A 72,089-nucleotide genomic window follows, 5' to 3' on the forward strand; every position below is an offset into this window, starting at 1 on the left:
AGCTGAGTTATGTCAGAGGAAGACCTGTCAGGAGTTGTCACAACTCCCGCGAGGCGTTATTAAGAATCCCAGCATCTCTCTCTCCATCCCTATTCAACACCCTGAAAAATAGGTTAATTAACAACCTCTGCTCTCTTACTCCTCTGTCTCTCACACACACACACACACACACACACACACACACACACACACACACACACACACACACACACACACACACACACACACACGCGCTTGTCCCTTGTATGCAGCCTTAGGGGAGTGTGGGCGGCCGATGTTGCCATGGAGTTTATATTGTACTGGTCGGTTTCTGTGGGGATGGTGACAAGTCTATGTCTTGGTGACACACACACACACACACACACACACACACACACACACACACACACACACACACACACACACACACACACACACACACACACACACACACACACACACACACAGTGATGTGTGATGGAAAATGTGCTGCCCATAGGGTGTGAATGGGTGATTGGCAAAACTGTACTGTAAATCATTTGAGTGGTCAGCAAGACCAGCAAAGCACTAAAGAAATACAGATAATAATAATACTATTAATAAAAATAGTAAATGACTTCTGGAAAGTCGGGGTGTGCCATGGATCTTAATGCCCAGGAAGCTGACTCCACACTAAAGCTAGAATGGATCAGGTGGACATTTAAGAACCTGTAATCTGATCTGTTATACCAACACACACATTAAATGCATTGCTTCCATGACTGTGTATGTGTTATAGAGCCCACTAATCCAATAAAGTCTCTAATGGACTTAACATAAGAAACATTAATACGAACTGAGAAGCCTGAAAGCGTATTGCTATAAAGTCTTTAGCCAAAGAGTGAGTGTGTGTGTGTGTGTGTGTGTGCAGCCCCCTCTATGTGAGGATGCACATGAAATGAAAATGTCTACAGAGGAAGGAGGAGTTGGCAGAAAGTAAGTGAAGGATGATGATGTGCTTTCACATCTCTTTGACTAAATGTAAAATGCAATTTAAGTGCTGAGGTAAAGAAAAAGTGCTGCAGTGAAGATTGGGAGACTCTGGGCAGACCGACACTGCCCAATTTAGTTTTTTAATTTAGTTGGGGCATCACCAGCTTTAGATGCTGAATTCCACTTTTTTCTGTCTGACATCCTATCTGACATTAAAGGTTAAGTGTGAAGAATCTAGTGACAACTAGTGGTGAAGTTGCATGTTCAGCTGAACACCCCTCACCTCACCCTCCCCCTTCCAAACGTGACAGAGATCCTGTGGTAGACTTTGTCCAGCTTGGACTACTGTAAAAAAACGTAACGAAATCAAAGATGGATTGTGTCATTTCAGGGTATTTGTTATCACACTGATGTTTGTTTTATTCCCTGATGAGTTTGGTTTTTAGTTATTTGATTGATGGCTACATAGACTCCAAATGACGTCAGAAATGGTGGCACCGGCATGTGGGACATTCTAGCTTCATTTTTGTACAACAGGAGGAAATGGACACATGTCGTTCCAGCTTTATATACAGAGAATAAAGACATAACTATGAGGAAGTGTAAAGATGGGAAATGCCAAGATGCCATTGTTCAAGTGCAGAACAACATTGAATGCAGACACCCTGAGGCCAGATGGAAAATGACACAATCAATAAAGAAATGCAGTGACCAACCATTATTTCATGTATTTACACAGTATATCTGTGGTGTGAGTGTGTGTGTGTGTGTGTGTGTGTGTGTGTGTGTGTGTTTGTGTGTGTGTGTGTGTGTGTGTTCAGTCTGCTCCTGTGGTGATGTGTTAAGTGTATTCACTGTGTGAATCTCAGTTATTTCTCCTTTAATCATCACCACGGCAACTCCACCATCACTATCTGACCCGCATACTCTGCTGCTTCCCCACGTCTACATACACACACCAATTCCAAAACACAAACAAGTGCACAAAACATGCAGCAGCTGTGAATAAAGGGCTGCCTCTAATCTGTCACATACAAATGCATATGCATGTATGCACACTTGCACACAGATACATGTAAAGACCTGTTTGTGTTGGTGCACCTGTCACTCTGGTTGCCATGGGAACACCGGGACACAGGATTAAGAATTAGGAATTCTGCGATTTTCCCAGTGAACTGTGATTCGGGGGGGGTCTGAAGGCTTTTACTGTCATGCAAAGGGAATAAGACTAACCAACAGAGTGTGTTTGTGTACATGTATCACATGAGGAAGCTTCCAGCTCACAACACAGCTCCAGTCAGAGGTTAGTGGGGACGTGGTCGCGATGGGAACAGTCTCCCGCCGACAGAACCAGGTGACATTTCTGACGGTTGTCATGATGATGTGATTACAGCTGGCAGGTCAGAGCACATGATGGTGGAGCAGCAGCAGCAGGTGATTACGACGGCAGGCTGACCCCCCCAGCCTATCGCTGTTCCTCTCACAAAGATAGATGCACACAAACCTGCACAAGCCAGTGCAGAGTTAGGTTTCTGCTTTCAGGCGTAATGACTCCATCGTGCACACAGAGCAGCAGGCCACATGGAGATCAGCAGAATCCGAGAAAAAGAGCAAAACCACTGTTATGTTCTATGTTTCGCCTATTTAGAGACTTAATAATTCGACTCTGGAGTATTTTAGGTGTAAGGGATTTAATTTTAGATATAATGTAGAGGATTAAAATTCAGATTATAGAGTCACCTTAATAATGTTAAGATGAAGGGATGAACCTTTAGTCCGGAAGACTATTTTCATTAGCAGTTCCTTTGGGAGAATCTGAATATCTCATGAGAATCCACAAAGAGGAGCCACCATGCCCTGCGGGTGTAGGCCTCCACCAACCAGTGCAGGTTCAATCTACATACACTTTCTTTCCAGACTCATGAGGTCACACTGACCTTAACCATTGAAATGTTATCAAGTTGACAACAGGTCAAGTTTTAAGAAATTTCCTAAAGACAGACTCACATATGATGACCAAAAGGACACAAACATCCATAGGTCGAAGTGAACTATTGTGCCAAATCTGAAAGAATTCTTTGGAGGCGTTGAAGAGGATTGTGAGGTCACAGGGACCTAAACCTAACGGTGTTTCTGAGATATGGGAAGGGCAGAGAGATGTGTGCGTCCAGACGGACAAGCCAGACACATAATGCTTCCGGCCACTGGCTGTTACTGGTGAAGAGGCATGAAAAGGGAGGGACAAAATACATTTCTCATGAAGTTTGAACAGTAGAGGTAGAAAGTGTGCTGTGAAACATTATCTGTAGGATGTTGTTCTGGAGGTAGGTGACGACCCGTCACACCGGGGGTCACATCAGTCAGTCAGTCGGAGGGACGAAAAACCAAAAAGCCAAACAGGTAAAGAGAGCGACTAGAACTGTCTGATGCTCCTGTTCAAAGCGAGCGGCGATCTGTCAAATGGACGGCATTTATGTGCAGCTTCCTCCAATTCATTCATTGACACACACCAATGGCAAACAAGGTACCACACAATTCAAAGCACTAATCAAAGTGTAATTATCAGCAAGAACTGGGCTTCAATGTCTTAATCAGCATGTGGACAGGAGCCCGGGATTGATCTGCCGACCTTGTGGTAAGTGGATAACTCCCTCCATCCTCTGAGCCACAGCTACACACTTCACTTCACTTTGGAAAGCCATCAGTTGAGATGAAAGATTGTATGTTTTATAACAAATTGGATTAAAGCCTAGAAAAATGTAGGCTTTGTTTGTTCCACACCTCATTTGCATTTATTAATGTGTAAATAAATGATTTCGGCTGTTTCACGTCTGGCTGTTTCTGCCTTTTACTTTTAGTGTAATTAAATTTGTCGGGGATCGGAGGAGGAAAAAACCCATAATCTAATCTCCTCTGCAGTACGAGTTCAGCTGTCTGTGGGTCGTTTGCCATCCTCAGCACAAACAGCACATCTGAAATGACTAAATGGTTGTCCTGAAAAATGGAAAGAGGCTGGGGAGGAGGGGAGAGCGAGGAGCAGAATGTTAAAAACGAGGCTATACAGACATTACCTTGGCCTTAAAATTCTACAACACAATCATCATCTGTGAGCGAGATGATGAAAGCCCGGAGGCAGTGGAGCCTGCCGGTAAATAACACTGATAACAAGCTCATCACATCTGGCTTGGTGCTGTGCCCTCGGCAGAGCGCTGCCTCAGGCTGCCTGGCTTTCACGCCTCTGTTTCTATGTTTTATTTTTCACCCTGGGCTAAACACACACACACACAAGCACACAACTCAACAACCCGGGCCTGTGACGCTGGTTTCATGCAGAGGAAAAAAAGTCAAATAAAAATCAATTTCCTCTATTAAGGACATCGTGTGCATCATGCTCAAGTAAATTGACTCAGACCTGATGAGCCCTGGGAAGATTGGTGTGTTGTCGCCTCTGGAATGAGCAGTGGTGTGAACTAATGGGGAGGTGTTTCATTTAAATAGCTTTGACTCAACCACCAGCGGGACCCGAACACGTGGAAGGTACTTAGAAGTATACCACAGAAGTTCTTAAAAACTTTGAGGAAAACTATTGTTATTAAGAATCCAGGTCCAGGAACTCCAAGTGGTTTATAAAATGTAAAAAAACATTGTGGATACAGACAAATCTACACACACACTGCAGAAATGTAGCAAAAATCACGTGTAAAACAACAGCAAGACTTCTCTAATGTGTAAATGATGACGTGTCTGTATATCCAGCTCTTGAAGCAAGACAATTAGCCACTTGTACAAATCTCAATATAAAGATACCTTTTAAGTGTTTACAAATCTGACTACACACTCACGGATTCAGAATACACATTCCTATTACAATTACAATCTGACAGCATGCACATGGATTGAGATAAGGTTACACAACTATGGTCAAAACTTTGGCCACATAATTTTGCATGTTCTCCCTGTAGGTTTTCTCTTGGTACTGTACCTGGCCAGGGTATGCACCCCAATGTCAGCTGATCTAGGCTACAGCCCGCCCCCCCATGACCCTTAAAGGACGAGAGGTACAGATGATGGCTGGATGGACTGTGACTCATCATTTCACACTGCACTATCATTAAAAGAAAAATCTTAGTTTGAAACATTTTGCCGAGCCACAAATAATGTGATTCAGCAAATACATTTCCTTTTACAGATGCCACTGGTAATCATCCAGTACTGGAACAAATCCACTGTTTGTTTCATTAACGAAGACCCAGCAAGTGAAACATTATTGACGTGAACAGAACAAAGAGTCAAGAGAAAATAGAAAACTAACATCACACAGTTTTCCTGGCTGCTTATAAAGAACGTTAATTTGTTCTAAAACTAAAACTTCTCTCCGAAGCCACTCGTCTGCTGCGGTAAGATTATAAACCCAACAAAGGATTTACACCCAGCTCAGACTGAAGATGTCTGACAAACAATATGCAAATCCTGAAACAAACAATCTGGGATTGTAAAATGCTTCACTCGCAGGCGAGAAAACACATCCGACCATTTGGACAAACATAACTGTCTGAGTGACCTGGAAGTCTCTCACTGCAGACGTGCTAGTTGAGCAAGAACGTGCAACTGAAAATCCCTTCTACAGCCTCATCACCCATTGTAACTGCCCCTCCCCACTGTTTGTGTGTTTTTATTGTTGAGTTAAATGTCAGGTAAAGGTTGTGGGTTTACTGTGAGGTGCAAACCTAATAATAACCACCAGAAGCTTGATACAACCAGGACATGTGTCATATATCTATAACCCTAATTGTCAGGTTTTAGGGAGCAGGTGGACCCAGAAATGCAGAAGCAAAAAGTACAAGAAAACGTGTCCTTTAATTAAGACAAGGTTGACAAAAAATCCACAAACAGAAAAAAGCACTGGAAAACTAGAAAAGGACTCAGAAAGGCTAACCTGTAGAAAACACTGTAGTGAGATAGAATGAACTCCAGAGTGAACGAGAGAGGGTGATGACGTGAGATGGCCATGAAGACGACGGACTGACAAAGGGAAGCACAGGTGGTGGGGGGGGGGGGGTTCATTGGACACAGGTGAAACACATGAGGAACAGGTTCAGATAATCACAAGGGCGGGAAACAGGACAAAGACAGGAAACAAGGTGGAAACACCCGAGGAGCCAAAACAACAACATTAAACAGTAAATGCAGAACTCGGGGAGAACACAAATCCAACACAAACCTAAACATGATGAAAACAGGGAAAGTACTAAAATACTCTACATTTAAGAGACCAAGTTAACATCTAGAGTCCAGAGTCATGACAATATCTCATTTAAGACACAAGTCATTTTAGTTTCTGTTGAATAGAAATGTAGTGAAAACATGGAACTGAATTCAAACCGAACATTCATCCTAAATCTGACATGATAAAGATAAATCAAGACTTAGACATACACACGTCTTACATGTCTTCACCACGGTCTCCACTCGTGCTCATATGATGACCACACACATACACACACACAAACATGTGCATGCGCGCGCACACACTCAAACTCATATTTAGTAATTTATTATGTTTTAGCAACATTTTTTAACCTGATTATTGTATTAATTACATCCAAACAAATTCCATTTCCTTGTGATTCTAGCTTTTTTCTCAGCTGCAGTTGTGAAGTTTATTTGGCAACTATTTGCCCGGGCAGCTTTTTTTTAATAGGGAATCAACAACAAACTTATTATGCTGTACCTAATTTTATAGTTAAAATATTTCATTCACATTTTCCATCGAAGCCTGAGTAAACAAATCAAGTAGCCAACTCAAAATTCCAACATCTGACAATTTGACACAACATAAAAATGAATTCACTCCTTAACATTTTTAGACTTCAATATATTAGCTACATCTAATTGATCAGCCTTCATCCAGTCGCTGTCTGTGGTACTTCCGGTAACAAGGGAATCCATAGCAACCCTGATAGCAACCAAGCAACCTGTGCTTCACAGCACAGAAAACTTAATGCTGTTTTGCGCATCGTACAGAAAATCGCAGTTATAACACATGGAAGTGAGTTTGCCACAGTCAAATATAATCTGTTTACAGCGGCACATGACAAAACAGAGCTCGTAAGTGACTAACAAATGACGTAAAACAACATTTTCTTGTATTTATCGTACAAAATGGTAATTATTTGGTGCGGAGACGCACAAATTCAAACCCAGCAAGCGATTAATAGAGGAATGTTTTTTGTAAAGAAGCAAACCAAAACAATCACCGTTACCCAAAGCGACAAAATATTTAATAAAACAACAATGACATAAATACAATAACAGCAAAACAGAAAACATGGAAGCTGTAATGTTATAGATATATACTTTATTAATTCTCTGATAAAATAAAATTACAAAATAATTTCAACCTCAAACGGCACTTTCCTTGTTCATAATTATTTAACGTATTGTTAATACATAGAATCATAGTTGTCATGACGAATGAGAAGAATACTAGAGTTTAATAATATTAGATATCAGCTATAACTGCGTTTAATCATAATGGTAGAAAAAGACTAAGCAATACAAAGCTAGATTTCGTTAACAGCATACTGTACAATATTCCAAGCGTATGTAATTCAGTATTCCGGCCACAGCGTGTCGCTATAAGACAGTTTTGATATTGTCTCCAATGCAAAGGGCTTGTTACTTCTCTCCCCATCACACCATTACAGTTCCTCTCAGATACACCTCAGTCTCTCTTTCTGTGTTTTCATGAACAGCTGTTCCGTCATGGCCATTTTCCTTTATAAGGTTTATTTGTGTTCATCTGTAGTCCGCCTTAATCTGGTTTAAAAGCAACGAGGAGCAGTCCATGTTCAGCACTGTAACAAGTCCATGCCCACATTTTCACAGTTATTCCCTCGGAAATATTGTCAAGATATCTGCAATGCCTCCTGCTATCTGTTTGTCCCCAGGGACAGCAGCGTTCCCTGCCTCTTATTGTAGTCCATTTAAGAGAGAGCACTTTGGTTGTTGAGGTGTGTGTGTGTGCATGTGTTTGTGCATCTGTGTGTGCGTACATGTGTGTGTTTGTGTTCCTGTGTCTGCATGGCAGTTTAAGTGATCGAGCGAGAGTTATTAAGTGTATTTTTCTGAACACAGGATACATTCATGATAACAGTGAGTTGTATTGGGACTGTACGCTTGAAAAACAGAATGGCAGTGGTCTTCAACACAGCCGTGCACTGAACAAAATATCAATAACATTCAACTTATAATCACACAGTTCTGAATTTTTAAGGTAAATTAAATGACTCATGTAAAAATCTATATTTTAGCGTTTCTTAAACTGAAAAATAGGAGTAATCCTTACAGTCAATTTGACTTCACTGTTTATGTAAAAGACTGAGCAGATAATTTGTTATTCAGGGATAAGGTTTTGATTTATGCTCCTGGGTAGATGGACTACAGTAAATGATTCACCGACATGTAATGAGAATCATTCAATTCTTGCAAAGCTCTGAGTTGCAGAGCCAGTGATTCATTAAGAAGATGCGATACCATCTTTGAAATCAAGCAGCCTGACTGAAATGCCAATGTGATAGATAAATAAATAAATAAATAAATAAATACTAAATAAACGTTTTAATCTCAAAGTTATCCCAGAAAGAGAAAGAGTACACACAAATATTAATTAATTTTCTGAGGTTTTCAGAGGAGATGAAATGATCACAGGAATTAAACAAAAGTCTTAATTTCCGTAAAGCAAACCTACAAACACACATAAACATCAGTTCTACTTAACCTGTAAACCCGTCAATGCAGTAATAAAGTCCTGTTATAGTTGTGTTACATGATTTTATCGCCTGCTACTGTTTCCATCGTCACAAATAAGACGTTGTTATGACTCACGTATCATGTCATCTTATTTCACCTTGATGCCCAATTTGTGCAGTTTCACGAACCGTAATAATTCTCCCGATGTGAGTCGTTAAAATGTCACAACTAGGCTCAGGCTAAACTACTGCATTAGCTCACACACACAAAACAGAAGTGGTGCGGATGAACATTTAGTTTTTTACAGTGCGTCTACATTGCTTGGCAGTGCTCTGTGGAGATTGACAGTGCATCGAGTGCTTGGCAGTATATAGGCTTTAGTGTTATCATGTGGGCTGGTGCATTCATTTCTATTGTGTGCGTGTAAATAGGGCATTGTGTAAAATTGTGTAATGCTGTTTGTAGTGTATTTACTTGTACTGTGTGGAGGACAAGCTGAAATAATTTGTGTGTGTGTGTGCGTGTGTTTGTGCAGTGCATGCCACAATTTTTTTTTTTAATTTATATTTTTAATGTTGGTCGTATGATCGAACCTTCTGTTAAAGGGATGCTCGTTAACACACAAATAGCATTCGGATAGAAAATACATTATAAGCATAAAAAGTCATGGTCATTAATTCCTGATGAAGGGAGAGAGAGATTGGGAGAAAGGGGGAGGAAAGAGAGAGAGAAAGACAGAGAGAGTAAAGGGCCTTTTTTCAATAATAAGAGTGGATTCCATTTAGGAGCTATGAGTTCACATAATTATAACCTCGTTATTTCGCCTCCTCTCTCCTCCCCCCTCCTCATCCTCCCCACCTCCATTTCTCACCCTCTTGACATTCTTCCTCCCCCTCACACCTTTCAGAGTCTCCATTATTCCTGCTCCTTCCCGTCATCAGGGAAAGAGCCCCAAAGTCCCCAGCATGTCTCATCCTTCATACTGGCCCTTCATCTTAATCCCATTATTTCTCCTCACAGTCCCGTCTTCATCCCGCTCTTGTGGAGCGTGAGTTTTAGAAGATCGCCTCATATTCCACCTTCTCTTCCTCCCTCTGTTCTCTGCTTTTGTCTGAAGTAAGAGGACGAGCGAAGCGTCCCCTACCTCTCTCCCTGTTCTCTCCTCGGAGCTGTCTTCAGCAGCTGGAGGTGCAGGTGTTGGAGTTGGGACTCGCCTCCAGGCTCCCCTCTGAGCTCAGCGGTGGAGGGGACTCCAGGGCCAAAGTAGGGACTTGGGCCGGGAGTGGTGCTGGAGCAGCGATCTGAACTGAAGAGACTGATGCTGTGGCAGTGGATATAGCAGTTGCTGGAGACAATGGGACCACAGCACCTGCGCATCCTCTACCATCCCTTGAATCCCTCTCCCGCAGCAGGTGCACCAGGGCGGCGTGCTGGGCGCTGAGGGTGGCGGAGAGATGGGCAGGGAGGGCGTTGAAGCCGGCGGTGAGCTGCTCCACCCGCTGCTCCAGGGACAGCATCTGGCGCTCCAAGTCCTCGCTGCGGTCGTTGAGCTCCGACATAAGCTCATACATGACGCTCTGCATCTGCGGAAGGAGAGGAGAGGTGAGGAGAGGTGAGGAGAGGTGAGGAGAGGAGAGGAGAGGAGAGAAGATGAGAGGAAAGGAGAGGAGAGGAGAGGAGAGGAGAGGAGAGGAGATGAGAGAAGATGAGAGGAAAGGAGAGGAGAGGAGATGAGAGTGGAAGATGACTCAGTGCACACAGAGTACTTTGAAGAAGGGAAGCAGATTGCAAATACGTAAACAGGAATATTATGAGGGTTGCTTTATTAAAGCCTATTTTAAGCACATTATTTTGGATGGGTTGACATGAGGCAGGAGAGGGGTGAGACGGAGAAGTAAAAGTGGAAAGAGGGCAAACAACGCTCGGGAGGAGTGAGTAAGACACAGAGAAAAAGGAAAAAATGTCCAACAGGGAGTAGAGGCTAGAATCACGACGAGGCTGGAGGGAAGTCTCTGCGTGGGCGTTAAATTGTGAAGAAAGAGAGAATAAGAGATGAGAGGGAGAGAGAGAATGAAAGAACGGCGGCAGAGTGCCCCTGTCTTGCACAGCCTGGCCTCCGTATCCATGGTAAACGCACAAGTAGCCAATTGAGATGGAGTCATTGAAATGGCATTACTGCAATATATTGTATTTGGTGCGAAAGCTATTGCACAAAACAAAGACATACCCTCACTTTTTCAAGCCTCTATCTCTCCATCTCTTTTACAATCACAATCACACACACACACGCGCCTTCTCACGCAGACGCCCACGCAGTAACAGAAAAACATGAGCGCTCCCCTCCCTCCTCTCATTTCCTCCTCGCACTCTCACTCATCCCTGTTTCAACACTCGTACTGGTTGCTAGGCGACACAATGCCACAGAAACAGGCAGGTCGTCATGGAGACGGAGGGATGTTGTTGTGTATTTCTGGGGGGGGGGTTGTCAAAGTGTCTCAGTTGCTAACTTGTACAAATGTGAAGAGTCTGTGAAATGTGCGTCCTAATCATATATGAAGATAACCATGTATGTGTGTGTGTGTGTGTGTGTGTGTGTGTGTGTGTGTGTGTGTGTGTGTGTGTGTGTGTGTGTGTGTCTCACCTTTGAGAGGTCCACTAGTGTGTTGGCCTGATCACTGAGTTTCCTTTGCTCCATTTTCACACTACGTAATCTGCAAACAGTTACACAAACACACACAGTCACATTAAATAAACACACTCACATACAAAATTGAAACCCAGTAAACACACAGTGGTTTGTCCAGAGAGCTAATCCCTCGGGTCCAGATAACAACACCATGGGGCGGTCACCTTGCCTACTCTAGTTTGATTTCTACCTGCAGTGTGTTTCTGGACCAGAAAAAGACAAATGGCACAAATTGTCCTCTTGCAATTGTGTAATGCAGGTGAAAATATACACAACTTTAATGTAGACTGAGGTCTTAAGCTCTGGAGTAAATGAAATAATGTGGTTAATAATAAGAAACCCTCAGGGGAATAAGGTCTGCGTGTAAATAAACTAATTGGAAGGACATTAAAATAAAAAATAGAGCAGTTATATAGAATAAAATAAATATATGTTCAGTTTTACAGATAGGACTCGGCTGACTCTCAGCACACAATACAGCAATTAGCGAACTAATGGTCTTATATGTGTTTTCATCAAACAACCACTTTGGCTTCCTCTATTATAATTAAGTTCAGGCTGTTTTCATTGCCTAAAAGCTCTCTATCAGTAAAACCTATTCACATGACCATTAATCCACGTTACTGTGCTCACAGATTCAGCCTCTCAGCTCGTGCCTCAGGATCAGCCTCACTATGTTTAAATTTAAAGAGTTGAACGAGTCTCTTGACTCCGCTGTTTGAAGGCACTCGTTAATATTCTCAACTGTTTCACGATCAAAGCAGCGAGCAGCATTATGAGGCCACTTCATTTTGATGACAGACAGGAGGGTGTGCGGAAATCTCTTTCTCAACGTATTCCCACTTATGGCCGTTCAAATAACTAAATGATAACATAGGACAAATTAACACTCTTTAATACAGAATATATGAGGATCAAAGTGTAATCATATACAATGCACTCCAGTCCCACAACTGTATTTGCCTGTAGTGAGCCTGCCCTTTAGTAGATGATGATTCATTTTGTGTGTCTCTGTGTGTGTGTGTGTATGTGCGCACAGGGATTCATGCACTTTATCTGATTATCATTGTGATTCAACCTGTGGGTGGATAGAAAGTACATTTGAAATCAAAGGCTACATCAGCTGTGTGCATGACTGTGCTGTGCATGTGTGTGTGGCGCGGTGCACGTGAGATGTGGCCTCACTGATGAATCGCCTGGAGGAACTTCCGCTGGTGCTTGCGGACCCTGGAGTGGTCGATCTTCTTCATCAGCTTGGTGCATTTGTAGATGAGCCACGTCTCCCTCAGCACGTTGGCCGCCGCGTTCTTTATCTGCTCGCAGAAAATAAACACAAACACACACATATTGTTAGCAACAGGTCGCCGTTGGCAACTGAAGCAGGCAACAGGTTTACTCATCCCTGTACTCTGCAAATTTTCCCCATCACTCTCCACTGTCTCCCTGCAAAATGAAACACACACACACACAGAGACAAGCATCTTTCTCCTCTTAAAAGCTGCCCTCATTCTCTCTGTGTCTCTACACACACCGGCTGGCTTGCCAATGCTTTTCATGAGTGCACAAACAGCTCTGTCCTTAGGGAGATTTGGCAATGAGAACCAACAGGATTCTGTGCCTAGCAAGCGCACTTACACACACACGCACACACACTCACACACACGCACCCTCTTGTTCTGTCTATATGCCACTTTACATCTTACACCAGCTCAAATGGGCTGCATTATCTTAGCTAGTGGAAAGTAATTCGGCGCAGCGCTTCGATGGTTCATTAAAACCAGCGATCATTTAATTATGACAACAACTGAAAGGAACAACAGCGGAATGAGTCGCCGCTCTTGAACGAGCTGTCACAGACACAACCTCGACGCCGCAAAGGAGACACATTAGAGAAACAGCCTGTGTAATGGTGCTCATATATGGGCAGTGTTGATAGTCATCAGAGTCAATAGCAGGGAGGTTATTTTTCTCCATTTCTCTGCTCATATACAGGCTTCAGAGGCTTTTAGTGTGTACCAGAGTACTGTGATTCAAAATGTCAATATGGTCGTCAGGTCAACTTGTGTGGACAAAGATGAGGACTCTATATGAATTCATCGCCATATCCGCTCCTGTGTGTTTCATGAACCATAGGTCTCTATAGGTTGCTATGTAATTACAACATAGGGGTTTGACACTCGGTGCCAAAGACGCGGGTGGATACCATAGAGAAAGGGAGCGAGGATCTCTGAGGACATGGATTGAATGAGAGACTTCAAAGAGATGCTGAGCATTGAACAAAGAACAATTATGTCCCCGTCTGAGGAGGACAAAAGACCCCAGCAGCTTGGCTAATCAGCAGCCATCCACCGCAGTCAAGCACTGCTCACACACGTTCACGCCTACACGTACACACATGCAGGGGTACACACGCTGTTGGCTGCAGATGAAGAGAGTAAGAGGCCACTTGCAGATGTTGTTTCAATGACAGGAGGAAGTCAAACCCCAAAAAGAGCCAATAGATAAGAGCCTTGCCATGTTACCAGTCAATCTCCATGACAGTTTGCATCACAGTTATTAATTTGTACATACATACAGCGTGTTTACGGATATTCAAATATAGTACGCAAATCTCATGTAAACAAAATGAAAATGTTTTGTGCCGTGACAAATATGATTTGGATGTAAATCTGAGCAGGCAGTGTGAGATAAACCGTGCCATCCCATGTCCAGTGTCAATAGGATTACAGAGCTCGTGTCCATGCAGAGAAAAGACAAGACACTAACAGAGCAGCAAGGATCTAAAATTGGCATCACAAGCATGACATGTTGACAGTGAGCCCACTGCACCAAAGTCAACATGGCTGTAAATATGATGCTTTAACATAAAATTTCAAATCACAACTGCCTCCGCAGTCGGAAAGGAAGCAGCGACAACGATTAAAGAGGTAATTTGTCTGCGTTATGTTGAAGCAAAACACAGCTCCTCTAGTTTTAATCACCAGGTTACTGAAGAGCACGTTTAATACCCCTTCTGTCTACAGGCCCATCGGTAAATTGATGTGTCAAATCCCATTTATCAGCTGATTAATCACTGCAGGGTGAGTGAAATATGATGAATGATGGCATCTTGTGTGAGTGGCTCGCAGTGGACGTTTTCCCGACAGCTTCCAACATCTGTCCAGCGGCGCAGTGGGAGCCAGAGACACCGCTACAGGACAATTAATTAGACGACACTGAAGCTTCACCCTTGGAGCTGCTTCATGTGCAGATACCAGGCAGCGATAATACCCGATTGTATTTTACGGCCAAATCCCCCAGTCCCCTCTTTATTTATTTTCTTCCTCTCTCCTCCTGGGAGTTCAGGTTGAAACTGAGGCGACAACACCATTATCGGGTGTAAGAGACTCAACAGGAGCCGCTACGAATACGCCACGAGAAACCCAGCGGCAGCCATTCCGGGACCATATGGCCTGTACTTGGGCGACCATGTTGGGGCCATATGGCTGGTTTGGGTCAAAGACTTGTTCTGGCTGGTCCCCTACATGGCGAACCTTATGGTAGGTACATGTGCACGCTCTTCATACAAGGGATTTCCAGTCCTCAGTTAATGACACATTAAGAAAAACAAATCAATCAGTTAAAATATGTTAATGAGGTCACTACTGGTGATATAATTGATTTTAACGGTTTAGTGATTTACGTTGTCAAAGGAGCATGAACTCCCGTCATAGATAAAAAAAAAGAATGAACGAATCTGTTATTTAAATTGAAAAAGAAAAAAAAAAGGGATTGTGCTTTTTCTTGCTTGTAGGGATGGAAATGCTTGTTCTACCATCAGCTGAAGGACCTGGCCCTTTCAACCCTGAAGGGCCTTAATGACCTGTGTGTGCAATTAGCAATTATCTGCTCTGGTGCTAGAGATACAATGAGGTTTTGTCGAGGAGACGAAAACATAAACAAACAGGCCAATTACCTTGGCAACAACCTCTCCCTTTGTTTGCGTGTCATGGCGTCACGTGGCCTTACCTGCTCTGACCTTTGACTCACAGGCACGGTGACGGCAAGAGACAGGTCCCTCTCTTTCCCTCTTTCTTTCTCTCTTTCTCTCTCACACACACAGACTCACAGGTTGGCGCAGCTATTTTATTAAGACTTTGCTTTGACTTCCATTCAGTGTGGACAGCCAAACTAAAAACCTTATTTATAAACTTGGCCAATTCATACCTAACCTTAACCTAACAACACTTCACACCTGACCTTTAACCTCAAACGGTAGCTCAGAAATGATGTTTTGCCACATTAGGATGAAGCTTTTGTCCCAGTGAGGATTACTGGTCCAGACAAGGTCAGTGTTTGTGCTGGAAAGGATCCTAAAGAGGTAAAGACACACACACACACACACACACACACACACACACACACACACACACACACACACACACACACACACACACACACACTGAATGAGTTTCATCCCAACATCTAAAGCTGAAGCTGAGGGGTTCACTCAAGGATCAAACCAATCAATGAGGGTTCACAGAGTTTTTCATGGAATTGAAATGATAACGTCTCCACTAAGAAGGATCCATCTGGCGTGCTAGTGAATTCAAAGGCTGCCAGAAGACGAGTTATTTTTACTGTGGGGAGTGAACGCGAGCTAAGAAGAAATCTTCGGGGGGTTCCATTGCTCCCGTTTGACTGGTGGTGTAAACATTGGAAGGCATTGCAGCACCTCCTCCTTGGCCAGGGTGGCAGAGTGCACGCTGAATATTCAGAGCGGGTGAAGAGGCTGAATATGCCACAGGGACATCTGATAATGCTGTGAATTAACCAATGGTCCAATGTGGAAGCAGCGTACACACACTGAGTGCAAATTAATTGAGGCCTAACACACTCAACTCTTGCAACATAATTTAAAAAGCTTGCAAACCTCAGAAACAGACTCTCTACTTGCACTGGCAATGGGCTAACTGTTCTCTTAAGGAGACACCACTTCACTCCACTGACTTGGCACCAACAGTAAGTGTGTCCTGCTTTTTAGTGTGGAGAGTGCTGTGAACGTCCAGGGCGATATTCTGACCGGATGGATTTCCAGCAGCGCTCTAACCAACCAATACTCCAGGGTGGATCCTCTGTAAACTGCAACCAGAGTGGCAGCCTTTCAAATCGCAGCTTCAACGCTCTGCACCGAGACGACAAGGCTCCCGGCATCAAACACCAGCACTCAAATCCTCACACACATGGCTCGACTCAGGGATGTTAAGTGTTATTCAATTAACACCCGTGTTAATCCTATCAAAGAGAGGGGAACACTCCACTCCACTGAACCCTACATGAGAATTAACCCTGTGCGTTGAACTTCGAACGATGTCTTTAAAGCTCATCATCCTCCCCGAGAAGGTACCACACACGATTTCAACTTCCGGCCTGTCGGTTGGGTCTGTGAATCGAAGAAAATATTTTTGGAAATATCTGTCAGGCTGTGTCGAAATTACCACACAGATTTTGGCTAAAAATAATCTCAGTGTTGGTTTGTTTGCAGATGTATGGGTTTCCTTTTCAGATCACACACTGCTGACATCAAGCACAGACATTACCAACCAAACAGCTTCAATGATTGACATTTAATTGACATTTAATTGACATTCTTGTTAATCCTTCAAAGGGACGGAAACCCATTTCGCTTACGTAGAAACCCAGTGCGCTTGCGTGTGTGTGTGTGCTTGTGTGCGTGTGTGTGTGATGATGAAGTCTATCGTTGCATTATTCATTAAAAAGACTTGAGTGATTGTACGCTGTTGTTACCATGTTATGGCAGAGAATGGCCCCAGCCATGTAAATCAATGTGCTTACAACAGCTTCAATCATTGGTCTCTCAGTAATAGAGGGCAGGAGACAATTACCAGTGCATAAACTACAGAGCCTTTAAAGTAAATGTCACCGAGCAGCACGCTGTATTGTGTCAAGTGAGACAGCTGAATGGCAGCTCCCTCATTTGATGCCTGTCTTTGTTAAGATTGTGATTTAATGGACTGGGTAATGCATTCACTGACAAAAAATGTTTCTACCGAGGGCTAATAGCATTTAAAGATAATCAGTTTCATCTGTATGTGTTTCAATGAATGGAACTGCAATGACTTAAAGTAAAATTATATTATATTCCATTTACAGGTCATAAACTTTATGTCAAGTTCTACATTTTCAGTGGTTCCCAATCAGGCGTACATTAACTTCTGCAGATACAAAGATGAAACATAGAGTAGGAGTAGCTGCTGAGATACTTTTGTCTGGACTGACAGAGTGACACTGGCGTCCCGAGACCTCAGTCACGAGCGCTAAATAGGACAATCCCATGGTCATTACCATATATATTTCAAATATTGTAACACCTTTTGTATAATAAGTGAACTTAAATAGTTTTAAATCTTTAAATTGGGGAACACCGGACAAAAACTGTGGGACCAGCTGCTTCACACGTTCAGCTGTGCTCCAGGTTGTGAGAACTGCATATACAAATATTGTTAAAGGTGTTAAATGTCTCGTGAAAACACTCTCTGGTTGACCTGCTTGGCTCCGATAGAGACAAAGAAATTTGGCTCCTCTATTGATGTTATATCCATGGTGAAATTATTGATCACCCTGCCCTGTTCAATCACCCACATACCCTGCTGCCATAATGTATCCTACATATTTGATACGGGAGCTATTTTTAAAACTTGGGAGTCTTTCAACTATATGAAAAATTGAAAAGGACCGGAGGAGGGAAGGAGGGAGTGAGAGATGGAGGGAAGGCAGCAAGGAGAGGAGGAAGGAGAGGAGGTGAGGTGATGGATAGCGAGAGAAAGGGATTCATTGTGAAAGAGACAAATGTCAGAGGAGATGGGCGGTGGGAGGGCGGAGGGATTGTCAAGTGGGAGAAAAAACTAAAGGAGGGAGCTGAACGGAGAGAGTGAGAAGGAGAAGATGACCTTTCAGTGCCTTCGCTCACTCAAAAGACATGGCGGTAGTGTGATGGAGATGTTGGTGATGGTGAAGAAGGGTCGGTGAGTGGACAAATACCAAAATCTCAAAAATACCCCCAGAGGGAAATACCATATAAAAATGTAATCTTACCAAATTACAGTATATTTAAATGCCCAGTGAAAATGCACACATATATCATACAATACCTACGCCTGATTTCTGAGACATGACGACATAACCATTCATACCACCGACAACACACACGGCTACACACCCTCTTGGTGAGTTGCGTGTCCATCATGAAGTTGTGTACGTGTTTCTCGGCCTTGGTCAGCTCCAGCTTCCTGGCTACCACGGCAACCACCAGAGCCGTACAGCCTGCACCCTGAGAGAGGGAGGAGGAGGAGGAGGAGGAGGAGAAAGCAGAGCACTGAGTCAGTCAGTACAGAGGAGGAATTGGTGAATCGGTGGCTTTTGGCCGGGGGAATTAGCCCAGATGATTGAACGGAGAGAAGACAAATATGAGGAAGGGATCTGCACGACAGACGGAGAAGTGAAAGTGAGAGAGGAGAGGATTAGGGGGGGATAGCTCTGTTCCAGATCCACATTTCCTCATGTTGAAAGGCAAGCCAAGTCTATTTTCACTCCAAATCCATCTGGTGTGAGATCCTCTCTATATCGCCGCTATACGTAGCAGGCAATTTGTGCCCTGTATAGATATGAAAACACATCAAAAATTGACACTACCTAATTTTCTTTAATTAGATGCTGTCAATCTGAATTACATGGTGTCAGTCTCCTGTCAACGGGGACTCGAGGTCTGCAGGAGGTCTGCAGTCTAAAACACAGTTCATCTGTATTCCAGGTTGACCCACGTGAAAAATATGGCAAATTCATTCGTGAGAAGAGTGACAGCAGTCTCTCAGCCAGAAAGACATGCTTGAGAGGAGAAGAGGAGCGGGAACACAGGGAGGAAGAAAAACTTAATTAACTTTCAGATTAGACACTGTTTTCAATGGGGCTGTCGGGTGCTCACAGGTTCCTCTGACAGGGCAGCCACCGAGAGGGAAAAAAGGGAGAAGGGAGGAAAAGATAAAGATAAAGAGAGCGAAGAGCTATGAGTAAATATAAATGGTGAAGGGAGGAATCATGAAGGGAGGGATGACTGCACGGAGGAGGTGAGGATGTGTGTGTGTGTGTGTGGAACAGGATGGAAGATGGAGGAGAAAGCAATGTTAATGAGGTCACATATCTGATGAGTACTGAATTAAGATTAAGAGTGTTTAATGAGAATGTATGAGTGCTCTTTCTTCCTTGAGTTTGTGCAACTCACAGGAGGAGCGAGAGAGAGAGAGAGAGAGAGAGAGAGAGAGAGAGAGAGAGAGAGAGAGAGAGAGAGAGAGAGAGAGAGAGAGAGAGAGCAAGAGACCAGAAGAGATATCAGGAGAGAAACGCGGTGAGTTGGACATGGAGGAAGCACAAACCACATTTTGTAGGAACTAGCCGAGGCTTTATCCTGCACTCGTGAGCGATAACACAGGTTTGCCAAAAATAACTTTGGCTGGGTTCAGTAACAAACAGGCATTAGTTCCCACGTCAATACCCTCATCTACTCTATTTGTGTTTATTCAACAACTATGAATAAAATATGATGAGGGCCGATGGAAAACCCTCAGAGCATTCATATATGTCAGTGCTTTAGGGAACGGAGCCGAGGGTTCCTGCAGCACAGTTTGTACAAGTGTCGTGCCTCGTGCATGTACCCAGCTGTGTGCATGCGTTTGCGTGCGTGTTTCAAAATGGTCCTCCTCGGTCAGAAACAGTGGGGTGCTGATTGGTTTGTCAAGGTCGGCTCTGTGTGTATGCACATGCATACAAGAGTGAGCGTGTGTGTGCGACAGTTTGTTTGTGTAGACGCCTGCATCCATTTGATTCCAGCAGGGTTCCCTGTGCAATCTCCACTGAGTGACACGGCTGATGATGGCTGTGCTGTTGTGATTTGTTTCATGCGCCCGGGTGTTTCCCTCACTCCCTCCATTACACCACTGCCATCTACCTCAGGAAAATGGGGAATCACCAATCTGCGCCACAGCGTAATAGCCTCTTTTCTCCTGGTCAAAATTACATTTGTTAGCTGAATGCAAAAAACGGTTCCCCCGAACAGGTCAAAGAGAGAAAAGAGGGGGAGATGTTTCACGTAAAAAATGGTAAAACAAGAGGAACCTCAACCTGTGTTTACTTTTATTTTATTGAATAATTCTATTCTAGATGACTTTTGCTAATATTCATATATTAGCATATAGTTCCTTCTCTTTTATATTATTTCATTTCAACAGGCCCGTTTTGATTTTAGGATGCCATTGTCGCTATTTGTTTTGCTTACACAATATTCTGTATTTCTTGTAGGACTGACACAGAACAACTGTTCGTCAAGAAGTTGTAGAGTGTCACTTTTCTTTAAATCCCTATTTAGCAGTTATAAACAGTATATGCACATTTATTAAATATTTATAACAGTAATGTGCTCACACAAATATATTTCATGTGTTAATTAAAGTAGAGCATTTTTCAACAATTCAAACTTCTATAAAGACATATTTCAGTATTATAGCAATTTTTTCTGTCATTTATCTGTTTACACAGAATCCTGCAGGGGGAGTTATAGTTATAATATTTCATTGATTAACATGCATATTTGTACAATATGTCATATGTGTGTAAAATATATTTTGTAAAACAAATGAATGAAGATGTAAGCATGTGAATACACACATACACACATATTCATTGCATTATATAATATGTGCTTTAATGTAGAAAATAAACATCCTCTGTCACCAGTGCAATGAAAAGTTAATTTAAACATCTCACAGTAGTTTACCCTACAACCATCTACCTACCCCCACAGACACATGAAAGCACATATACTCACTTACACCTTTCACACCCCCAAGTGGCCTCAGGGCAGTGGTATATTCCAACATTGTTGGCCTTCATGTGTTGTCATAGTAACACACGCAAGATTTTCTCCTATAGAAACTCATTAAAATAATATTCAACAAAGGAATATGCCTTGAACCCTCTTGACCTGGTCCCCTCTGTCTTTTTTTCATAAAATTGTTTTATTCACTTCAACAGTGTATTCCCACGACCCGCTTCGACTGCCTCACGCAAGAGCCTCACCTTTCTCTGCATCTTCACGCTTTCTTTGATGATCAACAAAATAAACCTCTCGGAAAACTCTGAAGAGTGAAGCAAGAGCGTGTTCGTGTGTGTGACGGGGGAGGAGAGGGTTTGTGGGAGTCATGCTAAGAGTATGTGTGTTTCAAATTGTGTGGAGGATGCAGTCTGTAGCTTGTAGCGGGCTTGGGACGACCGTGTATCCACCCCCTGTTTTGTGTCTTTGTGTGTGTGTGTGTGTGTGTGTGTGTGTGTGTGTGTGTGTGTGTGTGTGTGTGTGTGTGTGTGTGTGTGTGTGTGTGTGTGTGTTAACATCAGAGTGAGAGTTGTACTCTAAACACTAAAACACTGATTGGATGATTCACCCAACAAATGTGCATTAGTGTGTGTCTTTATGAAAGTGTTTTTATTCACACACATTCCGTTGTGAGCAGGCAAGTGCAGAGAGAGATACAGTGAATAATAAAAGAATACACACAAAGGTTGTTGAGGAGCTTTTGGGAAGCTGAAAGCAACTAATGGAAAATACAATGTTCAAAACACTCCAAGCATAACAATCGGAGAAACTGAAGGAAATAATAATTGGATGTAAATTTTGACGCTCTTAAAATCCCTCTCAGAGTTTCTGTTGAGCCTCAACCAGCCGCCAATAAACAGCTTCTTATTGGCTTATATTGTCCAGTGCTGCAGCTCCTCTTTTCAGCCTCTGTCTGCAACACCTTTAAACATATTTTGTAGCACCTGTCTCTTTAAGGCCGCCTCCCATTAAAGCCCAGTCTGCTCTGACTGGTCAGCTCTCTGTTGTGATTGCCTCCAGCGCGTTTAGGACATGTCAGCCTCCGTGCTTGCTTTTCCCCGGATTTTTTAGGGGGCGTGCCAGACTGGTGGCTAGACAAGCATTATGCAAATGTGAATAAAAAACATAAAAATTATATTTTTTCTCTGGGGAACAGGAGCTCCCTTTACGGTAGCCCATTAAGAGAAAAAACGTATATAACTGACAAAGCATGATATGTCTCCATTAACAAAACACACTCACAAAAAACTTAATGTGTGTAAATGATGACTGCAGCAGTGACAGGCTTAATGAAATGCTATTTTAGATATATTTTATGCCATATACATGCATCTTAATTTCTTTATCAAACTCAGATTTAAAAAGCTTTGCTTATTGATTTTATAATCTCAGCTAGTGATCACATTATCACATCGTACCATGAGACTTGATTGTTGAAAGCTCAACTATGCTACTGCATTTACTTAAAGGGAATATTACCATATAGAATATGACTCCCTCACTTTTTAAAAACATAGAAAAGAAAAAAGAATGGCATTCCAGGTATTAACAATTTATTGATATCATAAATATAAAATGTTTACAGTTTATAAAATATCATGAATGTCATAACCAAGCAAACACCTCTTTCTAAATGGAAGACATTTTGCCAAACCTGCTGATATTACGATGCTAAATGCGTTACACAAGCCCATAATGAAGAAGAAAATAATTAATTATTATGTAATTTGGTAAAAAAACTGCTACATCCAACTCAGGTGAGCACCCACTCGGCAGTGATGTTCAGTGTTTTAGCTGCACACTTGTCTTCTATTACTCACTGCTCTCTCCCCTTTGCATGTGGCACAATGTCTCCTGTGAGAAAGGTATTCCCAATTAACAGGTTATTTTTGAGTGGCCATACTTAACAGTACAAGGATAATTTGACATTTAGCTGTACAGCTATTATAAAAATACATTGCATTTGAAATAAGATTAATTGCCTAAAATCCTTTTGAACAGTGTTAATGTGATAGCGTGGAAAAAGATGCATATCTCAAAATAGATTTCCCAATTGGAGTAATTTTGTAGGAACTGTGGTTATTCTGTTAGAAAGAAATGAGATAGATGAAGAACAAGAGGACGACAGAGCAATGACAGAAAATTGGACAAAGAAAAATGTGAGAAAAACAGATAAAGAAATATTGGATTGAAGAAGAACACCTGTGATGTGAGGCAAATAGAGTAGCAGTCGGCAGCTTAAACACTGATACTAACAGATGGAGGGTAGATAGAAATAAACACATGGCCTCAGGGAAGGAGAGAGGGAAAGAGGGATATATAGAAAGAGACAGAATGAGAAAGAGGTAGAGACAGAGAGAAAATGACTGACAGGCAGAGAGATAGCAACTGAGAGTGGGAGGAACATGGCACACTGAAAGGTGGGACCTTCATTATGCAATGGGGACAGACAAAGGGATAACACGCAGACACACACACACACACACACACACACACACACACACACACACACACACACACACACACACACACACACACACACAGACACACACTAATTTGCTCCTGTTTGCACGCCTATACACCCAAAACACACAGGCACACAGATGCAGGCTAATTCAGAGAGGATTGCCCAAATTACACAAATGGCAGAATTTCTCTCACAAATGACAGCATGCTCTCTAATCTGCTGACCTTTGAATGAGGCGAGGACAGCTCCAAGGGGAGGGAGAGCGACAGAGAGAGTTGGAAAGAGAGGTACCAAGGGGCGGGAGGAAAAGTACTGACCATGATTCCTGTGAGTAGACAGACTCCTTTGCCACAGTAGGTGTGAGGAACCATGTCTCCATAGCCTATGGACAGGAAAGTGATGGAGATAAGCCACATGGCTCCCAGGAAGTTACTGGTCACGTCCTGGGCATCGTGATACCTGTAAGACAACACGGCGCAGGTTCAGAGGGTGAGATCAGTCAATAGCAGAAGATATAAATAACAATAAAAAGACAACTGGCCCACTGGTTCTGTCTGAAAATGTGGGCGTCAAAACCTCAAATAGGTGCTCTGCAATTTTACCGGACACAGAACACAACGTATACCTGCAGCTCCTGCCTCCATCCTTTCACCACTATCCACAACATGGTTACCATGGCAACCAAACCCGGGGCAGATTGGACACAAAGTTGTTTTCCCAGAAACTATTCAACAGAGGAATGTTAATTTTGGCCTTGAATGTTAGTGATAGATATATTTGCTTTGAGCTCTCCATTCGCTTGCCTGAGGGGACATGTTTTCCTAATTATCATATTTGCACCCTGTTTGAAGCAGTTTAATTCCATTTTATGTGCTTTTTCCCTCCATTAATTTGGATAGGACGGGAGAGGAGATGCCAGTTAGGGTTCGATGTGGACCGAACAATGGCTTCCCAGCAGCCAAAAAATAATAAGCTGCAGAGCCACATGATTGGGTAATTTCCCCCTTGGTCCTTGTGTTTTCCCCATCCTCTTTTTAGGTCTGTGTAAGTACAAATCATTAGAGAACAATCTGGTCAACATGGACCCAGTAAACTCAATTTAAGATCCATATCACATCCGTCAAACTGCTTCTGGTCAAAGCACTCCTCTGGGACAGCACATATAGATTATCTGGACAATAACAAACACTAACCAATCTCAAGTAAAGCACGACACTCTAACTACTCTGTTCTGCCAGTCACAGACGCACAGCCGCTCCATCCAGCTCCTCCTCTGCCTTCTGCCACCGCTCTGCCAACTCCCCAGGAGGCCAACACCACCAACGCACAACCATTTTTAGGCCAGTTAGACAAGTGTTGAGGATTCCTTCGCTGGTTTTTCAATGATGCTTCCTTAAATTATAATATATTCCTTTACATTCCTATTCTATTTATTATATATTCCTATAACATATTCCTTCATATTAAATTCCTTTATATTAAATTGCATTTATATTATTTACTTATATATATATATATATGTAGAGAGAGAGAGAGAGAGAGAGAGAGAGAGAGAGAGAGAGAGAGAGAGAGAGAGAGAGTTTTCAAATTATGCTGTGGAATTTTAGATGTACATTGCAGATGGGAACTGAAAAGAGGAGGCTCCATGTGGAGTATCTTTAAAAGGTTTGAGAGAGAAACTGAAAGATAAAATAGCCTCTAGGGTTGAACCCAGCTAGCCTAAGTTCTGTTGTTGTCTTGGCAGTCAGGTTGGATAATTGCATGCCTAACAAATCAGTATGCATTATGCCAGCAGCTAAATCTCGCTCACGCTTTCTAACCCTCATAATAATTGAGGCCCAATCCTCTACTGATTCCAATACATAGGGACCTGTTGAATCTCCCGAGGGTGAACCCCTGCAACTTGGCAAAGCTTGGCTGATGCGGGTGGAAGACAAGATTTTACCTATTACGTGCATCTCCTCGTGTCAGGTCGGTTACTTCCTCGCTGCCTGTCTTTTGTGCCCCAAAGACAAGACTCATCAGGTGGAGTAGGGGTACTGATAAGCCAAATTAATCATTCCATACAGTCGAGACCTCTCGTACAAGCTACTATTAATTGCAACCAATTACACCTGCCTCTTCTTGCATTAATCAATCCAGGAGCTGTTGATAATGTTCTCAATAATGACATGGTCGTTCAATCAAGCATAAGTCTAGACATCCTAGAGACACGGTTGACTGCTAATGCCATCCATTTTTGGCATCTATTACACATCACTCCATTTCCACAACGACCTGATTCTGTCTGATAACCATAAACCACCATTCTTTATATTGCCATCCCAAAATAAACCCTGGTACCTGGTTGTCCCTAGTTAAAGAAACACCTATTGATTGGGCAGCAGGGAGAGTAGTAGGATTGGGTAATTTTGTCATTCAACTTTTCTGAAGTCTGTTTTATTACCAGAGTAAAACTCAACACCGAGCTCAAGCGTCCAGATTTGTTAGCTATGGCTGAGGTTTATCATTATATGAGTCAGGTTAATGTTGCGATATTTGTTAGGAGTAAAGTTGGAGTGCTTTGCTTTACAGCTACTTAGGCTCTTGAACGTTCCTTTCCCCTACAGCTGTGGTTACTGCCATCCAATGGGAAAGAGCATCAGTGGTTCAAAAAAGAGGGCAATAAGATCAGCCAGATCCAGGAGCAGAGTTTCTCCCAAACTGTCTATTTACAGGTACTTCAGTGCTTCACCCTAAAACCCCTCAAGAGACACCAGGGGCAAAGTATCTCATCGTCCTCCGGCTGGTCTTTGCCCATTTCCTGTCACCAATTGCCCCTGGTCACACAAGACCTTGGACTTTGATCGAGTTGAATTCCTCATCCTCTGGCTGTCTATTTCATGCACAAACACACACATGCATGCACACACACACACACACACACTAGCTTTGATACTGACCTCTCACACACTCGTACGGTCCAGGCAGCGATGATCCACAGAGAGATGCTGAAGACCAGCAGCACCGTCCCGGGGCAGATGGTCATGAGGGTTTTCATTACAAATCGTGTGTTAAAATGCACCTAGAGAACAAACACACACATTCAGTATAGCAGAAAGAAAAATATGACATTTGAACACACATATTTTTAAGTGTCATTTTTTTTTGTTATAGCTGTGAATCCTCATCCTGTTCCCGGTTTCCCACACAGACTTTATGATTTACTAATTAGTCTTCTGAGCAGCATTTGAAAGCCACCACAATCTGAGAATCTCCGCTGTAATTGGATTTGAGATGGCAGCTCGCCCTCTGACTCAGGTCAAGCTACAGTGTCTTTGAGCAATTGGCCTATTTCGGTGTAGTTTCTTTTCCGTCGCTCATCGGTTAATATGAGGCAGACCATCAACTCAGGCAAATGGATCATTTGAGAGCAAAGGTTCCGCACTGGAAGGTTAAAGCAGCTGATAAATAAGTTGTCATGATAGAGCTGCACTTCAACGGCAGCGTCACCTCCTCTCTCCATCACTGTACCCTGAGGGTCAGAATAGTGTCATCGCAGATTCGCTCGTAAAAAGCTAAATCACTCATCTAAAATCCACTCTCTCTCTTTCCCACTGTCCTCATCTCCTCCTCCTTTCCAACATGTGCTACACTGCCACTTCCTGCTTTTAGAGTAATGTTGATAATATAATGTCATTACAAACATGCCACCAATCATTTATCAAATGACTTGTACACATTTCTCCACACTCCTGTGGCAATCTCATTCTATTCCTTTATTTTATGCCCCATTTGGGCCGTATGCAATATCTTGTTCCCATTTCACGCCTTCTTCTCATATTGCTTTGTGAGAAATCCACCACAGCTTATATCTAAGTCTCTATTGACAATGGAAACAAAAGGAGAGGAATGGGATTTGAAGTGGTAGATGAAAAGGAACAGGGTGACTGGAAGGACGGAGTGGAAGGAAGGACTTGAGTTAGTAAGAGAGATAGAGGTCAGGGATGAAAGGGACAACACAGACACAGATTTAATTCAGAAGAGAGAGCTCTTGACCTGAATACCGTTACAGCTCCCTCGTCTGTTTCCAGCTAAATATTTGACAGCCGCTCTCTTGAATGCATAGATCCCCACAGACACACATGAAAGCAGAAACCCCTTCTGACCTTATTTAGGGCACCTATACTCCTGGAGGAGGCGTCTGTGAAGAGTTTGCTGTGCAGAAGCATGACTCTGGCAATGAGGTAGAGGCGCAGGAACATGGGCACGCTCAGCACCATGTCCAGGTCGGCCTCGGCCTCCGACGTCGCGTACGAGAAGGCCAGCCGCGCCTTCCACTGAAACTTGAAGTCCCCGGGCACCGGATGCACAGCAGACACCAGCAGCTCCAGCGAGATCAGCAAGACCCTTTCCATCGTCATGGCGATACGCCAGTCGTCTGCTCCATTGTCGATGACAAACAGCTGCAGGGACAGGAAACACGTGGAGAGTTAATCGAGGAGTTACACTTGTTTTAATGCAACTGTTCATCATGATCCTCCGCTGGCACAGTTCACCCATCAGTACAGTGGACTGATCTGATGATTAAAAGGAGCCAGAAGCACTTTGGAATAAATGTCTCATTCCCGAGATGTAAAACCCCATCCATCTAGTCAGCAATCCATTCAGTCCCCATACAGTGCTTTGGCTCAGTCATTTAACTTACAACACTTGTCCTCATAAATTAAACCGAAGACACAAAGTCATCTGAAGCTGCTGCTCTTAAGTAAAGGTTCTAAGGTTCCCAATTAGCACTATCACAATATTGTTCTACCACTACATGGGTATTTCTGCCAGTCTCATTAGCAAAGTCCTACCAATGTCGCTGTAATTGTAGTTTTGCCTCCCTGCATGTTGACGTTTTGTGATCCTAATTGCTACGGTTTCTCTTCGCCAAAGCCACTGTTATAAGGACGTGGTAAGAGCCGGTTTCATTACAGTGGCCCTTCTCCAGACTGTGCTGACAGGAGCTAGGGGTTGGGGGAGGTGGTGGCGGTGGGGAGGTGGCGTTGGTGAGGGGGAAAGAAGGCGGATGGATGAGGTGCAGAGGAAATGAGGAGATAAAGATAGGAACGGGGAACTATTGGGGAGTGGAGGACACTGCAAAGAAAGAAAAGTTTCTAGAAGAGAGAACTTTTTATGCCGGTTGAAAAACCGTAATGCTTCATATGAATCAAGAAAAGAAACAGAATTGCGCATTGATTTGCATTGGAAAAATAAAGCATTTGGAAAATAAAAATCAACATTTTCGGTCTCCATGAACAAAAACAGAAGATTCTGCCAGAGGACGGAAAAGATTAAAGTGAGAGAGAAGATAAAAGCAAGGAACCCCCCTGCTGCAAATCAGGCAAGTTTATCAGATGCTGCTCTGCCTGGAGGAAGAGCCGGTGCTAACCACATGATTCATCTCAAGGGCTTTTAGCCCACACAAACATTTATTTACGAAAACAAAACAAATACAATAGCAGGTCAAACATCAGAGCAAGTGGGTGTTGCATCCAAATGGCTGCTGTCACCGTGAAGGTGAACTGAAGCTCAGCCTCTTCTCAAGCCACCTATGGACACACACACACTGTGTTTTTCATTTAATTTTCATCATTATCAGCATCTAGCGCAGCAGGACCGACGTTATGTCCTTTGCTCTGCTGTTGTTACGTGTGTACACATGTAACCAACATGTGTTGACACATATGTTGCCTACGCACAAGCAGGGCCGGGTCTAGACAGGCATGTATGAGGGGGCAGCCACAAATCTTGAGGGGGCATTGTGCTTTATTATATTATTATTATTATAAATTGGGATTTAGTTTGAGGGGGCACAACATTTATTTGAGGGGGCCAGGCCCCCTCTTGCCCCTGCCTAGACCCGGCCCTGCGCACAAGCCTGAGTCATTGTGTTAGCTATTATTTGAACCAAGGGTCAAACGCTGGTTGTATTCTTCAGTGATTTTAGTGAGCGTGTGTGCGTGCGCGTGTCTTTGTACTGTACTAGTGTGTATTTGTGTATGGCTGAGTGAGTTTGAGAGAGAGTGTGCAGACCCAGCCTCATCATGGTGACTGTTGCCAAGGCGACAACATCAAAGAGCAGCCAAGCTTAATTAGGATCCCCAGCGAGAGAGAGAAGGAGAGAGAGAGGGAGAGAAGGAGGGAGAGAGAGAGAGAGAGAGGGAGAGAGAGAGAGAGTGAGAGGGAGAGAGAGAGAGAGAGAGAGAGAGACAGGGAGAGAGAGAGAGAGTCAAATGGGAGAAATGCATTTATAGACAAGGCAAGGAAAGAAAAGGAGATCCAGGAAAAAGGAGCGGTGTGTGACAGCGAGTGAAGAGGTAGAGAGAGGAAAAAAAGGTTGTCTAACACTCATATTCTCTGCATAGACTTGGAGAGGTGTGTGTGTGTGTGTCTGTGTGTGTGTGTGTTTGTGTGTGCTTGTGCTCACAATTTGAGGACAACAATTTATCTGTCACTATACAAGGACTCATCTCCCTTTCGACGACAAATAGCTGGTTTCCAACAATGTGAACCACCAAAATTCCGGCCTAACACTCATCCTTCAGTTAAATTTAAGATTTAGGATCACGGTAGGCGTGTATGTGGTTAAAGTGGTGGGGAAAGAATATAACACATGTCCTCCTAAGTGACAAGAACAACTTTGTGTGTGTGTGGGGGTGCGTGTTAGCTGCTCCATCATCCCCGACTCTGTCTTTCTCTGTGTTTTCCCTCCTTTTAACATCCCTCGCTCCGCTTCCTTTTCCCTCTGAATGACACCTCTTCAAATCAAAACGGAGGTGATCCAGTTCCTTGCCACTGGAGGAAATGAGCGCCTCTCCCTTCCTCTCCTCACTGTCCTCCCTCGCGCTCCTGCTCCTGTCGGTCTTTTCCTGGCTAAATCGCCATGAGGAAGGGATAAATAATTAAATTCCATTAGGAAAGTAATCTGTCAATGGGAGTGAGTGAGTGCCACTGCCCCTACATGACCAGGACAGAGGGAGGGAATGAAGCGGAGGGGGTGTTTGGTGAGAGGAAAAGTAAGTCGGGATTGTCTAAGTGTGTGTGTTTGAGAGAGAGAGAGAGAGAGAGAGAGAGAGAGAGAGAGAGAGAGAGAGAGAGAGAGAGAGAGAGAGAGAGAGAGAGAGAGAGAGAGAGAGAGAGACACACACACACACACACACCCTGTCATCTCTATGAGGAGAGAATCAAGAAGGAAGGTCAGGGACAAGCAAAGCTAAATAAAACTGGACATAAAGAACAAGCCCACAGCAAAAAAGAGCAGGATCATGGGGGGGATGAAAAACGTGTCTTCTGTTGTTTTCTTAATATTAACCAAACGTGGCACCACGGGGCAGAGGGCAAGACACAAGGAAAGGGAACAGCAAGCCGAGTGGACAGAAGGAGGCCAGAGTCAGAGAGAAAAACAAGGAGCGTCCAGCGGGAGACGAGGGAGAAAAACACAGACAAAAAGCAGAAATGTGTGAAGATTACAGTGTCAAAGATAGACTGACATCTCTTCACAGGTGAAAGTGTGAGAGAGTGTGAGGTCTGAAGCCACCCCCCCGCTCCTCCCCTCGACTCTGCTCCAGCTGGAACCTGCTGGAGGAGTTTGTCACCCCTCCATCCTCCCTCCTCAGCCAGCCGTGCCTCAACCCCTTCCAGTCCCCGCGGCCGCTGTAGCTTTGTAATCGTGTTAAGTCCCTGATTGCAGATGCCTCTCATCACGGAACCAGACGCAGAGCTGGCCAAACTCTGCCAAGCGAAAACAAGCGAGACATGCAGGGGGGAATTCTGCAAACACGCGCACGCATCCGCACGGATCCAAACGGATCCAAACGGCCTTTTCAAACGCTGCACATACTCTTTAAAAAAGCAAAAAGAGGGAGATGCAGTCAAATCAGTCTCAAGTCGGCGTTTCCCGTGGGAGGGGAAAAGACTAAACCTCAGTCTGGGATGGAGACGGCGCTAATCACTGAAGGAGATGAAGACGGAGTGAACACCGAAAAGTATGCACACTTTTACACACATAATCACACCTATGGGAAATGTCTGGGTCTCCTACAGCATGGAAATCTGTGGAACGGGCAGAAAATAACTGGGGCGACCCGAATACACACACACACAAACACACACATACACACACACACACACACATACACACACACACACACGAATATGCAGAGAGGCTAACACGCTCTCCCTGACTCTGAGGGAACAGGCCCGTAACAAAGATGAGACAGGAAAAAAGGGGGAGAGGTGTCATGTAGGTGAAAAGAAAGTGTTGAAAAGTGCAAGAGATGAGGAAAAGGTTCACAGTTGTGGTGTGTACATTACTGATGCTGCTACTAGAAAGACTAAAAACAGCAGCCGTGCCAGACTGAGCAGAGGATTCCCATATCAGGAATTTCCTTTGGTGTAAATATAATTATAAACAAACTATTACTATAAATGGCCGCAGGCTAGCGAGACACAAATAGGAAAAATTTACATTTCTTGGAAATGAATGGGTAAAGCGCTTCATTCATTTCTGCAGGCTGAGGAGGATGTGGTTGTTTATCACTTCCATTTTCTCCTCCATTATAGATCCCGGCTGGATGTGCATTATGCAGAATGTGCAGAACATGACATCATGAAATGACCATGAAGTAGTACACATCACAGGACTCTTTATTTTCCTAATGCCATCTCGACTGTGTTTGAGTGGCTGTGAGTGCCGAGCCATTGTCGTCTTTATCAATGGACTGCTTCTGAAATCCTCCAAAATAACCAAATAACCCAGTTCACTATCGCTTAAAGTGCACTAATGGACCAGAGAAATATCCCTTTCTCTCACTCTCTCAGAGTTTCTATTTGATTAATTTCAACAACAATTAAATTTCGTCCCTCAAGTCGGGATTTCTTGCCAGTTTATAAGCGAAAATGAATCCTTCAGTTTCAGAGTAATTTGTTTCTTGTTCGCAGGTAGGTAAAAGTTTCCCTCTCTGTGTGTGTGTGTGTGTGTGTCAGATATTCTATTATACTCCATTAACTTCTGGAGAATGTTTAAATGGGCATTTAGCTTGGTTTGGGCTGAATGAATCATTTATTCCTCTGATTAGCCCAAAGAGCCTCTTGGAGATTGTGATTCATAACAACAACTCTTTTTAGGGTAAATTATTCATCATTGGCTTGACCGATGATATTTCATTCTCAATATTTCAGTCTCCATCATTCCTCATCAATCTCAGTCATTTGGGTGCAACGTCAGCTCAGACTAATGGCATGCGGTTGAGCAGATTAGGCCGTCAGTCATCGCCGTCCCTGTCTCCTGAATTCATGGTGGAGATAACATTCTGTAAAGTATCCGTGGCATCTCTTAAGAATGCCTCTAAACATCTGTCAAGAACCTTTACAAAGAAGTTCAAAGCACATTAAATCGATAATAAAAAAAATAGAGAAGAGAGAAACAAAATCCGACAGTAATGAGTACTGTATTTTTCATCATCAGGTGCAACAGGATAATTAAAGCAATAGCCTGGAGCCCCGAGCTGACAGGGGGCCCATAAAACGCCGAGTTACATTAGTCCCTAGCAATGATAATTTGCTGAGACTTCAATGACACATGGTTGGAAACCCATAATGAGGCCCCATGTCGTTCGTCATTTTAGTGGTTTGGTTGAATGGGAGGTTGTAACATGTGTTTCTTTGAGGGGATTTGGTTTAGTTTGATGAAGGGCACCTCAGATTCCTTATGCCTGGGGCCCAAAGTCCCTTGAAATGCTCCTGATGTTGCTGTAACAAGTCTAACCGTACATTCCCATACAGTACACTGCCCCCTGTTTTTCATCAGAGTTTGTGCAACACAAAACATATTTGAAGGAAACAGATCCTGATCGAGTTGTGTTCCTAAATCCTCAAATCTAGTTCTCACCTCACTGCTTCCAAAGTTTACAAACATCAACTGTGAAATGGGAAGCAATCTGTGTTTGAGGACAAAACCTTATTAATTTAAGAGAGTGGAAGTGGAGGTCCCACTCTTCTCAAAGTTTAATTATCAGTAAAGTTTTTCACCGTGCCAGAGCCATCAAGGGCAGACGGCCACTGTCCAGATTTGTGGCTTTATGCAAATTGTACAGCAGATCAGGACAAAGTTGAGCAGACGCACCAATCATAAGGGCTGTGCTACTGTCCTGAAGTATCTGCATGGAGCTAAAGTAAGATAAATCCTCAAATCTATTCTAAAACTAATCATTAATAATAATGAAATGTTATGTTGGGGATCATATCTTTTCACCAGTAATAACTCTTGCAGCACTTTCTGTTTATTATAGTTAATTCTTGAAATTCTTTTTCAAAATGTCTGCTGTGAAACAACGGACAATATGATAAAACGTTGTTTAAAATGATGGAAAATAAGATGAAGAATTTGAAGCCGCTCAGAAAAAACATTCAAGTATTTTGGCAGCAAATATCTCACTGTAATAGGATTTTGAGAATTTAGCAATATGCTAATTTGCGTTAGACTAATTGAATCCAAACATACAGTGAACCAATAAAAAATCAAAGGCAGAATTGAACAGCATTTCAATAAAATTTGCATTTGTTTTATTATCTTAATCAGGATTTTAGATGTCCTGTTTGCTTTATTCGACTAGAAATGAAAGAAAACCCCCCAGAGGTGTTAATGTGACTCAGCTGAGTAAACACAACACAAAACTGCAATGTTCTCACTTCAAATCAATAATTTCTCACATCATCTCCTCCTCTCTTTACCCTGTTACTTTTCACTGTGACACTGGAATGACATCAGTGTGGAAACTGTTTTTCTTCATGTTCTTGTCAGTTAATAAGAACACACAATATTTAATTTGATGAGGGGGAATACAGGATATTTGTATGACTAATTAGAGACACTGTAGAGAGAGATTAAAGAGACGTGAAGTGGAGAGAAACATCCATAACCGGAAGGCAGAGGAGAGATAGAGAAAGGATGACGGCACAAGCCATGTGTGAAAAGGTATAAACAGGCATTTAGATGGAGGGAAATGCAGGTGAGTGTTCAAGTACAACAGGAGAAGGGTGAAGAGGTGAGAAGTTGAAGGCTGAGCAACAAGGGACGAGAGGAATCTGGGAGAAAAGAGGTGGAACTCAACAACAAAATTGAATTGAGGCCCGGTGGAGGAGAAGGGAGACAGATCTAATCTGATAATGACAGAGAAGCCGGAGAAGAAAGCGAGAAAAAAGACAGAAAGAGAGAAGCACGCTGGTGGTGGTAAACACAGAGTACTGTGAGATAAACGACAGGAGCAGAGAGAGAAATGGAGATCAGGGAAACGGGGAGAGAGAAAGGTATAAATGCCAGCTACACCAGATAACATCATTGTGATCTGCAGCGGCTCTGCAGCTGCTACCTTCTGCACAGAAGTATGTGTGTGTGTGTGTGTGTGTGTGTGTGTGTGTGTGTGTGTGTGTATGTGTGTGTGTGTGTGTGTGTGTGTATGTGTGTGTCTGTGTGTGTGTACATGTGTGTAATATCCTGTTACATGCTGGGCAAAATCCTCCAGCAGAGTGTGTGTCATAATCTGAGAATGAGATCTTTATTGAACAATGCCTTTCATTTTGCACGACATTGCATCTCATGAAGTCGGTGTGTGTGTGTGTGTGTGTATATGTGTGTGTGTGTGTGTGTAACCATCTAACGATAAAAAAAACTGAGACAAAATGGCACTTCTTACGACCATCATATATATAAGCAAATAGGGTTGGCGCCAGTCGGTAGATACTGAATAATAAAATTAACATGCATGTAATGAAACATGCACGATGCTTTCCGGTGTAGTCTGCATACATGAAAGCACTTTTAGATACATGAGCAGAACGTTGTGTAGGATGTTACACACTGTCACTGCACTCAGGTTTGACTCCACCGACAACCACAAGCTGGTATTTTTAAGTTTCATTTTACGTAAGGGTTAAAAAAAACAAAACAGACACAGTACAGTTGTAACCTTTCGAGTCTAGTTGGTATAAGTACGACTTTGGACATAGCCAGGCTAGATGATTAACAATATTTCCCGTCTTTATGCTAATCTAGGCTAAATACATTCTACATAAATCAATAATTGATTAATAGTTTTGATTTGATTCACTTTCACCGCATCAGTACTGCATGAAGCTGATTATAGTGATAAAAGGTCTAAAAGCGGGTTGTACCTGGTCTACCCGTGAACAGCAGACACAGTCACCAGCTGGTGAACCTAGCAGAAGATATTTAAGTGACAAATATTTCCCTCAGGAGCTGGTAAAGACCAAAACAACGATAAGAAAGTGAATTTTAGACTTATGTGCGCCAGGTGGCCAGAAAGAGGAGACATTTTTCATCTATTAAAAATTTCAACGATAATTCCAGTTTACACCAACATGGGTCTTACTTGTTTAGTTTGCAATATTTCCTTTTTTTCTTTTTCTTTGAAAAACAGTGGAATCTCTGTCCTGCCAATACTTGACTAGCTACGAGTCAGCTTCTGCTATCAATCATGACGTTTCACCTCATTTTCAAAGCAGCAAATAAATTAAAACCAAACATCCCTGAAAAATAAACATTTAAAAATCCATCAGTGTGATGGCACAAACCATCTTTGGGAAAAATGTATTTGACATGTACTTTGTACATCTACAGTCACCAGGGGGCGATGGAGATAATTTGGCTTCTCTTTTGGGGAGCTGTCATGTCGTCCATCTTTACAGAGTATGATTTTAACCAACTTCCTGTTTTCAGTATAACCAACATCGCTTTCCTGTGCAGTGAAGACATTATTAAGATCAAGAAGATCCAGAAATCTTTAGGCTATTGCCTCGAGGGGCAATTTATTGTACAACCAGTAATCAGTGCATGTCAAAACAGACAATCAATAAATACAATGTAAATAAATACAAATAATAAAAAATTGCATAGACCAATTTAAAAGGGCTAATGACTGCAGGGAATAATAAGCTATTGAATCTGTTTGCCCTGCATTCCTTAGTTGTGTTCACATTCTGTCTCGCTTCCTAACAGAATGGCTTGGATTGTCTGACTCAACCTTGTTGACTTTTTCAAAGCTGTCAGACCATCTGATCGCAATGTTTCTGATCTCAGCTGATAGTTTGGTGAGAACAATGTTCCAGCAGCGCAGAGAAACGACAGCTGAAACAATAACAATGAGACTGATGCTGTAATAAACCAGAATTATCCTATAAAGGGGTGAGCTGCTGTAGGGTAACAATTTAAATTATTACCATCCTGACTCAAGCTGTTGATAAAAGTGATTTTTGGGGTTAAATCCCAACACCTCCCCCAGCCAGCCGTGATCCTACCTACACAGCACCCCCCCTTTACTCCCTAACTTCATTAAATCAAAAGGAATTATTTCTCAAAGAGATTACCGGAAGACCATTTTATCTCTCCCCTCTGTCTCTTTCTCTATGTCGACCTTACAGTGGATCCTCTCAATCTCTTCTTCTCATGTCAGTATTAGTGTGCCTGTCACGTGTGGCAGCCACAGAGTCCGTGGGTGGATCACTGACTCCATATGTGAATGTGACATCAAACTTGTGAGCAGAGAGAGGATCTCTTTTATCAATGAATGCATAACGGCCTATGCAAACACACTAATGCATGTGCATCCCATGTGAATAAATGAAGTGGGATCCCTTCCTTTGTGCCTCTTAATACATAGCAGCTGCCTTTTATGGAGTGATTACCAGTCTCTGTGTATGACAGTGAATAAGCAACAGCCATCTAGTTATTGATCGAAAGATGGAGAGGCTGAATCTCGGAGCAGAATGCATCAGAATCCCCATCACAGACCTGCTGGACCTTTAATAGACATTTCCAGCAATCCAAGCTGTGACGTAATTCCACAGAAAAGTCCCAGCACTAAACTAATATGTGGTGAGATGGATGAGTGTGGCTCCAAGGTTTAGCTGGTGGGAGTAATTGCTGGTGTGGGGGCACTCATTGGGTCTGATATCCGCAAGGCTCCCATAAATAGTCAATGTGCATCGATTGCAAATGGCTTCAACTGAAAACCCTGGCTAAATGACTGTGGTACCATTATATTAGTGAAATGACAAACAGCCAAACAGATATTACGAAGCATGACAGCAGTTTTGATTGATTGCTTCAGCCTTACAAGAGTTTGAGTGTGTTTGCTTACCTTGCGTGTGTGAGCGTTACAATGTTTGCGTGCTCTCTCACTCTGCACGTATTGAATTACAGGATTGTTATTGGCAAAGTGTGTATTTAACATGTGGTGTGTGTCCACTTGATGCAAAGCCATGCAGACTGTTTTGTCGATCCCACAAAGAAACCCATTAATGTCATTAATTGGCCCTAGTCGACACACACCTGTGTCCCCGAATCTATCTCTGGAGCCCGAGGGACGACAACACAATATGTGCACTATGAGCTCAGAAGGCTTGGCTTATTTGAGGAAAACCCCACCCCTCAACAATATTCAAGGGATGGTTGCTATTTTGGCAAATGCACTTCCTCTGCCAAGAATGAGATGAGACGTTCAACACCACTCCCCCACTATGTTTCTTCAAGCTGGTTAGCTTAGCCTAAGTTAATATAACAACAGAAAACCAGGGGGTCTGACTGTCCAAATAACAAGATCTGATTATCAGCACCTTGCTCAACATCACATCAAATGATGGTTTCAAACTGAGGAACTATTACCTGGACTGGTGCAGTGAAGAGTGACAGGAGAAGCTTAGAATGAGAAACTCTTGTGTGTCTTCACTAAATATGAAGCTACAAACAGCAGCTGGTTAGCGTAGTTTACCACAACACCAGGAAACAAGTGGAAATGGCTAGCATGGCTCTGTTCAAGGCAACTAAAACTGCTTATAACACCTTTATAGCACTACTCAGCTCGGTATGAAAAACTCACACTAAATATGATGCCGCAATCCAGTTGCACAGGAACAATGTTTACGTTAGCCAGCTGGCCATTGTTAACAGACAGTAATTGGACAGTAGGCTACTATGTGAACAACACATTTAATGACAGAAGTGCTAATAATCAGTACAAACTACAGCTGTCACTAATGGTGACTTACGAAGGAGCCATCTTGGATTCCTTCCAAATCGAAATTCCGTCCGGAGGGGGCATTCCAGTTGCAACTTCCTACTCGGGGGTCGTATATTCCGAGCTCTGAGGTTAAATGGAACTTGGCATGAAGCTATTGCCGTTAGTAGAGTCAGCTTAATTTAGTATAACGACAGGAAACAACATACAACATATAGCATAGCTCTGTTCTAAACCAACAAAATCGGCCTATCAGCACCTTACATCGTATTTTTTTGCCCTAATGCAGTAACAAGAGTGAGATGAGATACTTTCTACAGCAAGTAGGCCTACAGACAACCGCTGGTTAGCTTAGCTTAGCTTAGCATTGCACATCATCAGGAAACAAGGGACAACTGCTGGTCGGAGTCTGTTTAGGTGTAACCAAATCATATCGTGGTTTCAGATTGGGTTATGTGAGGAACTATTTCTTGACCTGGTGCAGTGACTTACTTCAGAATCAAATAGTTCCACTCTTAACTTTTGACATTTTAATTATACTACTATAACTTTTTGTAATGATTTAACAAACAAATATTGGTGAGCTTTCGAGGCACTGGGAGTTTTGTTACATTTCGACAGAGCAAAGTTATCTGTTTTCCTCAGCTTCCAGCTTTTAAGCTCAGCTGAGCTAATCGCTTTCCAGCTCCAACTCCATACTTCACACACAGACGTTAGAGTGGTATCGATCGTCTTCTCTGACTCTCAGCAAAGCTATCAAAGCTGCCAAAATGTCAAACACCTTCCTGTGATTTCGTTTGTTTCAGTTTAGGATACATCTGCGTGTGGATGCATGCGTGGTGTGTTTTACCTGGACTTCCCGTGCATGGTAGGCGATGATGAGGCCCAGCAGTATGACCGTCGACAGGCTGATCAGACACTTCAGGGCCAGAGAGTACATGGAGCTCTGTAGAGAATAAATTAACACATCATGAAAATCATGCAGTGCAAACATAATGCATATTTCATATTAGCTTTGCCATGTTGATTGGTTGAATATTCAGAGTACATTTATGATGAAGATGACACAATCGTAAAAACTGATTGTCTGTTTTAACTTGCAGATATCCCAGATGTCGCACTATATCCTGCGTCACTCTTCTGCTAAAATGTCCCGTACGTGTACAGAACCGACACAGCCTCAGCATGGACAATATGTATCAACATTAACAAGCACAGACTCAAAGGCTGAACAGAAGTAGAATGGTAGTACCCCACCCGTCAATATCTTTCAGTCAAGCTTTTAATCCTCTACTTGTCTAGTTTCTTATGGTTTATAATCGATGCACTGGGGAACTTCCAATCAATACAACTCATAGCACTTCAGTGGCTTCTTCTTCAACCCCCTCACCCCACATACTCAGAGCACACTAACACTCGCTGGAGTCATCATACACACGTGCACACACATACAATCAAACACTTTTGTATATTATCACATCTACACAACTGCATCCATTTGATTAACATAAAAAAATGCATATGAACATCAAGAGCATTCAACGTATTCGATTTATTAGGTATCTTTGAGGTCTTTGAGATTCTCCAAACCTATCGAAACTGGGAGACACGTCAGACCTGGCGAAAATTGCAAAGCTATGCAGTGATCGGGCTCATATGTGGCTCCATAGCCCAACACAAATGCAGGGTCACGTCGGGATAAAGTTGCTTGAACGGTCGTGAAATTGAGTGGAATCCTTGCTCTCCTCACTCTGGACGTAAAGAATATTTTTCTGCATTTTTTCTCAGGAAATCCGCCTTTTGGATTTTCTGTGTCAATTTTCGTGTTCCCAAGAATATTCTGACACCTTTAAATAAAGTCAGGAAACTTCGCACCATGTTTGAAATAGAAAAATTCTTCAATTTGTTAGAAGAACATAAACATTTCAGGTAAAATTGGATCCTCCTTTTGCGGTGTACTGTCTGGCGTTGGTTAGAAGGATATTGTTGAACTCAGAAATTGGATTTTTATTATTGAATGCATTTAAGCGTCAATATTCAGTTTCATAAGCTCTCCCAACCTTTCAAGTATTGGAAAATAAAAGATTTTGTTCACAAATGAAGAATGTCAGGAATCAGCAGTCAAAGAAAGATGTTATTTTGACTCATCTTCTCAACCTTAGAAAAGAAAAATCTGTATTCAGCTCTGTTGTCTCTAAAAGCCAAGCTGTCTAAATTGATTCATTTGTCCACATCAGCTCAAGGACTATGTTAGAATATAAATATAAAACCACAATTACCACATTACAGTAGTATGCCTCTGCCAGTCAGTCAAGTTGCAGGTAATATTGTTACAACTGCTACTTCTGTTCCTTACCTGGAGAGTTGTTGGGAAAAAAATTGTCATTTGTATCCTGAAACATATTTTGTGACTTCAGGGGGACATTAATGTCTTCTTTCAAGTGGATATTTGTGCTTTATGAAATGAAATTACCTCTTGGCATTCCTAATATATTGTGCTCACAAGAAGGAGAGGTCTCAGCTTGTGTGACCAGTGACCTTTGCCCACCAAAATCGAATCAGTTCATCCTTGAGTCCAGATGAACATTTGTTTCAATTTCCTGACAGATCACATTCAAGAAGATGATGCATGCAGACAGACGGACAGCCGGAAAACATAATGCCAAGGGTGCAGAGGCAGAGAAAAGACCCACAGAGCGTTTTCAGGATCACTGAGTGTGTAGCCTGCTGCCCTCTTCAAGGGAAGAGCTGAGCCACCTTAAGACTGCAGCATCTCAAATCAGGGAGTTCAGCTGTTAAATAGGAAGCTGTTAAGCATTCATCACGGCGATCTCAGACTTTCCTTGATGATATTATTAAGCAGAATCTACATTGCATTTTGGGTTCATGAATTTATATTGCAAGTCAGCCTGCTGGAAAATAGTGTGTTAGTGTGTTATTGTGTCTATGTGGGGTCTCTGAAGATGCTTCATGACCTTAATGTTATTTATTCAACATCATATAGGGACAGATACAGACAGAGTCTAGCTTGTTAATACGCACTGGTGCATTCCTCTCTTGAGAATTTCCTATAATTATCAATATCTACAATGACTGGATAAGAGACCGGGTGCCCCTTCATACTATTTATATAACACATACAAATGCACAAACACTTACTCACAGACTCACACAAGGAGAACATTAAGTGCGTGTTGTTCATTTGTTACTTATATCAGTGTGGTTATAGGCCACTGCACAACATTGGAAAAATACCATCTAGCTTTGGCTCTCCACTGATATGCTCCATCATCAGCCGTCCCACAGCTCTAACTGTCTTCTGGTCTTTAGTCGCTCGTGCCTTGTTTTTCTGTCTCAGTCCGTCTCTCCTCTACATCCATCTCATTTGTAGTCACTGAAGCAAACTAGAAGGCAATAGAAGCCAACATTGTTGTGCTAATGAGATAAATGTAGACTTGGGTTTTTAGCAGTGAATCTGTTTAAATACACACTCTCACCAGAGAGCCGAAATGAGATTTGCACTGAGTTTACTTCCTCTCTCTCTCCCTCTCTCTATCTCTCTATTCTCACCTCTCTCCCTGCGTTTACCTCCGGCTGTCTGTTGGACGAGCAGGTTTTTTCAGTTCTGCCCATCACATTGTCAAGAGCATTTTGTTTCAGCCTGTTTCCACTTCACTTACTCTACCTTTATAGCGAATGTCTCGACTGTGACGGTGTGTGTGTGTGTGTGCTTGCCTTCTGTTCATTTGAGGTGTTTTTTTACCTCCCTAACAATGACAGCTGGAGCTGGAGGTATTATGGTTTTGGGTTGTCTGTCCATTTGCCATTCTGCCGTAAGCACATCCATCCATTTTTGTAAAACCAATATTTCAGGAATGCCATTCAGAATTTCTTTAAATTCAGTAGAAAATTAATTTGGATTTATGGATGGATAAATTATGCTTTAGTGATCAAAAGTTGAAGATCAAGGTTGCTCTGACCTCACAAAACCCGGTTTTGACCTTGTGAACATAATATCTCCGTAACACCTTGAGGGAATCCCTTTAAATTCAGCAGAAGGGTTCACACATACTCAATTGTAAACTGATTTGATTTTAATTACCTTAGGTTAAAGGTCATCACAATTTTTGGCACATCAAATGTAAAGAATCGATTGGGTTTCCGTTAAAATGCTTTCAAGTTGTGATGTTTGTGTAGGCTGGTAATGTTTAAAGTTTTTGGTTATACACTACTCCTGCTGTCTTGCTGGGAGTTCAGATGATTGATACCATTCTCTTTGAGTGGCAGGCTAAATCCCTCCAGTCTTCATGCTAAGCTAAGCTGACTGTTTCATACAGGTCTAGCACTGGTGACATAAACAGTTATTCAGTTATTTGTTGTTTGCTTTTTATTACTTCCACTTGGGACCTTATGTTTTCATTGCTGTTTGTCCGTCTGTTAGTAGGATAACACAAATACCAAGTGTACTTCAAGGAAGAACCCATTGGCGCTGTATTGGGCTATTCTATTCTTGTTTAGATTTTACATATCTACATAACAAGCAGCAAACATCAGACTTTTAACATAGTGTAATCTACAGTAATAGTAGCCTGAATAAAACGATTAAGTTGTCGAGGTTCAACTTGTTGGACAGTGTCGCTGCCATTTGCTCTTTATGTTTGCATACACATGTTTGTTTTATGTGTATGTGTAAATATAAAGTATTTCAATATAAAAGGTAAATAAAACAACAATTTGTATAATTTAGATGAAACACACTCAGGAAAACATCACTAGGATTATTTTATTTAAATTTCTATCAATAGATCCTTTCACCTAAATCTTACACACTGAACCGTTAAGTGCATGTTTCTTTAAATAACGAGCTTTCTATCAATGGCTTGGAGGAGAGCATGCAGAGATAACGAGTGTTTTGAGCTTCTCAGATCAATCAAGAGGCACTCACAAGCAGACCAGGGTTTTCCCACTTTGTTCCCATCTCACCCTTATTGAAATGTAAGAACAATGCATGTTGCTTACAGACACATAATCATGTCATTCACGACACACATGAATGTGTTAGTACATGTGTGTGTACATGTGCATGGATGCGTTGTTGTAAGTTAGCCTTTGGGGTCTCTCCGTGTCAGTGCAATGCCTTCCTGCAATCAGTCTCCAGGGAAACAGGCAGTAGACAGGGGAAGGATGTCACCTTACTAGGATAAACAGACACACACACACACACGCACACTCACGCACACAATTTCAGCCCAAACATACTCAATTAAATCCAGACAAAGGTGGCTGTGAACACACACATTACCAGGTGAATCCACAAGCAATGAATACATAAAGACAAACAATCCATAGTTGTGTATATACAGAGTATACAACAATTACTCAGTGACGTAATCGTTTATGTTACCGTTGATGATGCAAGCTCTAACACACTCACACTCGCTGTCAGAGGTAGCATCGCCTTTTTTACACTGAAAGAAATCAGCATATTTGTACCTGTTAGTAGCAATACCTGTGGGATCTACCGTCCCTTAGAAGCCTGTGATCTGGAAGATGAAGGGAGTGTGGAGCGGAGTAGAGGGAAAGAGAGGAAGAGGAGGAGGGGGCGAGAGACGCAGAAGTGCAGAGATGGCTGATAGCGCCTTTAGAGAATATGATGGCAGTTGGTGAGTTTAATTCCCAGGTGATCCTCATGTACTGCACTGAAAAGCAGCATGCAGTCACTGTAAGTGGCCCGGTGGAGAAAGGTCTCAAAAGGTCTCCCAGTAAATGTCTGAGAGAAATGTCAGACAGTGGGGTGAGAGCGGGGATGGAGAGGTGGAGGTATGGATGGCGGGGGAATGAGGGACCCTGTGTAAGGCTGCTGGGATGGTGATGGCCCCTTTGGGGAAATGGTGACGCGTTTAAAAACTCACCAGGCGAGGAACATAAACACTCCTCATAAGTGAGAAAGATGCAAGGAGGGATGGGAAAGAAGGGGAGAAACCATCCATCACAGGGTTCAACATACAGAGACGTTCAACCGTTCACACTCACACTCGCACTTATGGTCAATTTAGAGCATCAATCCACCTTCCCCCCCCCTCACAGGAAGACATTGTGGCGTCTGTGGGAGGAAGTCGGACAACCCAGAGAAAACCCACGCGGCTGCAGGGAGAACACCCAGAAGAGGGAATGAAAGCGAAATCTGCTGCTAATTACTAAGTACTTGCTGGTGATGAGCAATAGACAGTAGGTGGTTACATGCAACCCCATCCCTCTGCTCCTCCAACATCTAACAACCATCTGTGTGTGTTGAGGTGTCAAGCGTGTCTATTGACAGTGTGACAGGTGAAGTTGACAACAGCTGTGCATTCCCTCAGAATAGCCATGTTCCATTGAGGATCCAAGTAGGCATTTGTGAAGTGATCTATCGACCTGACAGTGACAGGCCACGTTCTCAGGTCCCAGGTGTCTCATTGCTTCAGTTATTCTGAGATAGAGACACATGTCCGCCAGGGAACCCCCTCCCTTCCTCTTTTAGCCTGTACCTAATAAAATCAATAATAGAAGCAACATGACAACATTTCCTAAAAGAGGGACTCCATTTCAAGTGTCAAGGTCCTGGGTCAATGGCAGAGAGGAGGTGACACTGATACTGACTCGAGGCCACAGAACACGTCGAATTCAAATACAGTGCAGCGTGAAGACAGACTCCCGAAACGTCTCGAGAAAAGTTATGACAGCAATTAGAGAGCCTCCGTGTTCGATGGCTTTTTCTGCAAAAACACGCAATTCAGCCTGTGAGCAAATTTAATCATTTCACATTCATAAATTATGACACCATCCAATATTCTCTTTGTATAATCTATAGTGTCTCAACAACATTGCACTGAGCGACAATTTGCTGACACTGTCTCGGCTGTTGAATGTACATACGTTGCATTGGAACGGCTTTTATCTGCAGATAAATGATCTCAGAAGTGACCTTAATCATGGACTTTGTGTTTGTCTTAAACTCGACTCAAGTGGGATGATAAGTGACGAGAGAGGCTTTAAATCAATTAATTAAATATCTGAGCTGTAGCCCCAGTGTGTGCTGCTGACACAGTCTCAAATCTGTTTCTGCACATGAATATACATATGCTTACTCACTATATCCACCGGCACGGACGCTGTGCCCTCCTCTTGTTAACCTCTCAGTCTTTATCCCTGCAGACACACTCACAAACACACACATGCACCGTCCAACCCATCCCGTGTAGTTCCATTCTTATTCTTCATCTCTATTTTTGGGTGCAGCATAGAGCAGCTGGACCTGCTTACGACAACAGGAGTGTTTGGTGGGTGCACAGTACACGCAGGCACACGCACACAGACACACACACACGCTGTTAACAGTGACATGGAGGTTCTAACCTACTGTCAAAGACACAGGGATGTATACACATGCATGTATACACACACAATGTATTTACTCTAATGAAAACTCATATGCATCTCTCACATTTCCTAACAGGCTCTCACTTCCTCTCAATAATCGGCTGTCAATACATGAAGCACAATACAACGCCTTGGGAAGTCAGCATCCATTTTCAATGTGCGCGTTCGTACGGTATGTGTCTGTGGGGGTGGACAGTGCGTGTGTGGGAGAGTGATTATCAATAATCAATACAACAAAATCATTCAATGAATCCCCCCTTGGACTGGTATAAAGCACTGCCTGAACCTCTCCACTTCTCTGCCTGCCTAGCCCATCCATCTCCTTCTCTGTTCTCTCTTTCATCTTCATGATCTCAAACCATTTTTCACCCCAACCAGCGGGATTCCCTCCACCTCAATTATCCACGTGAGGACGTGAGCGGTTTAATGGAACTCCAGTGTCTGTTGGAGGCAAACCAAATCCACAACCATAAAAAAAAGGGAATATATATATATGAATGTAACGTTGCACTTGGCAGTCAAAAAGGAGTTTTCATTAGGCATCTCTCTGGATGCCACCACTCTTTAAAAATGTACGATCCTTCTTGTAATGTACGATCCTGTAAGGAGACTAAAGGCTTCAAAGATGTTTTACCCTTCTCCTGAACTCTGTTAACTAGATATCTTAATGAACAGAAATGAATCGATATAGTGGGAGCAAACACGCTGCCCGGCTCGAAGTCCCAGCTGTCCTGCAATGCTTATTGATAGACAAGATGAGGACTGTATTGGTTGTGGGTTAATAACCTAAATCAGGCTTTTCATTATCGCCTTTCTTTTTCCCCCTCTCCTTCTCCAGCGTCTCATTTCTCACCCAGCCTCTTCTCTCTTCCGTTCGCACTCCCCCAGTTTTTGACGCCCACTAGAAGAGCACGGGAGACGAGGGAGAGAGAGAAAGTGAGGGGGAAAAACGAAAGGGAGGAAAAAAACGAAAAGCAGGCGTGGGGTTGATTTAGAAAAGAGACAGACAGAGAAAGAGTTGGCGGTCGGAAGAAGAACAGGTCGGACAGAAAAGAAGAAAGGAGACAAAGGAGCGACAGAGAGGGAGAAATTCAAACCGAGATTTTTCATCAATAAAAAAAAAGGCTGCTGCTAAAACAGTGATTTTCAAAAAGTACTGAGTGGGAGAGTAACAAAGAAGAAAAGAAGCCAAGACACAGCCAGCAAAACAGAACAGGTAGGCTTTTCTAGCACTGACAATAACAGAGAGAAACCAGGTATGAACTGGAGACCACAGTTAACAAACAGACTGAGAGAGAGAGATGATAGACACACCCTGCTGGCTTATTCTAATTGACTACCTGTGAATCGGTCTAGTCACTTCCTCCCTCACATGATCAGTGATCAATATATAACAGGCTGCATTCATGGACTTAACACGTTCGCCTTCCTGGCTAAAGAAACCTAGCTCTCCTTGATTCGTTAACCCTCAGAGTACAGATGGAACAAGGATAGAAGTACCTCTAGATCAGCAAGGTGAGTACACCATGCACCTAGCCTCACTGGGACCCTGTGAAACACACACACACACACACACAAACACACAAACCACCAAAATAAACACAATAGCAGCCAGGGGCCAATGCAGCTTATTAAACTCCCCATTACACAGACAAATGAGATCCTGGTCTCCTGCTGATAATCTGCCCCTTATGTCCTCTGCATTGTTGCGTTACATCACCCAAAGCAGACACTGTCACGCCTGGTCACTACAGTACACACCCCACTAAGAACATGGGCAAGGTGGTGGTCACCGAGTGGGTGTACCAATCATGAATTTGGGGATTAACTGTGGAAAAGCTGATTCTAATTATCTGGGCAACAACCCAAAATCCAAGGTTTGGGCGGCCTTGGGACCTGGGTCGGTGATGCGTGCTACTGCTCCTGGTTTGAGTCTCACTACGGTCACCATCCATTCCAGGCTACCACATTACATCATAGGTTACTACTGTATGAAGGCAAAATGTTTAGGAATCAAAGTTAGACTCTAGATTCCAGCACCGATGCTATGTTTAGCTATACCCAGCATGTATCACAGCCTTGTTAGACAGAAACTATGTTTACATGGACAGCAAAAATCTGACTATTCCAAAAGATATTATTTTGATTATGATGTTTACAACTGCTAATAGAATATTCCACTCATATTCCCGTTCACATTTTACAGTGTGAAGTCTGACTCGTCAACATTATGTTCGCTATGTCTTGCATCCAACATTCACACCAGAATTTGATCATTCCAAACTGAAATGGTTTAATCCACAGTTCTACCTCAACCCGTTGAGTGTTTTCTAATTTCGCAAAAGCTCTCTCATCTCTTCGTTCTTCAAATCAAACGCAGGGCATGGGTTGGCAAGCAGCTGGTCACGGCCATATGTCGACATCACTAAATGCTGTGAAACCTCCCAGAGGACGTCATGTTGCCATTTAGACTTAACATGTCTTAATTTGCTTATTGATTATTCCAAAGATGACCTCAGTCAGATTGAGGTTATCAGCAAATGCGGTTTTAAATGTCCTAATTAGGTTAATATCAGAATATGTAATGTAAACATGTCTTTCATCAGACCTGGTAAATGCAAATGTCCGTCAAACACCACTCCCCCATTTTGTGACGCAGGTGTTCTGTTAGAAATGTGTTGCCTCTACACCCAACCTGAGAAAACTGTTATGACATCATGATGTGTGACATCACAGGGGTTTCCTCCTCCAGAGCTGCAGAACGCTATGTGAGGCTAAGAAGTGCTAACCAGGGCAGGTAGAGTGCAAAAATCAGTTGAGTGTCCTCGTTAGTATCACTGGTCCGTCGCCTCACCTTTGTGTACACGCCCCACGACAGCTCCGTCTCAATCACCATGACAACGATTCCAAACATTCCGAAGATGAGAGCGTAGTCACTCAGCCTCTTCCTCTTCTCGAACAATGCCCTGCGATGCCCCAGTTTATAGCCAATGTTTTGGTTCTTCCGTTTGGAGGCCTTGGAGGTGCTGCCCCGGGTCCCGGTGCCCACCGACCCCACCGCCCCCTGCCTGCTGCTCCTGCCCGACGGCACCCGCCTGCTCTCCACCAGGGCGTGGTTCTGGTGGTAGATGGACATCTGGTTGGATGTGGAGTCTGTGATGTCATACCCTGCTCCGCCGTACGGCGAGTCTTCCTTGGATGAAATCACAATCTCCGGAGGGGTCTGGATTGGGGCTTGATTGGTAGAAGTCTGGACCGCCAAGGACGTGGGAGGGGCTTCTCGCTGTCGGTCATGCCCCCCAGCGGCCGATGCCCCTGCCACAGCTGAAACTCCGCCCTCTTTGGTCTCGCTGCTGCTGTCTGATTCGATGAGGTTCCGGCGGGAGGCGCTGAGGCGGCTCAGGGGCTTCATGACCCCACCTGTGTACTTGCAGGAGCTCATGGCGATCTCGGTGAAGGGGTTGCTGTCCCTGCGGTGAACAAGAGGGCTGGCTTGTCTGTGTTTGCACCCCCGCTCTCTCTCCCTGTCCCTGTCCCGGTCTCTGTCCCTGTCCATGGATGGCGAGTGGGAGGAGTAATAGAGGGCGTTGTAGACTGGGGAGTTGTCCCCACTCAGGCTGTGCTGCGAGCCCAAGCAGGAGGACAAGGGGGTGCTGGTGGGGTGCAGGGCGTTGGGGATGGGGGGCTGCGCTCCAGACGAGGACAGGGGCAACTTAGGAAGTGACACCGAAGGTACGTTGGGCGTGGCAGGGGAGGGGCCGCTGCCATTGAGACGGTCGAGGCTCGATCCTCCCATGTGGTTGGAGTGGTTGGATCCTGGCTGGTTGCCAGTGGCGGAGGGATGGGATATAATGCCCAGGGGATAGAGGAAGCGCTGGTCCTCCTCCTCACTCCCTCCTAGCAGAGCCAAGCTCAGAGAGGGGGGAGGCTCCATGGTCCCAGCTGTGGCCACGCACCTGTCTGCAGAAACACAAAGAAGAGAAGAACTGTAAGGACATAAGATTTTAAATCATGATGGCAATAATGAGGACAGGACAGACAGGGAGAAGGGAGGAGTTGTGATGGATTATGATCCGTCACAACAAATGAGGGGACTAGTGGACTAGTGGCAGAAACTTGGACTATGGGCAGAAAAGGTCTCGGGTTCGTCTCTGGTTCGACTCCACGGAGAAACAACAAAAAGACAAACCTGGATTGATCTGTCCAAAAATCCAAGAGGATTCTCCCTACCCTGTCTAGTGCCCCTGAGCAAGGCACCTTATTCCCCCAACATCTGCTCCCCGGGCGCCGTACATGGCTGCTCACTGCTCTGTGTGTCCTGCACCAGATGGGTTAAAAGCAGAGGTTAAATTTCCCTACAATTGCATGAGTGCTTGTGCATATCTGTGCATGTGTTTGGGACAAATAAGTGTATCTTAATCTTAAATAAATGTATCTTAATCTTAATCTTAAATAAATGTATCGTAATCTTAATCTTAAATAAATGTATCTTAATCTTAATCTTAAATAAATGTATCTTAATCTTAATCTTAATAACTGAACTCCAAAAACTGAAGGCGTGTGACACAGGCAGCAGACTGTAGAAAAGTGGTGGTAATTGGGGGAATATGTTATTCCTTGAGTCACACTTGAGTCAGCTGCCCAGTCAGCCTCGCTCAGCTGCTCACCGTTTCCCAGTGTCCTCTCCCTCTCTCCCTCTCTCCCATCTCACAGTGCTTCCAGCAATCTATGCCATAACATGTCCTCCGTGTTACATTGTTGTCAGCCTTGGAGAATGGTGCAAATCCTCCGGCTTTACAACATGGAGATGAGATCAGGCACAGGGACAAGAGGATAATCATTCCACATCAGTGCACTGTGACAGCAAAGGGGGGGGGGGGGGGGGGGGGGGAGTGCTGGGACTAGTTAACCAAGAGTTGGCTGCGTCTAATTGATCCCCAGAACAATAACCGACTTCCAGTGTGATATAACCAGACAGCTTCACATCCTCCCAGTCTGCTTCTCCACCTACCTCTTCTCTCTCTCAGTCCCTGTCCCCCAGGTTGGAGGTTGCAGGTTGAATCACTGGCAGGATGAGAATAGACACTTTTTCTTTTTCATGTTGTCACGGCCATCCCATCCTCTTTCTGTTCGCCTCCTGTCACTGGGCTGTCCACAGGTCCTCCCAGCTTGTCTCTCGAAATTGTGCGTCGCTTTGCACCCCCACACCACCCCACCACCCCCCCACCACCACCTCACACACACACACAGATGTTTGCCTCCGTGTCTGCGCTCTCGCTTGGATGCGGGTCAGTTCGTTCGCCTCTGTGCCATCACTGATCCATGCACGGTGCCCATCTCGATGTTTGTCAGTGACCATCGACAGGAGACGAGGAGGAGGAGGAGGAGGAGTAATCCATGGTGACTGGATTAAATCGGTCAACCTGTGGCTGCCAATAAAAAAAAATGTGCACAGGAAAAAAAACACCCACGCCACGAGAAAGGTGTGACAAACCGGGAGAATTACGCACGGATGGACGTCAGGTCCCAGTCTCCGGATTCTGAGTCTGAGATTTCATGTGCGACTCCTCCACCGACTTCCACTCCACACTCCGCTCACTGTCTCCCCCCGGCTCCGTCTCTCACTCTCTCACTCTCTCCTCCAACTTCTCTCCCTCTTCTCTTTTCTCCGCCTCCGCTCCCTCCTTTCACTCCCATTGGACGGAATCAGGAGGAGAAATGAGCGCTGAAAACAGGTGGCAGATTTCTCGCAAAAAGATAATAATAATGATAATAATCACAACACATGTCTAATTTATTACAAAGGGGGTTATTGTTTTTATTGTATCCAACTAAAAACATGTGATCCGTGTCATGATTTCGCCGTTTGGCACCTGTTACGCCTGCAGTAGGACGCTGGAGCAGGCAACTCCAAGATTCATTTCCCACGATATTCATTCATTTATTTGTAGAACAATAGCAAGTCTTGATGAAACAAATCTATGCTTCACAGAAAAATTTTGAAAAAACAGCAACATATGGGGAGGAGGTGGGCGTGGCAGCAGGAGAAGCCGAAGGGGCGGCGCCGCGCGTCTCCAGATCACTCTGGGAAACACCTCTTCCTTTCTAGTCACAGATTAGGCCAAGATTAAATGTCACAGGCTAATGTCATATATTAGAGTTATTCCTCAGCCCCCCCCCCTTAAGTGTATCTGTGGAGCTGCTGGATACAAGGGCCCTAACGGAGATAATTAAAGTTGTATTGAATTCCTTGTCAATAATTAATGCTTGAAAGAAACAAGTCATGTCAAAGAAAATCCCTGACGGTTGATTTACAGTAGATGCATGTAACCGTGGGGATCCGCTCCATGCAGGGACTCTCTGATTCCATCCTTTAGCAGGCTAATCAATTCATAATCCCAACTCTATAGCGTCTATACAGCATAATCCTGCTTAATTAGACTATTCCACCTGGCCTAATTTGGTTTAATGTTACGGTTTTCTGTGTGAATTATAGTGCTCTCTTTAATCGGATGAGCCTAGACGCTGTGTGGGAGCGGATTAGACCGTTTCCTCATAACAGGGCAGCCTATCCTGCGATTATGCAACCTGACAGACATCAATAAAGCAAATCATATAATCAGTAGGATGATTCCTGCTACGTATCACTAACACAGCTGATATGAAAGGAGCACAGAGCAGCATAATGCTTAAAATACAGTCAATGTCATGTTTATTTGTCCTTATGTTCGTCTGTTTTTGTCCCAATGTTCCAAATGCCTCTCTCTAAATTCGACGGTGGGTTATTTCACCCGTTCCCTCCTCACAAGGAGCAAACAAACACAGTAATGTGTTGTTTCTGTCCCCCGGGCGTATTCGTGATGGGTCAGTGATGGAGAGTAGCTGCTTCAGTGACTGGTAAATATTTCATAAAGTCCCCGGGGAAAGGTCAAAGGTCAGGTCTGCTCCATCACAGGTCAAGGCACTGTATTTATTTAGCGTTACTGGGAATCATGGGCCAGAATATATGTTTTTCAGAATGAGTCTGTGTCAGGTTTGGGATTGAGGTTGGATTAAATGTTTTGGTTAAATTAAGGGAAAACGTAGTTGATGAGTATTGCTATGGATTCAGGAACATGAGTAAGGGCAGAAATGATTTGTTTTGAAATGATTTGTTGATTAGTCATCAAAAGACTGATTGCAATTATTTCGATAATCAATGAATTGTCCACATGTCATTTTTCAAGCAAACAAGGTTATTCTGGTCTTGGCTTTTAAACTGAGAGGATGTGTCATTTACTCAGTTTCATTTCACTGTAAATTACATTTCAACAGTGAACTTCTTTCAGTGAAGCCAAAAACTTGCTTCACTGAAAGAAGTTCTCAAGCATGAAAGCTGTCCTCAATAATACGATTTGAGTTCATGTACAATAAATTATTGGCTCGTGAATGTCTCTTTCCCAAATGTTTAATTTAGAGCAGTTAAAGAGAGTTTTGACTTTTTGAAAAATTAAGAGTATTAAACTTGACATCATTAATACAACAGATACAGTCACTGCTCCAGGCCCAGTCAGATTGGTGTCAACATGGTTCTGACCTCAATATTATCCATGGAGCTCACTGCACCCCGAGCTGAGGTCCTTTAATATAAGCTGCTTCTGCCATTTGAAATCCAAGGATGCTCAAGTCTCCTCTGAATCTCCTTCCTTTATCTGAGTCATGAGAGGCTGCAAGATGATAACAAAGCACCATAGCTGACCTTGGATCAGCAGAACACCAGATTCTCATTGGAATATGTGTGAATGGAAGCATGAAATGATAAAAAAAAATAAAAATGAATAGCTAGCAAAGTAATATTTTCTGCAAAAGGTCTAAAAGTCTTCTTAGATAAGAATAAGAGAGAATAGTATGTTGCTCCAAGAAGTACAATTTGTTCAACAAGGTTTCTCAAGTACATGTAAAGGAGTAATCGTAACTTAATTATTAAAGGGAAAAATCTATTTATTCATTGTACGAATAATGATCCATTGCAGCTCTACAAGAACAAACAGAAAGAACACAGATCATGGTGTTCTGATCTCACCTGCACAGCAGCTAAATTCCTCTCGTCTGTTTATTTATTTAATTTTATCCATCCTGATTAAACTTTAACGTTCCAGCAGTTTCTTCACAGCAAGAGAAGGAAAACAGATTTTAAAAAAAACACAATAGAAAGCAGTGAAGCATTGTCAATAGGAGAAAGGGGTGGGGGGGGGGCTGCAGAGGACCCAGGGGGACATTAGGCCTGACAGAAAATGGGAACGGTGGCAGGCCCGCGCTGTTTATCTTTCACAAATCGTAACATTATAGACAGAGGTTAGGGGGCAGCAGAGCAAGATGGAGAGTCTGGCGCAATGGAAGCAGAGGGGAGTGACAGAAAGGAGGGATGAATGGTCCCTCTGAATGAAAAGGTAAGTCCACAGCACTGCCCTGCAGCAGCCGTCAGATTTACGCTGTGAGAAATATGTGAGCGAGAGAGGGAGTGAGGAAACACGATGTCCACTGTGGAGTGCCCTGGATGAGTGGCTGTGGAGACCCCAACCATTACCCCACCCCCCATTTTGAGCAGGTATAAAACCTAGTTAGTGGGAGAATACAATGAGGAATAATAAAGCGGGACGGCAGTTGCTATGCCAACGCTGTAGTACACAGATGAGTTCTTGTTCAGCCTGATCCATCCCTCCTTCTTGTCTCCCTCCGAGTTTAGAGCCACATAAAAGCCTGACTGGAGGAAATAATACAGAATGAATCACATAAAACTTCTAAGAGATACAACTGGCCGTGGGTGGGAGAGGAACTATGGGAAGGGAGTCGCGTTTATAGGCTGGAAAAAAGAAAGATGTAGAGAAACTGTGAGAATAAAGAGGAGAGGTGTGGATTAGGTTCAGACTGAAAGGACACAAGACCCTACCGCCTCACAAGCACACCAAATAAAGCTTTTAAACCTCATTGTCTTTCCAAGTTGACAGCTTCGTAAGAATCTTCCGCGTGTGCGACTCCTCTTTCTTTCATTCTGTGACAATTGCATTCTATTTGTTTGGTTTTTCCAGTTTTTGCAAAATCTCTTCCCAAAATGTCCCAATACTTGGCCCACTCTTTTAAAGCGACATGTACTGTTATTAAAATTAGCTTTCCAGCAGCTGAATTATTTAAATAGCTCCGGCATTGGCACAGCAGTTAAAATATCAGGAAGTAAGGTTTTTCAACACACACCTTCTGGCTAAGAGTGTTCACCAGCGACAGCAATGATATGCTGGTTAATACTAAAACATAATAAAGCAGCAGTCTCAGCACAAGTGAGCAAACTTACTCAGTGATGCTACTTTGCCAAATTGTTCCAAATTGCTGTCATATGCTGCCATAGGCAACTGGTCACATAGTGAAGAGTGCAACTGTTTATTTTATGGCTTATGAATTCAATTCTTCATTTGTGAGAGGTAACATAAAAAATTCAGAGTTAAATACTTAAATAGACCTCCCCTTGAGCAAAAGCTGAAATAACACTGTTAAACTATTTTATTGGAAGTAGAAGTTCTGCATTGAGAAGTTAGTTTGAGAAGTACTAACTGTAAGCATCAGAAATATATATAATGCATAAAGCTCATAATACAGAGTGATCTTACTTTATATTATGTATATTATAAGTAATATTATCATCAACATTTAAAATACATATATTTTTAGGACATTTCTCCTTTATTGACAGGACAGTAAATGTGAAACGGTGAGAAAGAATGAGGGAAGACACGAGGTTTCAAGCCTCCATATATTGGGCAGCAGCACCACCATGTGAGCTTGCTGGTGCCCAGTAAACAATTTATTTTTAGTGTTATACAGGTCGTTGTCAGTGTAAAAAACATAACAAAAAGCACAGTTAGCATTTCACCTCCACAGAAAACTCCTTCTGCAAAGTTACTGCAACGCCTCCTTGCTACCAGTCCGGCCGGCCCTCTGACAAGGAAACATAAAGTGTGAGGCCAACTTTTCCTACAAATGCTTGAAGTGGTTGACCAATTGCAACAGAGAGGGCCAGCCGGCCAATCAGAGCAGACTGGGCTTTATCTCTCTTAAAGGGACAGGTGCTGGAAACCGAGTGTTTCCGACAGAGGCTGAAAAGAGGAGCTGCAGCAAGGGACAGTGATGAGGACAGTGATGCGTCTTCTGAACATAAGAGCATGTAAAATTTTTCAATAATAATTTTAAGTTTAATTTAAATTCTGAATTGGAAAAATGAGCATCACATCTCCTTTCAGCACCACTTTAGTGTTGAATTTGGCAAAAGGGGAGCCATGCTTAACTACTTTATACACCATCAGGGAATTACATTTATCTGAGTTACTTATATTTCATAAACTGATCATACGTTTTGTGTGTAATATTTACATTTGCATAGTACTATAAGTAGTTATATAAGTAAGTAAATATATGTCTTTTCAGCTATCAGGTGTAGTGACGCAAAAAGAAAAGTGTTTTCCCTGCAATGAAGCACAGTGGAAATACGAAGTGGCATTGAGTAATGCACAATGTGAAATGTGTTGCATAATGTGCTGAATAGCATAGCTCTGGTCCAAGTGAATCACAAGGTCACCGCATGAGCAAAGGGAAGCGGACTTTTCACTTTCTCTGAGACAGACACTTTTTGTCGAGCAGTTTTATGATAAACGTCAGGGAACTGATGAGTAAGCAGCATGGCTCTTCTTAATAGACCATTGGGCTGGTCCTGCTCTATCAGACTCACTTCAATCATCAGCCATCACTGACTCCAACGTATCCTAATGGCTCAGATTGCATTAAGGTCCTCGAAGCTGTGTGGGCAAACCCACGGCCGAAAACCTGCCGCTGTTTGCAGATGGATCTCAGCAGCAAACAGCGCTCAGATCTGACCGCCTGACGGAGACTAACCAAATACAGAACTGGAGGAAACAGGCAGTGGGTGGGGGGTTGACGGTGGAGCTTGTAGAAGCTGTGGGTAATGCGTCCGCTCTCCTCTTTAAGTGGCGAGAACGTGGAGCAGAACATCTCGCCTCCAGACAACTGTGGCCTTTTAATGGAAGGACTAGAGTTGCAAAATTCTGGGAATATTCAAAGTTGGTAACTTTCCATGGGAATTAACGGGAATTAACAGGAATTAACGGGAATAAACTGGAAATGTTGTCATATACAGACATAAATATAAACATTTTGTTTTGTCATTGGCTGATTTGAGCCCTGAGGAAACTTTGGGCACTTGACTATATGCCTCTGCATCGTTGTGTCATTCTTAACATAGGTCTTTGCACAGTATTTGCAAATGTACACCGCCTTTCCTTCTACATTGGATGGGCTGAAATGTCTCCACACATGAGATAGTGCACGTGGCATTGTTCTGTAGAATAAGATGAGAAAAAAGTTTGTAAAAAAACACTAATGCAATGCTAGAAATATAAATAGTTAGCCAAACAATTGGAATCGTCTGTAAAAATATTTTACAATTGATGGATAAAGCAATGGATATAGGCTATCATCATCAATATCATCGAAACTTACCTGACTAGTCCTGCACACTACAGCAGGCCTCAACAGCCCTGCTGTAGAGTGAAGGATGCTGGGAATTATCTGTGCATGTGATGGAAGAATGCACCGTGGAGGGTTGAAATTCAACGTGCAGCGTGTGCTGCATTCCATACATCTTTAAAATAGAGTTTTGAATTATGTTTTTATTGCTCAGCGTTTAATTTGCGTTTTTTTTTTTTTTTTTTCAAAATTCCCCAAATTCCCCAGCTGAACTTCCCATGGAAAGTTTCCGGAATTTTACCGGAAACTTTCCGCACCTTTGCAACCCTAGAAAGGACACACACACAGCTTTTTATTAGACAAGATAAAAAAATAAATAAAGGAGCATCATCTCCTCCAACCTGGAGAGCTGGTTGGGTATGTTTCTCTGAAGTGTGTGCAGCTGTCATATTTCTAATATTTGGAAGTGTTTGAAGAGTTCAGAGGCAAACTACAGTTTCTCGGAGTCAGCATGATAGCGAAGTGTGTGCTGTGATGCTGATGTATTGGCTGTGTGTGTTTGTGTCAGCTGTCTGCCGGAGAAAGAACCCTCGTCAGCAGACCGGTGACGACGTTGGATTTCCACTCACATACACTTTTTCTGTCACTTTAACATTCAGGGCCATTTTCTTTTTAAGCCTCTCTGAAGCTTAACGTGTAACTTGTAACTTTTCCACGAGTCAGATGATCACTTTTTATAACCTGGTCCCTATTTTAACAAATACATGGGCATGTAAATGAATGGTGCTTACCAAAACTACTCAACTCAAATTGTTATTTTGGGTTTTTTAAAGAGTCCGGCAACATTAGACAAGTCTCACTCTCAAGTCTTGTGAGACTCGGGTAACACGATTGCGGTGGAAACAAAAGTGAGAGAGCTGGAGAGGGGAATTTGGATTGTACTTAAAGAAACCATTATGGCTGAATCTTTTTCTGATGTGGACAATGTCGATGAACGTTTGACTTCTATGGCTGCCGCTTCGTCTTTGAGCCACAGGACAAAGAGCTCCTACAAATTGAAAAGCGAATGCGTACAGAGAGATGACAAAGGAACTTTAAGTGGACATTTCATGGACCATCGCAGTTTCCCCATAAGATTGCGTTGTAGGCACTGCTGAGTTCTATCCGACACATTTTCAAAAGTTTTTGGAATTACCGTACATTTAAAAATGTATGAATATAAGGTCCAAGTTGAAAAATACCTGAATTCCTCTTTCAACACCCCTATTCAAATTCTTTCGGCGTCTCTTGGAACAGCCTCTGACCTGATTTCCATTCTGATGTTGAACAGTGTGCGAAAGAGGTTTGATATTCTCTTCTGCATCCCAGATTTTTTTGGCCCTTGCTGATTTTCCCCATGATTGTAATCTACAGCATATTTAAAAAATACTTTGGTAAACCTTTATACCTTTTCTTCTTATTGATTTGTCAGTTTTCTGCTGCAGAAGAACACTGGTCTGCAGACTAACGTATTCCTCACAATGAATCTGACAGGAGAGAAAAAACATGGGAGGGAGAAATGTGGAATTTAAATAAACCTAGAATAAAGCTCCCTGGGCAGAAGTTACAGTTCATGCTTGGCATGAAATCCCCACTCGCATCTCTAATTGGTCAACTGTTCCTTCAGCGAGTAGAAACCAGCATTAATGAGCTTAACGTCAGGTCTTTCCGAATCCCTGAACAATATGAGGTGAAGGCAGCATCGCAGAAATCTTGTGCATTACCCCTTATTCCCTATCTGGTTCCTGCCACAGATCCACTGCACAAACCAGCTGGTGTTCTCCTCCACGTACCCCTCTACTGTTGATAGGGACGAAGCTGCTAGTTTCTGTTAAGTGGGAACAAGGCAGTGTCACTTCTATCTTGTTCTGCGTCCTCATAGTTCGGAGCAGCAGAGGCAAATTTAGGCCACTTTTACTGCACAGGTAGCAGGGACCCTTCAGCCTTTTGACGAGAAGGAACGCCGCCGCTAATAATACGTGTCATTCTTGATTGAAGAGGCAATTGACTGCGAGAGTGAGCAGCTGCCTCCATTCTAACTCTTTAAGGTGTTGAAGGAGTTCAGGAGCCAACTACATTTAGCCCCAGCTTCAAAGTGTCAGCATGACAGCAAAGTTTATGGAGGCTGGGATGACAGCCCTCTTCTTCCTGAGTCAGCTGCCTCCGGTCGCTCAGCTCGGAAACGTTGCCATATTCCTGCCGGACATTTCCTGTCTACGAGCAAACGCAATCCCAAGTGTAAAATCACCACCATTGCGTTTAAATAGAAGCTTTCAGAAGGGAAATTATACACGGAACAAAATGGGACATCAAAATGATTGGTTTGGATGATATGATGTAGTAGCCCTCACAGTACCACACTTCTCCAGGTCCCCTCTTTCGTTTGCTGATGCAAGATGAAGTTAGTGAGGCTGCGTCCCTCCTTCCAGACCTTTGATTTCCATTACACATTAGTAATTGACTCCACAGGTTCTCAGAGCCTTGTGTTTTTCTAGTTCTCAGTCCTTCCTCTCACCACTGAACCGACATGTATTCCCCTCTTCCCCTCTCTCATTTACTGCCATTGGAAAGCAGCAAATGGATTGTTTAAGCCATTGAGTCTGGACTAATATTTCACTCTGTGCAGCCCTGTTCCGCTGTTCCATTCACCCCCCCCCCCCGCAGCGTGCTTTATTCTCCTCTCCCTCCATCATCAGTCGCAGCCTCCCACCAGCATGAATCTCACTCGATTGATCGAGATCCTGATTGAAACGGGCACAAACAGCACAAATTGGCCTTTACATATAAATGCAAGATTTTGTAACAAATTCTTACTCACAAAGTCATAAGGAAGGGAATGATATTACAGCCAAGAGCTAAATAATTTGATCTTAAATTCATTTAAGTGTTTTGTTTTGGTCATTGTTGGTTTGAGCTTTTTGTTGTTGTTTTCCTCTGTTCTGCCGCTTCCTCCACTAAAACAAACCGTTTAGGGAGCACTAACTAATAAAACTCTTCATGAAGCACTACACTGATTGGCTGGCAATATTACTGCCATCATCCTCTCTCCCCTGACAGAAACAAATGCTTCTGCTGCTGCTCCGCGGAGGAAGACTCGGCCTATAACGCTGCACCGAGCTGATTCAGAATTAGACACAGAATATCACTATCTGCTCCCGGTGAGACGTCACACGAAGCTGTGATCTAAATGGCTTTTCAGAAAATTCAGAGTGTTAATGTGTCACATTAAGACGCTGCTGGAGCAGTGTGGAGAATCCGTGGTAAAATAGGTTTACAACACATAACTAAGATCATTCACAGCAGAAGAAACGACAAATTCTTACTTCCATATGATTATTTAAATGTATCCTATTAATCTGTTGCTCATCCTTTAATGTTTATAGGTATATGCACTTTTACTAGTTTGCATGAGATTGGATGCAAAACTGCAGATAGTTGTGCTTAGTGCAATGACAATTAAGTTGAATCAATTCCACTTAACTCATTGTAATTATGACTCTAACCCTCCTAAAAAACATCCTAAACCTTAAATTAGCAACTTGAATATCTAAATGTCAGATAAACGTACAAGAGCTGGAACAGAGTCAAAGTCATACCAAGTGAAAATGAAAACAAAATAAATTCTAAGCTTGTAGAATCATATAATATGGTTTATAGATAAAGTGTCAGTGCTGCACAGATAGACACTCTTTTTAATCTTCAATCCACCATGAATACCAGTGAACCTGGGCCTTATTTCATGAAGGCTTTCTCCACATGCACACAGCCCCAGGCCCTTAAGGTGAGGACATGTTTCCATCTGCTGATTACTTTGCAGAATTGCAATTGGCTCTGCAGCCATTAGGAGACACTCTCCAGCCTGAGGAGAGGAAAGGAGCCCCTGCTCTAAGAATCATCATCATCGACTTACTTGCACGTTCAGCCAAGGAAAACTCTCACCTGTCAACGTTTCCACTTCAATGTAATCCCAAAGATTTAAAGTGGATTAAGAGTCAGAAGCAGAGGTGTTGCTGTGCATTTTCTGTCCTCTTAGAAAGAATTCAGCAGCTGCTCCGACACCATAAATATTGAAAATCGCCTCAGAGATTCCCCACATCATTCAGACTATGCACCCTCGGGTGATGACACTTCTCCTCTTGGTATAGACAGGTGAGAAATATAAAACACAGTATAACAAACACATCACTCCGTCCAAACACTGCATTTTTTCAAATTTTTGAAACTTTATTGGTAAAAAAAATGGCATATCCATTAAAACACCAGGAAACTATAGAAAACTATTTTTAGATGATTTACAAAATATATACATGAAAACTATACATATACACACACACACATATTTATATATTTATATATAACCTTATTCTGAATTAGTGGGGATCAAAAGTCTGAGTCCAATACTGAAAGCTGCACATTTCTTTTTCTCTTTAAAACTTCTTATTCAAATAAGGTACACATTTGAGGAAATGTAATCAGTACTTACTTAATACTAACTTCTGGAACTCAAAAGACTGCAATAAATGTCTGAACCAAAAAAAACAAAAAACATTAAAAGCTGTAACAGGGGAGCTAACACATGTTCCAGGAAAGGTGTCACTCACTTAAAACCGTTTAAAATAAGATGAAATATCCAGCAAAATAATGTGCTCATGCATCAATGCTCAACAAAATGGAGCATTGACCTGCATGGCTTCCTATCCAGACCTCAAACACAACTTCAACCTGAGACTCAGGCTTTTGGACCCCACTTTACATCTGTGTGTCCATGTATTTGTATATACTTGATGTATATATTGCATCATCCAAGTACATGAAACCGAAACGAGGGGAAAAAAAGAAACAACACATTCTCCTTAAACAAGCTGTCCTCACCTAGTGCTACTAGGTGAGACAACAACTGGACATGCGAGAGAACCTGGATGTCTTTTTGTATATTGAGCTGTGAAAACAAAACAAAACATGCAGGCTGGCTGCATGCAGGACAGGAGAGACTCGCTCCCATGGCCAGTTATTGATTATCTTATTGGTTAAACATGGAGATATACTCAAAAACAGACCCACAAGCAATAAGGAAACAGACAGGTTGTACTTATTTGAGGTTTTGACATCAGTAATTCTATATAAAAGCACAAAAGCACGGAGGAACTTGTGGGACTGATCAAAGGGCCACACTTACCTACACTGTGCTAATGGAAACCATGGCAACACTATGTGGAGGGATGGTTTACAATGAATGAATCTTACAGCTGGTGTTACTCAGAAAAGGGCCGGATGGACGTCTTCAGAGTTTTAGGAGCTGAAGCGTTTGTCACTGATCAGAGTACGTGTGTTTTTCAGATTCACTACATTGAGTCAATCGGGTTGACCGAGAAATTATAAGAAAAAACCTCCTGTTGTTCCTACTTTTTGTCATAAAGCAGTTGCATGCGTTTCCATGAAGTAGAACACAAGGAGCAGAAAAAATAATAATCACTTCATGACATTTGAACGCCAACTTAACTTTTGCAAACACTGCGACAAAGCAGGCTTGTGATCGACTGGACGCAGCTTCTCAAGCTCTCAAGGCAAAAATCAAACAAACATTTGCCAAAAGAAGCTGAATAATCTCAATGGTCAAATAAACTAGTGAAGCACTATTATCACAAAGACCGGTTGAAATTACACTCTGAAAATAAGGATCAGGACACAAGCAGCAATCATCTTGAAAGCAAACAGCTCAGCTTTGTAGCAGTGTTTGTCAGGTTAATGTATTGACTTCAAACCAATTCCTTTTGTATGTAGTGTTTATATATTTTTTGATTACCCTCTGAATCTCTTTCTAAGCTCTGTGTGTGAACTCGGACCACAGTCACCCATCAGGCTTTGCCCTGGTCATCTCCCTCTCATTCACCCGGTTCCTTTGCATCGCTCCTCCTCAGCAGCCGTTAACCATGTTCCATCAGAAGATACTGTTCTGGCCACACTTGCTACACAGAGTTTGATTGTCCTTTTCTTTCCCCCTTCACCTCTTCCCCTGGCTGGTGTTACTTAGTAATACACTTTTCTACGCCTGCTTGCTCTAACGCTGCTCCATTTCTACTGCTGCCGTACGCAGAGGGCAAACTTGCTCCGTTTTTCCGAAGTCCCTCTAAGACCTCGAAGCTCTTCTCCTCCAGCGGTTTGCTGATCCAGGCGCCGTAACCGTGGATGCCGAGACCTTCGAAGAACTGATGCTTTGCCAATTGGAAGGACATGGCCGCCATCTTGGCGTGGGAATATGATGGAAGGGCGAGGAGGTCTGTGCGGCCGCACCGCGTACACAGAGCGCGGAATACACAGAACAGGTTGGACTTGGACACACGGGAAATGCCCTGTTTGTTCCTACAGGGGAGACATTAGGCCTCCTCAGTTTAGTGTTCATACAAAAAGTGAAAAATCCTTAACAAATCTCACTCACTGTTTTGGGTTCAGTTCAGTTAACATAATCAGGGGATAGCCACATTGTTTCCTACTTACCCATCAAGTTTGCCTTTGGTCCCGTCCAGCACCTCCACACTGTGCTGGTCTTGAAAGCTCCAGTTCACACTGGACTCTTTGGTCTTTCCTGTGTGACGTGTGGAGTCGTACACACTCACCCTGCCCACCTAAAGTCCACCCGGGTGGTGTTAGAGGAAGGGAGTGGGGATAGAAGAGCATATTTAGTTAAATCAGGCTCGTTAAGCCCTTCAGTGTGAATCAGTCATTCCAAACAGAGCGTGTAAAATTAGTTGTGTAATTCATGTCTCAGCGCCATGCCTTTGTCACTGTGTGTCGTTTAAGGAGCTTGGCTAGAAAACAATTTCACTGGTGCGTAACTGAAATTGTTCAAAAGGGGATAAAACAATAACAAAATATCTGTATTCGTTTCTTAGCTTTGCTCGGTGATGCAATGGACACCGACAGTTCCAGCTTTCTGCTAATTGATAAATGAGTCACATGTTAAGAGGAGAAATGCAGGGACAGTTGTAAAGGCACAAACAGAAATGTCTGTTTTTAGTGAGCACCATCTGAATATTCCCCATTAATGCCTGCATGTGAAATAACCCAACATTTTTGTGTTTACCTCTGGGTGGTTGAGCACAAATGGAGAAGGAAGACTCTCCACAAACGCTTCACTGTCCCTCGCCATTCGACAGCAGACAGCACGTGTCAGGTGACCGTGGCTGTACAGATAACCTAACAGATCCAAATGACAACAGCCGGAACATAAAACTGGGAATCATCTTATTTCACTGATGTTAAATCTCTTATTTATCACATTATCTGGCAACAACAATTAAGGTGCAGCTGCATGTTTTACCAAGTGTGATGGACTTTAGGTAGATGGGATGCATGAAATGGGTGAGCAGCGCCCCCTGCAGGCCCAGCACGTTCCAGCGCAGGATCTTATCACTGCAACTCATGGTCCGCAGCCTCTCTCCGTGCTGGATGCCGTCCCAGGTCGGCACGATGGCACTCGACTCCACTGGGATGGTACCCTCACCTGACACAAAAAATGGCAAAGGTCACAGCTCCTGCTTGTGGTGAGGAATCATCTGCTTCTATTAAGTTTTATATAATATCTCATCGCTCACCGTTCTCCACTTTGGTGCGGAGCTTGCCCTGCTTTGTATTCTCAAACAGAGGCTGGTGGCCGTCGACATCATCGCCGGACTCACTGCAGGACTTATCAAACAGAGCCCCATCCCCACACGGTGCTGTGCTATGATTCAATGAAAAAGAAGAAACATAAGATATTGACATGACACATGCCAAAATGACTTGCACTTAAAGGAAGAGGACTAACGAACGTTTGATCCGTACAAGAAATATGGAAGAGACTGACGAATGAACAGGATGGGATCGAAGCATGAGAGACTTCAATGACGTGAACAAGGAGAAAGTAAACATCTGATACTCCCACCTGATGTAAAGGTGAAAGGTGATGTCAGCTTTGATCCGCAGTTTTTCTGACTCGGCCATCTCAAATATACTGTCTTCTGCGCCTTCGTGGTGCTTCTGCAGCTCGCTGTACAGATACCTGAGAGGAAGTGAGACAGAAAAATTAGCCTTATAAATAATGTCCCGCAGACTGGGGCTGGAAAAAGAGCAAAGGCAATTTTAGAAGTGGGAGAGAAACATTGATGAAAGAGCTAAATCTAGTTCTACCTAAGAAATCCCCTTCTGGAAATAATTTCTGCGTGGCAGTCATTCACTGTCTCCCCTTTAAGGCTCAGCTCCTCCCCTTTAACGCAGCGATTTCCTGCCAAAACAAAGAAAAAGAAATTTAAAGAAACCAAGAGACATACGCTCAGTGTCAAAGATCACAACAACCAGCGCGATTCTACAGGGACCTAGTTCGGACACTACATGACTTAAAACCAACACATCTTCTTCTGTTGCTGCACAATCCTGTAAACTCCCTGTTTCTACATGAAGATGATAGAATTACCAGTTCCAAGGCTGACAACAGTCCCGAGGCCCTCCCCCTTCCTCATGACGATGGTGGCCAGAATCTTGCGTCCCAGAAGGCTGTGCTGGATACGTGTCGTCAAGGCGTTGAAACGCTGGTGACTCAACATCGCTATCTGGTCGTGCAGAGTGCTGCCACTCACTGGAAGCTAGAGAGAGCGATGTTTACAGGAGAAAGAAAATACTGATTAGTATTGGCATTATTAGAAGTGTGGCATATACGACATGTGACTGTGCAAAGTCAAAACAAACAGAGAAAATGTAATTTCTATTACGCAGCAAAGGCATTGAGTTTCAGTTTACAGGTCAGTATTAGTATTGTAGTATATTGTTGGTGAAACAGTTTTGTTTATGTGACGTGGGTCAGTCAATGACAAACAGGCGTCTATCGTAGTTCAGGTGAGAGTCATGAAGTAATCATAACCTCTGTTATTCCTCTGCTATTTCTCTCATTTCATTACTTTCTTCCTTGATCCCATGTTCAGCCTGATGGTGTCATAGACAGTGTTAAGCCAGTGAAAGGTCAGCTCACCTCGGCCGGGATAAGCTCCCCAGTGCGGGCTGCCCTCTCAGCTTCTCCAATCAGAACCCGGAGAGCGGCGTCTGCTGCTTCCTGTTTGCCCTGTTTCTTGTTTGATGCACAGACTGGAGGAAACCACCGTCCGCCGAGCTTAGCCTGGTAGGTGAACCTGAGCAGGAAGGCCAGAGAGGAAGGTGATTAGAGGAGCACTTTAAATCACTTTAAGACCCAAGTTGACAAATATTAATTTGAGCATTTTCCTCAGCATGTAAAGTCTTTCTAGAACGAGGTTCCAAAGAAACGAGAAAAAAAGGAATGTTCCTTGAAACCCACCTTCACAGGTTTTAATGTGTGATTAATGTTGTTTATTTCACATTTGTAGTATTTGCTTTCTCCGTCTTTTAAAGCTATGTTAAGTGTCTGTGAGGATTGTTAAAAGTGTTATATACAAATAAATGTATTATGTCTACAGGAACAGATTTCTAAAGCACATGATAACCTTGTTCAAAAGGAGATTTCTTCTCCAGTGTGTCCTATAAATGTGTGTTTCTGTCATCATGAAGCCAACACATACTTAGGCTCATGTGCTGGCCCAGACTGGCCCACGAGGCGGATCTCGGCAGCAAAGCCCCGGGCTCTGGCGTACTCCAGGAGACCGGACACTGCGTTGTTGTTCAGGTGGTTGATGAGGTCCCCCACCCCAGCCTCGTGAGCTGCTCGCAACTCATCTACAGTCAGAGGCGGCAGAGAGGGACACGTGGTCGTAGTACCGTCACTGTCACTGGAAGAGCCTAAGGGCAACTGAGGCTGGAAAAGAGAAGGAAAGGAAAGGAGATGTAAATGTTACTGAGCAACAGGAGCAGAATGGAGACACAAACGTGAAAAGATCTGTTGTTTCATTCCACTCAGTTTGAGGACATGCAAAAAGTGAATAACTCCAGTCACTCCTCACCTTGCTGAGCTGCAACCTCCCGTCAGCCATTAATTCCTTGACGGCCCCCTCTGCAGCCAGCTGGCGGGCCGCCTTCTTACTTGGAGCCGAGGACTCTGCAAACAAGTTCTCTCCGACCTTTACTCTGTACATGAACCTGAGCACAGGACAAAGAAGGCGAAAAGAGAGGAAAGAGAGAAAGGGAGAAAGTTGCTTTTTGGTTTGGAACAGATATCAGCGATAATGCAACGCTTTGCTATATTACTATTCCAGACATCAGCAGATTTGTCAGGGTCACAGTAACTAGAGTGAATGGTGTATAAACTCAGACACATACAGTATTTATGGAAAGCTGGTTTGTATTGAATTTCTGAGCCAACTGCCAAAAGATGAATTATAGACAGAAAGATTAGAAAAAGAGATGGTCTTGTGTCTGTGTCAGCTGACCACAGCACTGAGGACAGAAATAGCAGATCATATTCTTCCCCGGGGAGGAAGTGTATGACCACAGAGAAACTCAATCTACAGTGAAAAGCAAAAGTAAGAGATCCATGTGGACCTCTCAGCATTTATTTAAAAAAATATTTGTCATCAAATACAGATAGCTCTTCATGGAAGTTACCGTAAACGAACAAACACAATCTATTTTAACTTATAACACATAAATCATCGTATAACATATTTGGTGTAGGTTGGGAAAGTGTGTGAATGTTAAATAGGTCTGTTTAATTGTTCCAAGGTGTTCGTCTGTACTTAGATAAAGATCCGATCAAGATAATGAAAGCCAGGTTATTCCAATGGGTTCACAAACTTATTCTTGCCACTCTAACGACACGCAGGGCAACACCCAAAAGGACAGATTCAGAGGGGAGGGGGAGGGGGAGGAGCCAGTACCTCGGGTCGTGTGGTGGGCCTGCCTGCCCGGTGATGATGAACTCGATGGGGTTGCCGCTGCGCTGGCTGTACTCCATCAGGACGGACACTGGATTCTTCCCACCAGGCAGAGAGCGGGACAGCGGCTGGCGAGGTCCCTCCGACATCTCTACCCCGTCCACATTATTGGGCCCAAAGATTTCACCCATGGTTTCAACCGTCACCTGGAAAAAAGCCAAAAAAATACAAAATAGTATTCATTGAAGCTCATTTTCTGTTGCATTATCTAAAACCAAAACATTCTTTCATTGAACCAACTTACTAGGGCTGTGCAAGTATTCACAGAATTATAAATTTACAAACTTTTCTGTTATTTAGTGACAATATACATTTGTGCCTCTTGTTTATAAATGAGAGTTTGACAATATTCGGGTATTTATTTACAGCAAGTGAGATACAGAAGTTCATAATAGTATTCTTCTGAAAACGACTCAAATATATATTTTGTGTTAAATTACAAGACAGTAACAGCAGTTTAAAAGTCTCTTTTTATGAGAGCAGATTTACATGCTAGTGGATAATATCTGTTGGGATTTGTGTTATTGTGTTTGCAATATCTACAGCAAAAAAAATAAATATAGGGGTGAAACAATTAAAGTTCCAAAAGGTTTTAGATTGAAATACGAAGCTGAAAACTGGGTTACAACAACTTACGGTAGTTTCAGGTTGTATGTCCATGATTTTGATTGTGGTTTCAACATTTCCATTGTCCCTTGCGGTCGCCCCTTCCTGCATCTCTGAGTAGAGAATGCGCAGAGTGGCCGCAGCGGAGTCCTTTTTTGCAACCTTCTTACTGGAAGCTTCTGCGACGGGAAACAAGCGCCCATTGAGCATCACTTGCATACGGAATCTGACAAAGGGAGAGAAAATAATCATGCTCAGTACCTGACTGTGTCACACAAAAAACAAATTGACTTTCATTATTGATTGGCAGCATCTTGTGTCCCCACTAAGGCAGATTTATTTCTCACAAAATTATAAATCAATAAGTTTGTCTTAAGGTGCTTTGAAAAAAACTTACTGAATGCATTTCATATAAAGAATCAACAATTAGCTCTTCAAAAGCTCTATTATGTGGATGATTTATGCAAGAGACATTTCTGTGACCAGGTTCTGATTTAATAAATTAAACTGATATAATTACATCAACAATGACACTATCTTTACTGTGGATCACGCAATATCTGATAAGATCCCTTTAATATCTGCTCTTGTGCATTCTCTTTATAATTTCTAACTTTATAGCTGGAACATACCGACAATGATGTCACTAACCTTGGGTCGTGGGAGGGTCCCGACTGGTCAAGGAGCAGGAACTCACAGTTCTGGCCCAGATACTGGGCATACTCCATGAGGCCGCTGACTGGGTTCTTCAGCCTCACTTCCTGTAGCTTGGCCCATAGGTTCTGCGGAGGAGGGGCAGCCAGCGAGACGGCAATAGTTCCCACAATATTGGATTTGTCTGCCGCCATTTTTCCGGCATCTGTTTCCCTGCGAATGGCATTGAGGAATTCTGGGATATCGTCGTTGGCCCACTGTCCTTCGTTGGCCTCTTTGGCTTTACAGGGGCTAAACGAGGGGGTCCGGAGGGAGGGGTCGGACTTCTGAGGGAAAAGCAAAGAAGAGGAATGGTTAATAACATTGGACTAGAACTCCAAGGCTGGTAAGCTCAGCTGAATACATGTAGTAATGTTGTCGAAGATTTCTCATGAAGATACACTGAGGCTGAATTGCAGTTTATTACACATCAGCTGCAGCTTTTATACCCTTTGATAAATGATATTGATTAAGATACGATTAAGATAAGATTAAGATACATTTATTTGTCCCAATCACATGCACAGACATGCACAAGCACACTCATGCAAGGAGGGAAATTTAACCTCTGCTTTTAACCCATCTGGTGCCAGACACACAGAGCAGTGGGCAGCCATGTACGGCGCCCGGGGAGCAGATGTTAGGGGAGTAAGGTGCCTTGCTCAGGGGCACTAGAAAGGGTAGGGGTATTGTTGCCAGTGCTGAGGTGTACGTGTCCATGTTTCATGTCCCTGAATTCCTCACTTGAAGTGTATGTGAAGTCCTCGAGCAGTGTGTGTGTGTGTAACTGTTTGTGTTTTATAGTTTTTCCCATATTGCAGCCAAGATCAGTCAAAAGAAGTTTTATAGCATTGTTCATGCAGAGGTAGAGCTGACCCCAACAGTAATAAAATGGTTCACCTATTTCCGAGATTTACTTTCATATATATTTCAACATTTTCGGAACATGGTTTATTTTGTTGCCTAATGAGATTTAAAGTATCTTTCTATATTCATAAGAAAGTCGTCACTAAGGATAACAGGAATGTCACCTACTGCTTCATTGTGACTTACCTCTGACTTCCAATCCTCTGGAAGGGAATGTTGTTCGAGGCTTGGTATTGGTGGTGTTGGTGATGGATGGAAGATGGATCCTGAGCCCTCCTCCATCGGAACCCCCTTAGCTGGGCTGCTCTTTGCAGCTTTGATGCTCCTCTCCATTCTCTCCCTGCGGCGGGTGGAGAGCTCCCAGGTGGGAGGTTTGACTTCACCATTCCTAACGACTTCGCCCTGCTTCTCCAGAGAATAAAGTGTGGGATTGACCTGCACGGCATTCTTTAAACCCAGATTTTTGCTTATGACGAGAGCGGTGGCCTCCCCTGACTTCAGCAGGTAGCGCAGTACTAGGTCCTTCTGGTCTGGCATTGTGGGAAGCTGCAGTTCCTGATCAGGGGAGTCGGTGCTGCGGCAATGTGGTTTCTCTTTGAGCTGACCTTTTACTGATGACCTGGATCCTTCAAAGTCTGATGACTCTGAGGAAGAGCAGAGCGTAGAACTGGATTCTGTGTCAGAGTCCTCTCCCTTGGTCTGTCCCCTGTTCCCTGTTTTTAGCTCAACCTTGACGTCAGGTTGGACACACTGATTGGATAGAGGAGTATATACTTCAGAGTTTTGGTCTTCTGTGCAATTGAGAGGTTCTCTGTAAAGACTCCACCCAGGAGGGAGAAGACCTTGCTTAGAGGCTATCTGTAAGCGTTCCAACGCGTACAGGGCCCTGTTTACTATCTTTTTGGGCAGACGCAGCTTTCTGGCTAACACTTTTGCAGGGACGCTGTCAGCTGGATCCAAAGCAGCCAAAGCCTTGTGTACCTGGTCCTGGATGGCAGGTGTGAGAGTGATGTTAATCTTACCGGAGCTTGAAGCTGCTGAGCTGCTGGATTCAGAATGTCTATCGAAGCTATCTCTTCTGTTGGTCCAGTCTTGATGGAGAGACAAACTATCAAAATTGTCACAGAGAGAGTCTGTTTGTTCGCACCATTGTCTGTTGGAGTGCTGGTTTTGTTTTTTTCCTTGAAACTGGCTTTGATTCAGGTGTCGAGGGCCTTGCTGGGGTCCAAAACTGGGTGAGTATTCA

The 72,089-nt window shown here is 43.2% G+C and overlaps 2 protein-coding genes across 4 annotated transcripts in view; both read right to left on the reverse strand.

Moving 5' to 3' along the window:
• Positions 1-9,878: 9,878 nt before the first annotated feature.
• On the reverse strand, positions 9,879-50,190 carry kcnn3 (potassium intermediate/small conductance calcium-activated channel, subfamily N, member 3). The gene is made up of 9 exons (XM_061081694.1): positions 49,111-50,190; positions 39,688-39,783; positions 27,927-28,223; positions 26,721-26,842; positions 24,096-24,237; positions 18,609-18,719; positions 12,575-12,702; positions 11,345-11,414; positions 9,879-10,286 (listed from the first exon to the last, which is right to left on the reverse strand). Exons 1-9 carry the CDS (start codon positions 50,188-50,190, stop codon positions 9,879-9,881), a joined length of 2,454 nt encoding a protein of 817 aa, XP_060937677.1.
• Positions 50,191-62,069: 11,879 nt separating this feature from the next.
• The window catches only part of adar (adenosine deaminase RNA specific), a 14,108-nt gene continuing 4,088 nt past the window's right edge, over positions 62,070-72,089 (reverse strand). For all 3 annotated transcript variants that reach the window (XM_061081568.1, XM_061081569.1, XM_061081570.1), the window contains exons 2-16: positions 71,030-72,089; positions 69,935-70,263; positions 69,314-69,509; positions 68,621-68,823; positions 67,748-67,883; positions 67,370-67,602; positions 66,808-66,964; positions 66,256-66,424; positions 65,973-66,066; positions 65,728-65,844; positions 65,399-65,526; positions 65,125-65,307; positions 64,888-65,000; positions 64,302-64,429; positions 62,070-64,166 (exon numbers count right to left, since the gene is read on the reverse strand). The exon at positions 71,030-72,089 is cut by the window's right edge and continues 636 nt beyond it. In XM_061081568.1, the coding sequence (XP_060937551.1) occupies positions 63,830-64,166; positions 64,302-64,429; positions 64,888-65,000; positions 65,125-65,307; positions 65,399-65,526; positions 65,728-65,844; positions 65,973-66,066; positions 66,256-66,424; positions 66,808-66,964; positions 67,370-67,602; positions 67,748-67,883; positions 68,621-68,823; positions 69,314-69,509; positions 69,935-70,263; positions 71,030-72,089 (3,583 nt within the window). In that variant the 3' untranslated portion in view covers positions 62,070-63,829. The remainder of the gene's footprint in view (positions 64,167-64,301; positions 64,430-64,887; positions 65,001-65,124; positions 65,308-65,398; positions 65,527-65,727; positions 65,845-65,972; positions 66,067-66,255; positions 66,425-66,807; positions 66,965-67,369; positions 67,603-67,747; positions 67,884-68,620; positions 68,824-69,313; positions 69,510-69,934; positions 70,264-71,029) is intronic.

The sequence above is a fragment of the Limanda limanda genome, chromosome 11, assembly GCF_963576545.1.
Source record: "Limanda limanda chromosome 11, fLimLim1.1, whole genome shotgun sequence".
Lineage (NCBI taxonomy): Eukaryota > Metazoa > Chordata > Actinopteri > Pleuronectiformes > Pleuronectidae > Limanda > Limanda limanda.

What these genes read in the sequence shown, in the direction of transcription:
- kcnn3 (XM_061081694.1), bottom strand. Translation starts at nt 50,190, where the DNA reads ATGGAGCCTCCCCCCTCTCTGAGCTTGGCTCTGCTAGGAGGGAGTGAG. An exon ending in GTATAGGTGCCCTAAATAAG is followed by an intron (nt 26,843 to 27,926) that starts GTCAGAAGGGGT and finishes TTTGTTCTCTAG; the next exon opens with GTGCATTTTAACACACGATT. An exon ending in CACTAGTGGACCTCTCAAAG is followed by an intron (nt 10,287 to 11,344) that starts GTGAGACACACA and finishes CTCCTTCCGCAG; the next exon opens with ATGCAGAGCGTCATGTATGA.